We start from the raw sequence: 72,089 nt of genomic DNA, 5'->3' as shown, positions 1-72,089 counted from the left end.
ACATTTGTGTGGATTGAGTCTTATCTTGTAGTGTCGGCAACGTAGAAATATCGCTCTTAAATGCTGCGGATGATCAGTCCGCTTCTGCGAGTGAGCCGGAAGATCGTCGAGATAAGGTTGAACGATGTTCTTGATGTCATGGAAAGCATAATTCATTGCTCTCTGAAACGTCGCTCCTGCGTTCTTTAAACCAAAGGGTAATTTTCGATAAGCGAACGTGCCCCACGGACAAATAAATGCAGTCTTTGACTGGTCCTGTGGGCGGATATTAATTTGATTATACCCGGAAAATCCGTCCATAAAAGAAAAGATTTCACATCCGGCGCATTCATCAATTATCTGGTCGATGAAGGGTGTAGGGTAGTTGTCCTTTGGACAAGCTTGATTTACATCCCTATAATCGACGCACACTCGTATTGTTCCTTGTTTTTTCATAACCGGGACAATATTCGATACCCAATCGGTTAGAGGAACCGGGTAGACGAAACCAGCATGGAGAAGCTTCTCAACTTCTGCCTTAATGGCAGCGGCTTTCTTGGGGTGCACCTGCCGAAGCCGTTGTCTTACTGGTTTGACATCAGGATACATCTTAATTTCATGTTCAACAATACTCGAGTCAATGCCTGGCATTTCATCATACGACCAAGCAAAGACATCTCTAAATTCGCGGAAAAGAGCTTTATATATTTCCTGTTCTGAAGGGGAACAACCTTTGCCGACATAAATATTCTCTACAATGTCTGTTTTGGTCGAGATATTTATGGCTATAGTCTCTTCTATATTGGATAGGTTTCTCTCGGAATCCACCGTATTTACAGTATTTGTTAGGAATTCAAATACTGAAGGGTGATATAGGTCGCCTTGAGTATCTTCCTGAGGAAGGGAACGATGGTGGTTATCATCCCATGGTGCCCCCTCAATCAACATTGATTGCAGGATTCCTTCGTCACTTGCATGCACTCGTGACCAAGGATCCAAAGGGGTACCACATTCTCCTGACCTATCTACCCAAACGCTTGACGAGCGTTGATTTGGGCTCGCCTCCCATGCCCGAAACATTGATTGCTACAATATTTCGATTGGGCTTGGGCGCAAAACCATTGCACGATCCATGACGACTTTGTCTTCTGCGACTTTCATGGAAGATATCATGTTGCAGGTTGCTACCAATGGTATATTTCCTATGTACATAGGATTCGGTAGCGAGAAAGTCCCCATCATCGTGGGGTCCTTCAACAGGCCTACTCCGATATCTTGGATTGAATGGTCGTTCTCATGGATCATGGGAATGCTTCCCGTAACTTGTGAACCATTAAGGAGGAAGTTCTGTTGGTTGACGACCGTAATCCCTCCTTCAAACGGGAATGCGATCTTCCTAAAATAAGTCGACACGACAGCTGCCATGGCATAAATCCATGGTCTTCCCAGTAGGATGTTGTAATCCAGATTTCCATCTATGACTTCAACATCAATCTCTACTGTTTTTCCACCTAGTTCAACCTTCAAGTTACTTAGAATACCGTAGGGTGTATATGTCCTACCGTCGAATGCTTTTAGTGTTGTCGACGATCTTGACAAGGTTGGCGACCCTAATGTTTTCCAGCAACTCATCGACATAATACATGTAGATGCCCCCTCATCAATAATTGTTCGATGAACAGTTTTGTTGAGGGCTTTCACTTGAATAAGGAAAGCTAGTTGAGCTGGTAACTGAGGGTCATACCCTTTGTAATCAAAAGACACAAGATTGGAATCCTTAGGATCAACCCCCCCTATTCCTGATAACAACGCTTGCCTTTGGGATGGACAATTTTGTAGTACCTCTAGAGTCGACATAGCGGATGGCAATTGGGCCAAATCTTCTACTATGTTATAATGCTGCGCCGCTCTGGCGCGAGGATTAAAGGTCGACTTGTGTACTACACCCTTAGGCGGTTTTATTGTTAACTCTGGCATTATGGGTGGGACAACTTCTGCTGAAGTCGTTGTCGAACTACTAGGTTGATCTTTACCTTTTTCGTTTGACAGTTGCGGATTCCCGTAATCTTTGTTCCTTATCGAAATCAAAGCATCATTCTGCTTCTTGGAGATCGATAACATTAGCACTTGTGACGGGGAAGCATTTCCACTATCAACCATATTTTGACCTGGATTGGGAAATGGATCTGTCAACACAGCTGGGTTCTTTGGACTTTTGAAGAATCTCTTGAGCTTAGCTTTGTATGGACAATCTGCTGTCTTGTGATCTTCGTCACATATCATACAAGGCCATTTCTTTTTCCCTTTCTCAGGAGGGTTTGAAGAAGTTTTTTCAGGTGACTGATCATCCCGTTGCTTCTTCTTCCCTTTGTTTTGCTTCTTCTTGCTTCCTGGTTGATTGGTTTCTTTGCCTTTATCTGCTGATATGGCATTTACTCCGAAGCAAGAATCTCTTCATGGGCATTTTGATCTGAAGTCTTACGGGCTTTCTGGGATGAAGCCTTTTTCGATTTCGCGCTTGCAGTGCCAATCACGCCATCTCTGGCATGAGAGTCAATATTCGATTTAGGAGGTGGAGGAATTGAAAATTCAGGTCTAGGGGCGTCAGGTATTTTGTCGTAGAGCGTGCCAGACTGATTATATACTAAGTCTAAATATTGAGCACGAGCGATGACTTGCTCCTCTGTTACGACTCCCCACTTGGCCACATCTTCCATTATAGCCGGAAGTAATGACTTTATAAACCATTCAGCTAATAGATGATCAGGAACGTATGTTTTCACCATCCTACGACGGCGGCGCCACTCATGTATATGATCTGATATGTGAGTAGTTGTCGTCTGTTTGACGTTGGTCAGTATCTCGGTTCCTGTTTCATACCTGATTGGTAATTGAAAATGGGTTAAGAAAGTCGTGGCTAAGGAGCTGAAATTGTCGAAAGAGGCTCTTGGCAATTCTATATACCATTTGGCCGCCGGACCTGTCAATGTCCTCCGGAAGAGGCGAAGTCTTATCGAATCATCGTTTAGAGTGTTCGACGAACACCGCAGATGAAAAGTCATGACGTGATTCGACGGGTCTTCACCTGGATTTCCATTGAATTTAGGAATGTCGGAGGGAAGTTTGTGAGGAATCGCTGGCCACCAAGGGGCATAAGCAATCAGATCGTTCGTCAACCGATGTAAATCGGGTAACTCTAGAGTTGCCACGAATGGCAGCTCTTGACTCAGATTAGGCGAAGTGTACCCAGGATACGAAGGGATCGCCTGAGCAGTTGGTCTTTGCATACCGGCATAATGTAATTGATGCTGGTATGATTGATACGGTTGGTGGACTACCCCACTGTAAAGTGGTTGGTTTAGACCGTTTTGTATGTACGGTTGTCCATTGTTCGCAAAAATCTGCTGCTCGGTACCTTGGTACACTTGCTGGAATTGCGGTTGTTGATACTGCACCAACCATGGTTGTGACGCCATGGGTTGTTGTGCTATACTAACCACTGGACCAAGATGAGGGGTAATGGTACCCGTTTGTGCTTGTGCCGCCCCGCCAGCTGGCGATTGTGGTTGAGTCGCAGGGTCAAAGGGCTGTTGCATTAAAACCTGAGGAAACTGAGGTTGACATACAACAGGCATCGTTTGAACTTGCGACACGGTTACAATCGCTGGTGTCGTTGGGATGTTTGTCACAGGCATTTGTTGTTGCATAGAATATACAACTCTTGGTTGTTGAGGTAGCATCGGTATCCAACCACTTGTAGTTATTCCAGTATAACCTGAATATGGTTGTGAACTCCCGTATGGGTAACCTCCCAGAGGGGGTAACGAAAAGGCATATTGCCCCCCATACGGTGGTGGTCCGGAACCGAAAGGGTTTACCACACCTTGAGGACCGGATTGCCCAAACTGATTTCCGAAAGGATCAATTTGTTGAGTTCCAACATAGGAGTTACCGGGTATTATCCCGGGAGAACAAACAGGAACAGACCATATTGTCGTCATGGCCCCCGAAGGGGTTCTCTCTAGCTGTTGAGAGCTGGGGACAGATGGTATGCCGATGAACATTTTCGGAGTGACTGCAGGGGGTTCTGCCGTCGCTGTGTCATTTGGCACAGTCCTAGATGTTGACGGTTGTTCAGACATTTTGAGTCTATCCAGTAGATTGCCTAGTGATTCTCCACGAACCTCTCTGGGTGATAGGCTAGCTTCTGATGCAGTAGGAAATAGAGTGATCCCTTCTCCAAAATGTGTTGGAGTAGTTGCTTGCAGATCTTCTACAACTTCCTCTATTGCGATCAGACTAGGTGGAAGAGGAAGACCGTCAGGTCTGTAAAATATTTCTGGTGCCGAAGAAGGGGTTGTTTCGACAGCGACAGTCGTTTGAGGAGAAGGACTCTCTGAATCGATCACCGATGGAACTGATTCAGTAACACAAGTATTTGCTCTCAGACTAGGATCAGTGCTACCGTCCTTCTGGGGCTGTTGAACTTCTTCAATAGGGGCAGGGTTTTCAGAAATGTTTGGAGTAATCGGAACCTCAGATGTCATTGGAACACTTGTTCTAACTGTGACAGGAGATTTGGAACCAGTTGAACGAGTCCGCTTTGCCCGGGTTGTTTTCGATTCCGGAGACAAAGACGGTCGACTCGTAAGCCTCCGCGAATGACGGGTCATCGATTGACTTTCTTCCACGATTGTGGATTACTTGATCAACCAACAATACACAGGGTAAAATGTGTTTTCGAATTGAATTAATTTTAGACGCTTTTAAGACACAACTCGCTTTTTCACTTTTTAAGAGTCGAGAAAAAGCTAAAGATGACTCTAGTCTCCTTCGATGTATTAACGAGCCCGAAGTGACAAATGCTCAGATGGACTTTTTTAGTTATAGAGTTTGAAAAAGGCCAAAAGAAACTACTCTGGAGTTCTAGGCAGAGGGTGTGCCAAACCTTTCGCGAAACCACAGAATACGTTTTACAGTACGAGTGGTCGATCTTCGTGAATGCTGTGTTCACTGCATCGCGATCAGTAGGGCGGCCGACACAGCTTCCTATGGATAAAGGCTTTGTTCCTATAGGGGTCTCCCAATATACGCGACGGCACGCAGGAGCACAAGTCCGTATTAGTGCTATCGTCCCTCAGGAGGAATCACCCACCTTCGTAGAGATCGACAGTCACTATGTTTAACGACGCCGGAACACGTCTCTACCTAGACCTCTACTGTGTTTCGTTATGTTTCAAAGCGTTGTTATGTAAATTCAGTTCGTTTTAGGTTGATCTTGCTTAGCAGTTTGCCTTTATGGATCACCACGTGATGTATGATACAACTCCTAAATGCAGTCTAAGAATGATAAGCAAGCTTTTTCAATTCTTTCAACTTATGAAAATCTTAACTACTGAGGGAAAAGAAAGACATCATCTTTTCAAACAGATCATAGAGCACACACTGATGCACTTTTCCTAAATCGACATGCAAACTCTCAAAATGCACATGCACAATGCAAGTATTTCTTTTCTTCTTCCTTAATGTTGATGTATTACAAAAAGAAAGTTGTTGTATGATTTCGAATTCAATTTCAAGCGAAAAGTAAACAAGTTTTTATCCAATAATCAAAATATCACCTTAAGATTCACTCGTTTCAACACAAGAAATACTGAAATTCGAACCATATAACGAAAGCAAATGCTCAAGTAGCTATGAACAGCAATAAACTAGCTCTTAGAATCACAACGACACTTTATCACAGGTCTAGATCCAAGAGGTCACAGCAAGACTAGTTCACTTTCGCTATGGGAAACTGTGAATGAAAGTAAGAAATACAATAAGAACAATCACGGTTTCTTCACACAACTGAGGCGGAATGATGGCAAAGAAAGATAGTTTCAGATGGGTATACAGGTTGACAACAGGCTGCAAAAACAATACTGAAAACTGGGCAACAGAAAGCAGGGAACCCCAGTTGCACAATGCAAAACTGGTTCAGCGCAGGTAGGAAACTGTCAGTTTGACATTCAGTGCAGGTAGCCCCTTCGGGACCTGCGTTGCAGCGCAGGTAGCCTTCACTGCAGCTGCACTGAAGAGAAAACTCTCGTCTCTCTTTGGTTCCGGGTCACAGATTGCTCAAAAATCAACTGTTTTTGGCCAAATCAGAGGCTATCAATCAAGTATACTCTAGAGGATGATTAAAGGAAGATGAACACTATCACAAAGAGCTAATAAGAGTCCTTGTGGATCAGCTCTTCAAATCATAAACATGCCCAGAACTGAGCTAGAGTAGCTGCCCTCTACTTTGCCTTCGAAGGATTCGAATGCAGTTCAATTCGGTACTCCCTTTGTTTAGGAAATGAATAGCAAAAACACAAGCTACCAACAAGACACGATCCCCAGCGGAGTTGCCAGTCTGTTGCGGGGAAAAGTATTCAACACGGAATGACCCTATCCCACTCTAAGGGTGATAGTTCCTTAGCAACAGCCGAAGCAAAGCTATCTAAGATTACTTCTTTATGACATGCAAAAGAGGAAAGGAAGAGATCCACTTACCGATGTCTTGCGCAAATGGTCGATCCAATCTTCTCTCTTTGCCGCTTGCTCCCAGCTCCTTGTCTTCTCACGGGCCCAGCTACACAAGATCCTGCAAACAAGACGAGAAAAGGAAACTACAAGAAGCATGCATTCATAATTGATTCAAGGATTAGCATAAATCAAATACGCAAGTAAGACAATACATCATTGAAACACATGCGAATAGAAGAACCTCAAATGCTTTATTAATGGAAGAAAGTAAGGTTCAGGTGGTGATACAACCATAAGAGGTCCAATCCAGCATCACCTTCCCGACGGAAAGAAATCTCCTCTTCACCTCCCTCAAGCAATCACCCAATACTCTCAACTGTAAACCAACAGCAATTCTTTGCACAAAATTCCGGCCTCCAGATCCCATGGGATGAGATCCTTATATAGAGTTTTGGAGTGAAGATAAGTCAGCTTGATGTGTGACTGTTGTCCTCTTCAACCCTAGTTGTTCTTTAGTTCTTGAGTCCACTCAGAGATTCTACCTTCCACTTGGAGTTTTAGAACCTCTTTACTCATCATTAGGCGAATCTTCTGATCCAAGTGTCAATTTGGAAGCTTCCTGGGCACTGACACATTGAGGAAAGATTCCTCCACATGTCCAAACTCGCTCAGCGCAGGTAGCCTTTGATGGAGTTGACATTCAGCGCAGGTACACCATGGAGCAGTTGACATTCAGCGCAGATGCTCAGTGGAGCAGCTGCTTTGATCCAAAATTGACCTGTTTTTGAGTGTTTTTCAATGGAGAACTGATCTGAAGTGCTGTGGTTTGCTGACCTTGTTCCTCTAGGGGTAGGAACAACATGTTTAGGGACTTTGGATCCCTCAGATTATTGACATTTCATGCTCTATGCTGTAAGGCACAAAAATTTCTATAACACTAAGCCTTCTTATTTATACAAATTGAGGACCCCAACAGCCCTCCTAAACTTTAGGAACTCGGCTGCCAAAACTTGCAGTTAACAGCAGTCCTACTTGACTTGCTTGGCTGCCCCTTGTGCTCTGATTTTTTGATGGATTTTCAAGGTAAGGGCTCATAAATGAAGGAGACACCTTCCTAAAAATCCTCTCCCTTGTTCTTCCACGAATTTGACTGCCAAGTGCTCATTAAACCTTTGATTTTGTCTCAAAATTGACCAAAAAAACCGCATAAAGCACACATTAGACTTGTTGGCATAATGACTAACCCAATTCACTCTATTAGCATAAATATAATAAAAAACATGCAATAAACTAATGTGAATGGTGGATTAAGTCAAATTAGGAGGCTGAATGAGCCCATATAATTACTCATTTCTGGGGCTCATCACTTGTCATAAAACTTAAGTTTTTTAGGTTTTGCGGATGTTTTACTAAGTTTATGATAGTGTGTTTTATTCAAAGGGAAATATAAGTGCTAGTTTTTTATTTTTTAGAAGGGTCCCTATTTATTTAGTTTTATTACTAATACTAAATAAAAAGGGGGGGTTGTTGCTGGCCACAACAGGATCTAAGAAAATCTCCAATCCCTTCTCTTGTGGAACCAATTGTAACAAGTGGAATGACACTAATCAAACCCCATAGATGACTCACACCCTTGCAAACATCTATAAATGGATCCCTCATCCAAGAGATCTAGAGGCTAAAATGTTGTTAATTGCAAGTAAGTGCTGATAGTTTGTAATTGAGGAAAGAGCATTGTATTCTTGTTGGTGTGATCTTTCTATTTCATGAGGTGAGGAAGGATTGAAGCTAGGAGGATGATGCTGGATCAAACAACTGGGTTGTAATTCTCCTTCCTATTAATAAATCTCTTCAAGTTTTCTCCCATATCATTATGTCATTGTGACTGTTATCATTTGTGAATGCTATCATTTGTTCATTACATATCTAATTCTGTAATGTTTATGTTGTAATAGATCATGATGCTTTGATGGTTCTTTGTTGCTGTACTTGTTGTAGGTTTTAACCCTGTACAGAAATTACCTGCATACGAATTCTTAAACAAAGAAAATAAACAATGCGAGAGCATAACCCATAAAACACATATGCACAGATATTTTTCCCTGGATCCCAAAACCGGGACTACCAGCTTGATTTTTCATTATGTTCCTTTCAATGTTACAATACATATTTATACATGCCGAAGCATCCAATACCATGGACCGAAAACCATCGCGTCCAAAAAACATGTGCGAAAATCATGCACAAAACCATAGGTGGGTCCGCCCAACCTAACATATGGCCCAAAACCAAAATTTTCCGGGGCGCTGCCCCGGACCCCATAAAGTGGGGTTACGGGTGCCCTTCAAACCCCCTATTAACTACGTGGAAAGAATATAACACAACCTAACACTTGTGCAGGTATTCTCCAAGCGTGTTAAATACAGGGAGTAGTTGCAGGATCCGCCAAAGGAGAGAGAGATCAAGCAAGGGATTAAGTGGAAGTTCCAGGTTGGTTCTAGTATCTTTCTTTTATCTGTTACACATAGAAGAAATAATTCAATTACTTTAAACTGTTGTTTCTAGGGTAGCTGCCAAACCTAGAGGGCTAGCATTCTTTAGGAATACTAGTTTTCCCATAAACAAATTGGTGACTCTGCTGGGGAATGAACAGATGTTTCTTTGTTTTTATTGTTTCTTCCATGTTCAATTTGATAAAATATACACAGAGTTTGAAGTCATCTAGGTAGCCTTCAAACTGCTCTTGCTCTGCAATTGCATAGTAGATGAATGCTGCTTCAGTCAATCTCTGGTTTAGTTTATGAATTAAACATTTGACTTACAAGCACATCTAGATACCCTTTTGGTAGCTCAGTAACATCTCAAGAAATTCCATCATACTTTGCTCATCATTTTTCATCAAAACCCAGCTTAATACATCGAAAAAAACTCCACATTTGAGCCAAAACCCATTTCAGTTGCGCTCTCTGGACCTCGCACTGTCTTCCACTATGACTCAGTATGCATAGCACCTCCTAAGTGTAGTAAGTGCGATGCATCTCAATTTCTATGAAGCCTAGGTGTGATGATTGACTGAACTCTTTTTCCATCTCGAAATTGAGGGTTTTTGACTTTGTTTTCAGTTTTGTTTGGTTGTTTTGTTGCATATGAGCAATGCCTCTTTACTGAAGCTTACTTGCATCACTTAGATTAGCCTTGATTACATTAGGATTAGTGAATGTTTTTGTGTATTTGTTCCTCATTTTACAATCCTTTGTCGAAAATTTGTTTTAGTTGATTTGTCGCTTTGATACAAAAGTGTCGTAATTGTTGTTTTGTGTCAAAAAGAGAAGTGTCATAAATTCTTCCTTCCCTTGATAATCGATTGAAATTTTCTTGATGTATTTGATTTGATTTGATTACATTCAAAGTTTCGAAAGTATTTTTGTTCAAAATTGAAAGTGTTGTTTTTAAGTCTTCCTTTCCCTTTTGAAGAGAAAAATTGTCGAAAGGGTCATTTTGAGTGAAATATTTCAGATCTTTGCTACAATTAGTTTTCCTTTTGGCATCTTTCACATTGAGGAGAGAAAAAACAAATACATGCATTTGCATTTAGCATTTTTTGATTTGTGTGCGAAAATATGATTTAGGGAAATGCACTAGTGTGTGCTCTTTGCTCTTTGCTTAAAAGCACTGTTATCTTCTTTCCCTAGTAGCTAGGATTTTCATTGCTCAAATAAACAAAGATTGTTTATCATTGTAGATTGCATCTTACGAATTTTAGATCATCATCATGCGGTGAACCATTGAAAGGAAAACTCTAAATGAGATCAACTTTAAAATGAATTTCAATGAGCCTAACAATGCTTTGGAACTTAACGCAACATATCTAGAAGTCTAGGCTAGTGACATGTTTCGGTGTTGTTAAGACTAGTGACTATCGTTTTCATTGAAGGTTGGGTGATTGCTCCTCCTTGATATGACAAGTGCTAGCATGGACTTGTGCTCCCTGTACCATCGCGTATATATTAGGAAACCACAATAGGCTTAAATCCTTTATCCATAGGAAACTGAGTCTGCAACCATATTGATCGCAATGCACTGAACACATCATTTGGGAAGATTGACTGTCATACATAAGTCCTTGGCAATTTCTCTTTAATTTATCACCAAGGTGTATATTGTAGTTTTGCGATTGGTTTGGTAAACCCTTTGTCTAGATTCTCTAGAGTAGTCACTTTTGTTCCTTTTCGACTCCTTAAATGAAAAGGTCCATCTGAGCACTTGTCCTTTTAGGCTCATTAAAAATCGAAGGCAACTAGAGTCATATTTAGCTTTTTCTCGACTCTTTAAAACTGAAAAAGCAAAGTTTTATCCAAGAGTCATTAAAATAAATTGAATTTGGAATAACATCCCCATTCCTTAGTTGATTTTAGGTTGAAACATATGGCCACAAATCTGGACTCCACGAATCAAGGAATCCCTTTTGATGGGAATCCAAGTCCTTTTCCCTCTTTCGGAAATATTGGTGCGCCTTATATGGTTACATTTTCCCTTCCAAGATTTACCATTGGCTTGCCAGTATGGTTGTTTTCAACCTCTTTTGTTCAAAATGTCATGATTTCTCCGCAATTGAGTACACCTCCAACTGGACAAAATCAACCTCCAGTTGATAATGAAGTTGACCCTTTGCCTTCTTCCTCATTTGTTTCTTCCTCCCCTTCTTACTCTTTGTGTTGGAAATAATACTGAGAGGGGGGGGGGGGGTGAATCAGTATTATCAAGTCAAATATTCCCTTTTTCAAATCTAGATAATATACGCTACTTCAGTTAATTAAACCCCTGTATATACGCAACTATGTAGAAGGAAACCCGCGTATACAATGCAAACTTATAATTTACTTTATCTTTCAGATGTTCATTGTTAATATGTGTATCAAAATTAAATAACCAGTAACCAGAAACAGTAAAATAGAGTAGAAGACAATCACACACAAGAACACAAGATATAAGGTGGAAACCCAATGTGGGTGAAAACCACTTGCTGCAATTCATCTCTATCTTCTTTTAATTAGAAACTTCTTTTTACAATGTACTCGTGCAATCCTTTACCAGTACGCAGGCTGCAACCTGCAGAGAGCAACAACCCTCTCTCATTCTCCAGCTTCTCCTGGAAGGGAGCTACAACCCCCTTAGCTCTTGCACTAGCTAAGATACTAGTACGTAGGTGCTAGCCTACAAAAGGCTACAAACTTCTCTTTTTTCCAGGGACCACGTGTTACAGGGAAAAGTGTCTATTTAGAACTGCTCTATCCCACTAAGGTGTGACAGCTGCCTTAGAAAAAAACAGAGAAAAGCTACTTTTGTTTTTCCTTTATGAATTATAGATAGAGAAGAATAGAAAGACCAACCTCTGTCTTGCGCCAATCTCCTGATTTGATCCCTCTCTTCTTTGATAGTCCTCAGCTACCTGCTCCCTTGCACGCCCAGCTTCGCAAAGTACCTGTAAGATCACAAAAGCATAGCACTATAAAAAGACATGGATCTATAATCATAAACAATCTAGGGTTAGATGTAAATTGACCATACAAATGTAACAAGCATCAATGACACAAAAGCATGGAGGAAAACTCAAATAGCTTTTATTGATAAACAAGAAAAGAGCCAAGAGGAGTTACAACTGGTTGTTCTGACCCAGCATCAACCTTCCAGCAAAGAAGCCCCTCTTCACCTCAAGCAAAGCTTAGATCACCCAACAATCTGATGTTTGTCTCAGGAAACCAACAAAAATTCCTTACAATATGCAAAATTCCAGCCTCTGGATCTCTGGGATGAGGGATCCATATATAGATATCTGTAAGGGGGATGAGTCAGCTTGTGATTTGATTAGTGTCTTCTCTCTGATAGTTCTTGCTTCCACTTGGAGACTGATGGCCTCTTACTCATCCTTGGTCGAATTCAGTGAGGCAAGTGTCACAGGAGAAAATTTTGGAAGCTTCCATTGCCTCTCCACCTCGCAGAATGACACTGCCATTTGTCATTTCTCACCCATCGCACCCCATAGAAGTGATTTTTGAAATGCAACGCACCCTCACAGTGTATTTGGGTGAGATGCAATGCACTTAGCCAGTGGAGCAACTGCAATGATCCTATTTTGACCAATTCTGAGCAGTTTCTCATGGAGAACTTCTGGGAGAAGCTGTAATCTGTTGACCTTGTTCCTTTAGGGGTTAGAACAACACTTTTAGGGACTTAGGAGCCCTTGGTTTATGGACATTTCATGCTTGGGGTTGTAGGGCCCAAAACTGTCTATAACAGTTGCCCCCTAAAGTATGAGGCCGTTAATATTTTGGTGTCGGGTGAAATGCTTTATTATGAGGATCCGAAGTTCTTTCAATGCTAGGAGGAGACCTGTAATAAGATACAATACAATACATTATCTTCATACTATTTTCATGATCTAGCTGAGGCGGGAATTCCCATGCTCAGCTTTATAAATTCATTTTCATGTACATAGGACATACAATCGTCTGAGTGTAGACCGATGATTCTGATAGAGCCATCATCCTTTTGAGTGGATGATTATCTGTGCAGCAATGATGTACATTTAATGTCTTTATTTCCCTGAATATATATCGTAGCCCGGATGGATGAAACTAGATCTGGGGTCTTCAATCTCGTCTGATCTTCACTCAAAGTACAAGTCGATCCATGTGAGAAATGTTCTGAAGTCGAACATGGAAAGACATCGCTTGATTACCATTCAATGATGTAAACTATTAACAAGCATGAGAGGAATCACCGATAATGATAATGACCCTCAAGGTACTGCAGTACAATTTACGTGGTGTGAATAAAGGACTTGGCATCGAACACCACGCAAAATCTTTCGGTCGAAGGCCATTGATGTAAACCTGTCGCCGGAAGTGAGAAACTTGCCATTGAGGCATGCAAGCTTCAAAGTACTGAATGGGGTGTTCCTAGATCAACTTCTTGGATAATGAGTTGATGTCGACAAGAAGTGATCTTTCACAGGAGGGCCTTAATGAATCCCACATCAATGACACAGAACGGAGCAAATGATTTTAATGTAGGTGAAAATGATATGGTGATATAAGGTTCAGGGTGGCGGTCATGAAAGAATGGAGTATAATGTATAGTAGTGGGTGAGACACAGGTAAATCCTTTGAATGACTTCTCTCGAACATATCGGCAACACTGATGTGATGGACTGGTAGCATTAACCCCAAATGTGGATGGTATGGTGTGACCATGGTGATGTGACCGGTGAATGAAACAACCCAACCCGACTCGGACACGGAGTGGAAGTGTCATGTTCAAGAGCGACTTGCTACCAACAAAGTTTCTTCAAGTTTTCTTCCCAATTTTCCCTAGTCATTGCTGACCAGTACCTCTTTATTTTTGTCAAGCTTGAGGAGGATAACATATGCTTGTTCTATAATTTGCCCTTCGGGCAAACCCATCGCTATGTTTTAAAGAGCCTAGCGATAGTGAAACTCGTTCTCGTCTATAGACAAGTTTGTCGCTATTAATCTTTTTAACGAGTTTCACGACAAAGATAACTCGGTCCTTTTCAATTTTAGAGAGTCTGAAAAGGAACGTAAAGGTAACTCCAAAATTCCTTTTTCGTCATCTAATCCCTTAAGTCCGAAAAAGTATAAAACAATACAGAAGGGATGAATTTTCGATACTTTTAACGAGCCGAACAAAACAAGCGCTCGATCTTTTTGTGTAATAATCCCTCAGGTCCAAAAAGATTAAAATCTAGAGGAGGGATAGCACTTCCTTTCCCTTTAACGAGTTGGAGAGGCCAATGGCTTGGCAATCTTTTCATATTTTACGAGTCAGTTGAAAAGAGCTTAAAGGAGACTCGTCTTTTGAGGAACGAGTAATAAAATGGGTAGCAGCTGATTCCAGGTAGGGGTTGGAATTTTCCAATCACGGTAGTGTCACAAGGATGGCTAGTGAAATCACTCTTCGTGGTTGTTCCTCAAAATGGGTAAACAATCAAATGGAGGTGAATGATCGGCCAATGAAAAAGTGGAGGTGACAGTGCAAACACGACCAAGGCTTTAATGGCTGAAGCACTACATTCACGATGGTTATTTACCGGGGAATAGTTCATTTTTTAACGAGCTTAAACGCGAGGGGAAACATTTGCTCATGTCTTATGTTTATTTTTTAACGAGCTTGAACTATGTGCTAAAACTACTCGATTAATCCAGTCGTGTGATAATAATGTCTCATATAAAACGGCAACTTTTAGAGTTTTGCCCCACATCTTTTCTTTATGCAAGTTAGGAGACGACCAATCCTACGAGTTTAAAGGGTTAGAGGTCCTAAAAATTTAAAAAATAAATAGTCGCTCTTCGCTTGCACGCCAAAAGGCTTGCATGCCCCCAGGTATAAAACAGAGTTTCAAGGTTACCCCTTCTTTAGTCCGTTAAAACATTTGTTTTACTGAGAGAGGCCTACCTCTTACAGGTTACCAAAGATTGTTCTATTTACAACGCAAACAAAACACTTCTTCGGCGATGTCTACCGAAATAGACAAAGGTGAGTGAAGGAGGCTACTCCACTCACATAACTTTGACAAGAGAATCTTGTTCTAGAATAACCCCCTCTTCCAATCACGGACGAGGGTACAGACTAGTCATATTCTCTCGCGGAAACCTACCATATACCCGAAGTTTTCCTGCCGAAGCAGACTAGGGTGCATGTCCCCTGGGTTTCAGTCATGTCTCCCCGAATCACTCGCACTCATCGGGAGGACGGACTGGAGATTGAGACATTTCTTGCGTGAAAAGACCATTCAAGGATGGTATATGACTATTTTCTCTGTATGATCCGGGAAATGAAAGTTGGTCTACAAGCTTGACCACTCTTCCTTCGTGCGGAAAACACATTACTCTAAAGAGTGAGGTGACAATTGCTCCCATGCAATAAATATAGTCTCGTCCAAGGAGTAGATTGTAATCCAGGGGTCCTTGGACTACCATTACGTTCATGTGAACGGTTTTCCCTCTCAATGTTATGGGCACATCGGGAAGGATCCCTAACGGTCGACTGGTTCCTTTATCAAAACCTGTTATATTTCTCATCTCAGGCAAAAGCGATGGTGAACCAAGTGCTTTCCAAGCAGTTGAGGAAAGGATACTCACATAAGCCCCTTCATCTATGATGGTACCAGCCATAACCATTCTATATATTTGAACAATGATTCAGAATGGTATACTAGCCGGTAAATGGGGTCTGCCTAGTTGATTACAGTCGAAGGAGACAACTAGGTTGCTTGGAGGTGGGACTGAATAGATGGCTGGGTACGACTCTGACGAACTTCCTTCCTGCGGTAAAGGAACGGGTAAATTGACCCCATGTTCGTTGGAGTCTGTGCTTATGAAAAGAATTTGGACGGTGTCATCCTTGTTCTTTTCAGTGACTGTATCATCTGAAGATGGAACCTCTGAAGGCAAGACCGGGTCAACTACCGCCTCGACCTTTTGACTTTCGTCTGGTATGGATTCAGATGGTTCATCTTCAAAGATAGATGCTTCGGCCGACCACCTGAGCGGGCCAGCCGAATTTTCAGCTAGTGATGGACTCGGCAAGAGCTTTTTATATCCAGGAGGAAGTCGTAACAGTGAAACTGGACGATCATCCAAAAATCTTTTAGCTTCATCTAAGAAGGGACAATGGTGGATGGCATGATCGCCTTCGCACAGTTTGCAAGGAAATCTATACTTTCCTTTTTGTCCTGGGGCTTCACTTTCACTAGTTGACGGTGTGTTTTCAACATGATCATCAGAGGTTGACGACACCGGGTTGTGCAAACAAGGAGACCTGTCCCTTAAGATTCGAGGGATGCAAGGACAATATTTGTAATAGTGGTCTCCTTTGCAAATGACACATGGCGATTTAGGCCTGGTCGGTGTGGTGTGTGGGTTTTCGCTAGACGACACTCACTTGCCCACATTCGCTTTTGGCTCCTTCTTCTTCTTCTCTTTCTTCTTCTTTTCCTTCTTCTCCTTAGGTACTTGACTTTTGGCTTTACCAGCCCCATCAAGCAAAGAGGAAGGAGGAGAGGAAGAATTAGTGGAAGTATAAGGTTGGTGGGTAACTCTGGACTCGTCTAATTGTTGATTCGATTGTTCAGGAATTGTGGTGTTCTGAACAACAGAGGTTGAGAAGAGCCATACAGGCAAACCAATCGTTAGTCCTGGAAGCGACAATGTGGCCATATGGGGTGAACCAACATCTCCCCAAGAGGAGAAGGGACTAGGATTTCCTCCAAGGGGAATTCCTTGGTTGGTGGATTCCATTTTCTCAACCCAAGATCAACGTAGGAAAGGGTAATGAATATTCAGTTTAAAATAAATTTTAGACGCTTTGACACAACTTGTTTTTTCAGTTTTTAAGAGTCGAGAAAAAACAAAAGATGACTCTAGTCTCCTTCGATTTTTAATGAGCCTGAAGTGACAAGTGCTCAGATGGACCTTTTCTGTTAAGGAGTCTGAAAAGGAACGAAAGGGATTGCTCTGGAAATATAGGTAGAGGGATTACCAAACCAATCGCAAAACTGCAGAATACGTTTTACGGTATGGCAGTCAATCTTCCCGAATGTTGTGTTTAGTGCATTGTGATCAATAGGGCGGCAGACACGGTTTCCTATGGATAAAGGATTAGGCCTATTGGGGTCTCCCAAAATATACTCGACGGTACGTGGGAGCACAAGTCCGTACTGGCACTTATCGTCTCAAAGTGGAGGAATCACCCAACCATCAGTAAGAACAACAGTTATCAGGCTTTATGACGCCGGAATACGTCTCTAGCCTAGACTTCTAAATGTTGTGCGTTAAGTTCCAAAGCGTTGTTAGATTCATTGAATTTATTTTAAGTTGAGCTTGTTTATGAAGTTTGCCTTTCGGGTTCACCACGAGATGTAGATGTAATTCCTAAAATGCAATCTAAGATGATAAACAAAATTTTTATCTCCTTTATGCAATGAAAACCCTAGCTACTAGGGAAAAGAAAGATAGAATCCTTTCACAAAGAGAAAAGAGCACACTCTAAATGCACTTTCCTAAATCAAGCCAATCAGAATGTCTATATGCAAATTCACATGCATGTATTTGTTTTCGACTTTCTTAGTATATGAATGCTAAAAAGAAATTTGATGCACAAATCTGAATTTCTTTTCAAGCGACAAATATCAACAAGCTTCTTTTCGAAATCAAAAAATGGAGACGATTACAACACCTTACGATTTTGAAATGAATACTTGTTCTTGACACTAGAAAATTACAAATTCATACCAAAAGCAATAGTAACAGGATAATCGACCATCAACAGCAATTAAACTTTTCCTACGATTGAAATCGACACTTGCGACAATTTCAAATCAAAGGGCGACAGTACGATTACGCTACTTTTGCAAAGGAGAACTGTAAATGACTCAACAAACACACAAAAACATCTACAGTTCTTTTGTACAAAGGAGGCGGAATAACAGCAAGGAAAAGGGGTTTCAAACAGACATATACTGATCACAGGCAGCAAAATTCAAGAATAGAACTGGAAAGAATGAACCACAGAAGCCACAATTGCACAGAGCTAGTCTGATCAGTGCACCTGTAACACAGAGAATCTGAAATGCAACGCAGGTTGTCCACTCGGGAAGTGCGTTGAAATTCAGAATCTCTGAACATTACCTGCGCTGGGCCAGAAACGAGACTCCGTTCGGGTTCCGGGTCACAGTTTGCAGTTCATTTCTTGGGTTTTGGCTGAGCAAAAAGCAATCAGTAATGCAACAGTCAGGGGTAGATCTAGGGAGGATCTAAGAGCTATCACAAGGGAAATCAGATAGTTTGTGAATCAGTTGTTTAAATCATAAACAGATCCAACAGATGGATTGAAGTAGCAGTTGTCTACTTTGCATTTGTTATGGCAAATGTAGTTTGAATGCTACTTGTAAGTTTATGAAACAAACAACAAAGAATGATAAACAAACAAACTAATTAGGTCCCCAGTGGAGTCGCCATTTTGTTACAGGGAAAAGTGTCTATTTAGAACTGCTCTATCCCACTAAGGTGTGACAGCTGCCTTAGAAACAAACAGAGAAAAGCTACTTTTGTTTTTCCTTTATGAATTATAGATAGAGAAGAACAGAAAGACCAACCTCTGTCTTGCGCCAATCTCCTGATTTGATCCCTCTCTTCTTTGATAGTCCTCAGCTACCTGCTCCCTTGCACACCCAGCTTCACAAAGTACCTGTAAGATCACATAAGCATAGCACTATACAAAGACATGGATCTATAATCATAAACAATCTAGGGTCAGATGTAAATTGACCATACAAATGTAACAAGCATCAATGACACAAAAGCATGGAGGAAAACTCAAATAGATTTTATTGATAAACAAGAAAAGAGCCAAGAGGAGTTACAACCGGTTGTTCTGACCCAGCATCAACCTCCCAGCAAAGAAGCCCCTCTTCACCTCAAACAAAGCTTAGATCACCCAACAATCTGATGTTTGTCTCAGGAAACCAACAGCAATTCCTTACAATATGCAAAATTCCAGCCTCTGGATCTCTGGGATGAGGGATCCATATATAGATATCTGTAAGGGGGATGAGTCAGCTTGTGATTTGATTAGTTTCTTCTCTCTGATAGTTCTTGCTTCCACTTGGAGACTAATGGCCTCTTACTCATCCTTGGTCGAATTCAGTGAGTCAAGTGTCACAGGAGAAGATTCTGGAAGCTTCCATTGCCTCTCCACCTCGCAGAATGACATTGCTATTTGTCATTTCTCACCTATCGCACCCCACAGAAGCGATTTTTGAAATGCAATGCACCCTCACAGTGTATTTGGGTGAGATGCAACGCACTTAGCCAGTGGAGCAGCTAAAATGATCCTGTTTTCACCAATTCTGAGCAGTTTCTCATGGAGAACTTCTGGGAGAAGCTGTAATCTATTGACCTTGTTACTTTAGGGGTTAGAACAACACTTTTAGGGACTTAGGAGCCCTTGGTTTATGGACATTTCATGCTTGGGGTTGTAGGGCCCAAAAATGTCTATATCACCACGTTTCATAAATTTTCAAACTGGATCCACATCAATCAAACATCAAGAATTTCTGCATCAACCAATCACCTTTTCACCAATCACAACTGAATCAAAATAGACACTTCTCTGATAGCTGTACCTAGAACACAGTAACTGTAACCACACACCAATTCTGAACCCAGAGCACTGCAGCAATAAATAGAAGCAGCTAGAACATAAATCAAGAGATGTACGCTACTTCACTGTTCAGAAACTTGCGTGTATGCACTTCTGTGTCAAAACCAACATGTGTATATGCTTCTTTCCCTTACCAAAACAGCGTGTATACACGCCTTCGCTTCACTGAACCTGCGTATAGATCTATAAAGGATAATTCATTCTTTTTAAACATTCAAACATTAGTTAACCCAAATTACCAGATTTATAGATCAAGCATGTGTCACATATAACAGATCAAAATCATACAAAGATACTATCATTCAAGCTTAAAGATTATGCCCCATCAATAGAACTTATCCTCCTCTTTGTGCTAAGGTTCCTCCTTCAGTCAGATCCAGATCTGCACCATAACCCCAGTCACCAATATTTCAGATCTAGCACTTATTAGATATTCAATTAATTCAGATGATCCTTTCCCAAAATGATCTCCTTCCTCTTTTATAGTCTTAGGCTTTTCACAATACCATGGTCAAAAACCATAATAAAACAATACCAAGGACCCAATACTTGGGATCAACACTTCTGACGAGATACCATGGTCCAAAACCATAAGTTCAAATACCAAGGACTAACTACCACAGACCAAAAGTAAGTTCTCCAACATATACGTGCTTTTCCTTGCATGAAAGTGCATGTATGCACATACACGCCTTTGTAACGTCTAACCCGCATGTATACACGCCTTTGTCTAGGTGAACCTGCGTATATGTCTTTTCCTTCATTCTGAAGGCCTGAACTGAGATCTGTCACCAGAGAGAGTTGCCATCAAGGACAACACATGTGCCATAGCTCCATACCTATGCCATAATGCCAACAATCTCCCCCTTTGGACTTGATGGCAACCCCAAGATCCTCAAAGGCATTCTCCCCCTTTGTCATCAAGGGCAAAGGGTTGTGCTCCCCCTGAGTACATGTTGAAATCTCTGTGCTGCTGTGCTGACCATGCTCCCCCTGACTGTAGGCAAGATTTGCAAAAAGATGTTCTTCAAGAAAAACCATGACATAAAAGACCTTCCTATCACCAAAAGACTCAATACATACATCCATCACCCAACCAAGTGGGGATGATCCACCCAACCAAGTGGGGATACATCAAAAATTTACATATGATAGCCAAGTACATTACATCTTCATCCCAGGCATAGTGGGGAAACCAAAATAGGCCGTTACATGACCTTGACACCATAAAAGAGATACATGACATAGAGACGAAATGACTTATGATAGTCACTAATAACTGATATCAGTAACATCTGTCAATCACCGTTCAAATCAGCAACCAAGATTTCCTTATGTTCTCCCTCTACCTCTGTTCCGCCTGAAACCAACAACACTATGAACTAGAACCAAAAGCTTCTAAGATAATGCCAACAATGCATCATTAGAAGTTTATCTACTCCCCCTCAACCTGTGTCGGATGGTCTCTGTAAGACCTATATCAAAATATCTTCAACCATCACCTGTCCCTACTGATATCCATCAAGCCTCCATACGCGACTATCTTTGCACAAACCGGCGTATGTATGCAGATCCTCCTCAGGCAACTCGCGTACACCCATTTTTCTCTAAAACAAACAAGTTTCAACAACAGGATGATGCATCAACTACTCCCAGCTTCTGTCTGAGGTATTCAAAAGTTTCCCTGGGAAGTGGTTTGGTGAGAATATCAACAACTTATTCCTTAGAAGGAACATATTCCAATTTGACCTTTTGTTCCAACACTTGTTCCCAAAGAAAGTAATACTTGATCGGTATGTGCTTGGTCTTTGAATGCATGACTAGGTTCTTTGAAATGTTGATTGCACTTGTATTATCACATGAGATGGAGATAGGTGGTGTACAAGTGATTTGAAAATCCTGTAAGGTCTACATCATCCAAAGGAGTTGAGTGCAGCAAGATGCAACATCCACATATTCCGCTTCAGCTGTAGATAAAGCAATCAAACTTTGTTTCTTGCTGAACGAAGATACTAATCTACAACCCATAAAGAATGCACCACCACTTGTTCTCTTTCTGTCATCCACGGTTCCAGCCCAATCTGCATCTGTATAAGCATGAAGAGCGAGATCTATATCTCTAGGATACCATAAGCCATAGTTTTGAGTTCCTTGAAGATACTTGAAAATTCTCTTTACTTCCTGAAGATGGGTTTCGTTAGGATTTGCCTAAAATTTTCCCACTATTCCCACTGCATGCATGATGTCTAGTCGGGTACCTATCAAATAAAGAAGACTTCCAATCATGGATCTATAGGTTGGTTGTTTCACTACTGCTGATTCATCATTTGCACTGAGGCTGCATCCTGTAACCATGGGGGTACATACTGGTTTTGCATCTTCCATCCCATATTTCTTCAAGATCTACTTGAGATACTTGGTTTGAGACAAAAAGATACCGCCTTCATTTTGTTGGATTTGCAATCCAAGAAAATATGTCAGTTCTCCAAGCAAAGACATTTCGAATTCTTTCTGCATCACCAAGGCAAAGCTTTGACTCATAGCTTCTTCATTGCTGCCAAAGATAATATCATCTACATAGACAACAAGTATTAGCAATTTGTCATTTTCATTTTTTATATAAAGATTGCTATCTGGTGATCCTTTTGAAAAACCTTGTTGATGAAGATATTTGTCCAAACGGTAGTACCAAGCCCTTGGATCCTGTTTAAGACCATAGAGAGCCTTTTTTAGTCTGCATACAATATTTGGATCATTCCCAAGAATGAAACCATCTGGTTGCTCAATGTACACTTCTTCTTCTAAGTCTCCATTCAGAAAGGCTGATTTCATGTCCATTTGAAATACTTTGAACTTCTGAAAGCTTGAGAGAGCAAGGAACATTCGGATGGCCTCAAGTCTAGCAACGGGAGAAAAAGTTTCTTCAAATTCTATTCCTTCTTGTTGAGCATACCCTTTACAAACAAGTCTGGCCTTGTTTCTAATAACTTCCCCATTTTCATTCAACTTGTTCTTGAAGATCCATTTTGTTCCTATGACATTCTTATCTTTTGGTCTAGGGACCAACTCCCAAGTGTTGTTCTTTTCGATCTGCTCAAGTTCTTTATCCATTGCCTTGACCCAGCATTCATCTTTGCATGCCTCTTTTACATTTTGGGGTTCAATGGAGGAGAGCAATCCAAAATAGCTTGAGGCTTCTGCAATTGTTATTCTTGTTTTTATACCTGCCTCTTTCTTCCCCAAAATTTGAGATTCTGGATGATTCATCTGAACGTACTTGGATGGAGTCTTCTCTTCTATCCTTATCTGTTCCTCTAGTGCCTCTTGAGGTTCTTCTTCATCATCAGTCTGATTTGAAGGATGGTCTTCATCCTCTTCGATATTTTCATAATTTACTTGCCTAGGAATGTTTCCTTCTTCATCAACCACTACATCAATGTTGTCAACAATTCTTCCAAGCCTTTTATTGTAACACATATATGCTTTGCTGTGGGGAGAATAACCAAGGAGAATTCCTTCATCTGCTCTAGGTTCAAACTTGCCAAGATGTTCATCATTATTCTTAATATAGCATTTGCTTCCAAAGATTTTGAAATGTTTACCGAAGGAGTCTCACCATACCAGAACTCATGAGGAGTTTGAGTACTATTCACCCGGACATTTGTTTTGTTGAGAATAACAACTGCAGCAAATGCAGCTTCACCCCAGAAGGTTGGGGAGTTCCAGACTCATCGAGCATAGCACGAGCCATTTGTTGAACCGTTCTGTTCATCCTTTCCACTACTCCATTTTGCTGAGGAGTCCTAGCTATAGAGAATTCCCTTCTTATTCCATGTTCTTCACAAAAATCGAAAAATTCATTTGAGGTAAAATCCCCACCTCTATCAGACTTGAGGCACTTAGTTTTGTGATCTGATTCATTTTTTACCAAGGCTTTGAAAGATTTGAATTTTTTGAAGGCTTCGTCTTTGTGCTTCATAAGTCCTATCCAAACCATCCTGGAGAAGTCATCAATGAATAAAATAAAGTATTCTTCTCCTTACGGTGACCTTTTCCTAGATGGACCACATACATCTGTATGGACTAGTTCAAGAGGCCTACTAGCTGATCCTTCCTTCTCAGGGAAGTTAGTTCTAGTTTGCTTACCAAACTGACATGATTTTCATATTGTATTGTCTGGAATTCTGATGTCTGGAAGACCACGAACTGCCTGGTACTTGCATGCTTTCCTTATCTGTGAAAAGCTTAGATGCCCCAACCTCCGGTGCCATAACCAGTGTTCATCATTTTTTCTCAAATAGCATTGTTGTTGTCCTTCTTCAAATATGTATAAATTATTTGGAGTTCTTATGCCTTTGATCACTGTTTTTGCTGTATCAAGATCACGAGCACTCCATCCATTTGATCGAAATATTACCTCAGTTCCTTGATCGCACATCTGACTGACACTCAGTAGATTATGCTTCAAGCCATCAACATACAAAACATTTCCAGCTTTGACTTTTTCTTTCAACTGAACAGTGTCTTTTCCTTCTATGACTACAGGAGTATCATTTCCAAAAGAAAATTTCTTTCCCTTTTCTAAAGCACTATATGATTGAAGCTTTTCTTTATCACCTGTCATATGCTTCGAACATCCATTGTCGATGTACCATTGATTTTCCTGTCCTTCTGCATATAAAGCTATCCCACACCTTTCTGGTTGCGGTTCCTTCATTCTCCATGTTCTGGCATTTGAGGTTTGTTCCTCTTGAGTTGTCTTCCGAAACCTGCTCCTGCATTCAGAATCTTCGTGACCGAAGTTATTACAAATAGAACATTCAATTTCATTTTCAAGGGCGAAAAAGTTGTTATAGGTCCTTGTCATGATTCTAGTCATGCTTATTTGTTTTTGAGCTTCTCTAGTCATGATTGTGTTATAGGCAACAAATTGGGCTGCTTTGTGGCCAAACTTATGGCAAGAGAAACATTGGCCATTGAAGAAACTCCTGCGATTATCAAATCTATCAACCAACCGATTGTAGTTTCTACTGACATCCATGCTTGAGGAAAATTGGGAAGATTTTACATGTGGCTGGTTGTGGCTTCTGTTTGTCCTTAAAGTATATTGCCCTCGATTTTCCTGATAGTCATTGTTCATTCTTGAGGTAAACTATCCCTGATTTACGTGATGATTTCTATTAGGCCTTTGCTCGCTCCTCCTTGCTGCATCAAGATAACGTTTGGAGGTGGATGCTTGAGATGCTTCTCCATTATATCCCAAACCTGTCTTGATTAGTGGAGAATGCTGCACATTGATAATCTCATCCAAAGTTTCAGATCCTTTAACAAATTTTAGATTAAGAGCTTTTGTTTTCTCAATCTCTTTTCTAAGACCAACAATTTCACATTCTACCTTTTCAAGAAGTTTTTCTTTTTCAGCCAGTTGACATTGCAAAGAATCAATAATCACATTTTTCTCTTCTAAACAAATTTTGAGTTTAGAAATCTCTTCATAAAGACCTTCTTCATCTATAGCATCCATGTAATCATCATCTTCAAAAGCCATTAAAAGTTTATAATTATTACCTCGTTCATCTTCGTCACTATTTGAAAGTCCATCACTATCTTCATGAGTGTAATAGCTTCTCTTATTTGCATTTTGTTTCTTGTTCCATCTAACAGGTTCCTTCCCCTTGTAAATCTTATCCTTATGAGGACATTTGGTAGCATAGTGACCGAATCTTCCACAAGAAAAGCATTTGAAAGGTAACTTACCTCGGAATCGTCCAGCACCCCGTTGAAGGTTTTTGACAAAATTTGGTTCTTCTTCTTCTTCTGACACGTGTCCTGACTCATAGTAATCTCCTTTGCCTGAAGCCTTGAAGGCGGCATCTCTCCTGTCTGATGGTCCTCCTTTCCTCATCTCATAAGCAGTCAGAATTCTGTGTCGCTGTGACATGGTAAGGTTTCGTAGATTCTCTTTTTCTTCTATTGCAGAAACTTTAGATTCAAACTAGGGGACAAAGATCTTAGAACCTTTTCAACCACAATAGCCTCTTTTATTTCTTCACCCAAATTTTTCATATAATTAACAATCTCATCTACACGAAGGAAATAGTTAGCCACACTTTCATCATTGTGCATTCTGAGATTTTCATACTGAATTCTGAGGGTTTGAAGTTTCGCTCGTTTTACCTGTTCATCTCCTTCATAGCTCAGAATAATCTTGTCCCATATTTTTGTGGAATTATACTGCATAACCTTCACGAATTCTGATTGAGATAGACATCCTAATAGAGTATTGACAGCCTTTGCATTTGTTTCATATTTCTTCAAATCAGCCGGATCTGTAGGAGTTGTTGATGGAAAAGTGTACCCTGTTTCTATGATATCCCAGACTTCTATACCAAGAGATTGAAGATAGGCAGTAACTCTTACCTTCCAATATACGAAGTTTGTCCCGTCAAAAATTGGTGGCCTGATAGATGCTTCTCTCTCGTAGTTGCTCATGATGATGGATCTTCCTTCAAGCGATCAAGCTTCTTCAGAAGGACCTGCTCTGATACCAATTGTTGGAAATAATACTGAGAGGGGGGCTGAATCAGTATTATCAAGTCAAATATTCCCTTTTTTAAATCCAGATAATATACGCTACTTCAGTTAATTAAACCCGCGTATATACACAACTATGTAGAAGGAAACCCGCGTATACAATGCAAACTTATAATTTACTTTATCTTTCAGATGTTGATTGTTAATCTGTGTATCAGAATTAAATAACCAGTAACCAGAAACAATAAAACAGAGCAAAAGACAATCACACACAAGAACACAAGATATAAGGTGGAAACCCAATGTGGGTGAAAACCACCTACTGCAATTTGTCTCTATCTTATTTTAATTAGAAACTTCTTTTTACAATGTACTGGTGCAATCCTTTAATAGTACGCAGGCTGCAACATGCAGAGAGCAACAACCCTCTCTCGTTCTCCAGCTTCTCCTGGAAGGGAGCTACAACCCCCTTAGCTCTTGTACTAGCCAAGATACTAGTACGTAGGTGCTGGCCTATAGAAGGCTACAACCTTCTCTTTCTTCCAGGGACCACGTTTCATAAATTTTCAGACTATATCCACATCAATCAAACATCAAGAATTTCTACATCAACCAATCACCTTTTCACCAATCATAACTGAATCAAAATAGACACTTCTCTGATAGTTGTACCCAGAACACAGTAACTGTAACCACACACCAATTCTGAACCCAGAACACTGTAGCAATAAACAGAAGCAGCTAGAACATAAATCAAGAGATGTACGCTACTTCACTGTTCAGAAACCTCCGTGTATACGCTTCTATTTCAAATCCAACATGCGTATACACTTCTTTCCCTTACCAAAACAGCGTGTATACGTGCCTTCGCTTCACTAAACCTGCGTATAGATCTATAAAGGATAATTCATTCTTTTCAAACATTCAGACATTAGTTAACCCAAATTACCAGATTTATAGATCAAGCATGTGCCACATATAACAGATCAAAATCATACAAAGATACTATCATTCAAGCTTAAAGATTATGACCCATCAATAGAACTTATCCTCCTCTTTGTGCCAAGGTTCCTCCTTCAGTCAGATCCAGATCTGCACCATAATCCCAATCACCAATATTTCAGATCTAACACTTATTAGATATTCAATTAATTCAGATGATCCTTTGCCAAATGATCTCCTTCCTCTTTTATAATCTTAGGCTTTTCAAAATACCATGGTCCAAAACCATAATAAAGCAATACCAAGGACCTATTACTTGTGATCAACACTTCTGACGAGATACATGGTCCAAAACCATAGTTTCAAATACCAAGGACTAACTACCATGGACCAAAAGTAAGTTCTCCAACATATACGTGCTTTTCCTTACATGAAAGTGTGTGTATATGCATACGCACCTTTGTAACGTCTAACCCATGTGTATACGCGCCTTCGTCTAGGTGAACCTGCGTATATGTCTTTTCCTTCATTCTGATGGCCTAAACTGAGATCTATCACCAGAGAGAGTTGCCATCAAGGACAACACCTGTGCCATAGCTCCAAATCTATGCCATAATGCCAACACTTTGCCTGGTGAAAGCTTTGCTACCAGTAACCAGGTGGCTAAGAAGAAGAAGAAATGGGAGGAGGAGAAGAAGAAGCCAATTCAATAAGGGGGCAACCAAGCAATCATTGCTTTGAATGCAACATCTGATGAAAATCTGTCCTTTAAGCTTCACAAAGCCAAATATCCATACATAATTTGTGCGGGAGACCATTTTCATCGAAATTGTCCTTACTTTCCTCAGATCTTGAAAGAATGGTCTTCCCGTTCACTCCATCCCGTGTCGTCAACCTCTGGAGATCATGTTGATAACACACCATCAACTAGTGATAGTAAAGTTCATGGACAGAAGGGAAAATTCAAGCTTCCATGTAGTTTATGTGAAGGTATAAACCCCTTTCACCTTTGTCCCTATTTGGATGAAGCCGAAAGAGTTTTGGATAACCATCCTGCTTCACCGCAACGACTTCCATCTGGATACAAGAAACCCTTCCTGAATCCTTCACTAGGTGATGAACCGATAGACTTAAATCAACCGTCAGTCCAAACCACTCTCTCTGAAAGTGAATCCTATGAGTCTATGCCCGACCAAAATCAACAGTTCAAGGTAACAGCTAACCCAATTTCACCTTCAACTAATCGTACCTTTCCCGAAGAAAGTGAAAATGATACCACTCAAGTTCTTTTTGTTACTTCAGATTCTAATGAGCTTGGGGCAATCCACATGTTCCAACAAGACAGGAGGAAAATCCTTCAGTTCTCGTAACTCAAGGGGTTAATTCTCCTGTTTCTATGATACCCTCTCCAAGTAGTCTAGTCACTTCCTTTGATTGGAATCGACTGGCAGGATCCCGCCTTCCTTCTTATGTGCCTTTCCAAATCATAGTACAAGTTTGTAAAATGATTGTATCTGGCACTATTATAGATGAAGGTGCATCAGTAAGTATCCTTTCCTCAACTGCTTGGAAAGTGCTTGGTTCACCATCGCTTATGCCTATTGCACAAAATATGTTGGGTTTTAGCAAAGCAACCAATTGACTGTTAGGGATCCTTCCTCAGTTACCTATCACTTTGGGAGGAAAAACTGTTTTTCTAAACATGATGGTAGTCCCAGGATCTTTAGATTACAATTTACTTCTTGGGCGTGACTATGCTTATCACATGGGAGCTATTGTTTCAACACTCTTTCGAGTGATTTGTTTCCCACATGAAGGCAAAGTTGTCACCGTTAACCAACTTCATTTCCCGGTGCAAATATAGCTTCTAGTCAACCATTATCCCTAAATGGTCCATTTATACCTATGGTGCCATCCATGTCATGGTTAATTATGTGGCAACTTGTTCCATACCTACATCGACTGATGATCAATTCAGTGATGTTGTACATTATGTACTAGGGGGCATTGGAACCAGATCTCTCCTTCATGACCTCTTATGGGTTGTGATCGAAGGTTGAGGATAGTTCTTATACTGTGTCAACCTCTATTAAAAAATGAAACAAACCGCTGAAGATAGTTCATTGTCTTGTGTCAACTTCATTAAAAAATGAAACCAAGGGTCAACGAGGATAATTCCTGATCTTGTGTCAGCCTTGTTAAAAAATGAAACAAGAAGTTGGAGGATAGTTCGTTGTCTTACGTCAACCTCGTTAAAAAATGTAACCAAAGATGCAAGCATAATTCCTTGTCTTGGGTCAAGCTCATTTAAAAATGAAACAAGTTCCCAAGTTCAAAGTCGAGTCTCTCACTTGATATCATAAAAGAACCTTCATTCCACCCACCTAATATCCATGAGTAGTCTACTTAGGTGAATGTAATGAAGCTTGGGGGGCATGCACCTAGTGGTAAAGATAAGTTTCCTTGTAGGTTATGTGAAACCATTCACCTTTGTCTATATGGACGAAGCTAAAAAGGTGTTGGATAGCCATCTTGCTTCACTGCAGCGACTTCCATTTGGTTACCGGAGACTCTTCTTTTCATCATTCTGGAGTCATGTAAACCAATTTCGTTTTATGCTTGTGTAAAAATGAAACTGAATCTGAATCTCAAGCATAATTTTTCATTTTGAGCTTATGTAAACATGAAACTGAATCCAAGCATAGTTCCCTATGGTTCAAGATTGTCTAAAAATGAACCCATTTTCAATTTTTAACCCTCATGATTGCCATTCTATCAGACTTTTGAACCTTGGTTGTGTTCATCCCATCGCCACCATCACTTTGGCCGATCATTTGCTTTCACTTGGTTGTTTTACCCTTTTTGAGGAATAGTTGCAATGAGTGGTCTTATTAGCCAACCTCTTCACATAAATCAACATGTTTTGAGAAGTTCCAACATCACCGGAACCAGTTGCTACCCTAGACACCACTCATTCCTCAAAATAGAGTCCTCTTTAAACTATTTTCAAACTCTTTAAACATGAAAATATTGTCGAATGCTTGTCCTTTCCAGCTCGTTAAAGTATTGGAAATGTCATCCCTCTTGTATTATTTTATCTTTTTTTGGACCCGAGGGATTACTTTATGAAAAAGAACTTATGGAGTTTTCTTTTCATCCCTTTTCAAACTCTCTAAACATGAAAAGGACCGATTTATTATTGTCGATTAAACTCGTTAAAACAATAGCGACAAACTTGTCTATCTAGACAAGACCGAGTTTCATTGTCGCTAGACTCTTCAAAACCTCAAATAGCAACAGGTTTTCCCAAAGGGCGAATTATAGAACAAGCATATTTTATTCTCCTCAAGCTTGACAAAAATAAATATGTACTAGTCAGCAATGAATGGGGAAAAAAGGGAAAAAAATTGAAGAATTTATGGTAGCAAGTCGCTCTTGAACATGACACTTTCACTTCATCTCCATTATTGAGTTGGGTTGGGTTATTCTGTTCACCGGTCATCATAACACTGGTCTTTAATACTATCCATCTTTTGGGTTTAACGCTACCAATTCATCTCATTGTTGCCAACATGTTCAAGAGAAGTCATTCAATTGAGAAATCACCATCCAATTAATGTCTCATACACTGCAATAACTTCAACCTTCATTTTTTCATGACCACCATTCCTGAACCCTGTGTCGTCAGTTCATTTTCACCTCCAGAAATCATTTTCTTCATTTCATGTTGTAGATGTGGGATACATCAAGGCCCTCCTACGACGAGTCACTTCTTGTTGACATCAGCTCATTATCCAAGAAGTTGACTTAGAAACAACCCTTTTAGTGCTTTGAAGCTTGCATACATCAATGGCAATTTTCTCACTTCTGGAGATAGGTTGACATCAATGGCCTTCGATCGAAATATTTTGCATGGTGTTCAACATCAAATCCTGTATTCACACCACATGAATTGTACTGCAGTACCTTGAGGATCATTATCATTATCGATGATTCCTCTCACATCTGTTAATAGCTCACATCATTGGATGGTAATCAGGCGATGTCTTTCCATTTTCAACTTTAAAACATCTCTTCACATGGATTGACTTGTACATGAGCGAAGATTGAACGAGTTTGAAGACCTCAGATCTAGTTTCATCCATCCAGGTGGCAATATATTCAAGGATATAAAAACATCAAATGTACAAAGGCTCTACATAGATGATCATCCTAATCATCGATTGCGACTCTATATCTGTAGAATCACGAGTCTGTATCTGCAGACGACTATCTGATCTTTGTACATGAAATGAAATTTATAAAGCTAAGCATGGGAATGCTTCCCTCAGCTAGATCATGAAAATCATATTATGATGATGTATTGTATTGTAACTTATGCAGGTCACCTTCCAGTTCGAAACTTCGGATCCTCATGATAAATCATTTCACCCAACATGAATATTTACGACCTCATGCTTTAGGGGGCAACTGTTATAGACATATTTGGGCACATCAACCCAAAAATTATATGTCGATGTATTAGGGCTCATCAACCCCTAAAAGAGTTGTTTCATGCCCTAAAGGAACATAGTCATATAAATACATCATTCCCCATAACCCAAAAGTTACATCTAAGAAACCATCCAGAATCTGCCTAAATTGATGCATACTATTTAGGCCTTCTATGGGGTGTGATGGGTGAGGATGGACAAATGTTCGGGACAATTTTTTAGGTGGTTGTTCATGGAATCATCTAGAAACTTCTCATGTGCCACTTGCCTCTCTGAACTCGCCCAAGGATGAATAAGGGATCTAAGAAAATATCCAATCCCTTCTCTTGTGGAACCAATTGTAACAAGTGGAATGACACTAATCAAACCCCATATATGACTCACACCCTTGCAAACATCTATAAATGGATCCCTCATCCAAGAGATCTAGAGGCTGGAATGTTGTGAATTGCAAGTAAGTGCTGATAGTTTGTAATTGAGGAAAGAGCATTGTATTCTTGTTGGTGTGGTATTGCAATTTCATGAGGTGAAGAAGGATTGAAGCTAGGAGGATGATGTTGGATCAAAAAACTGGGTTTTAATTCTCCTTTCTATTAATAAAGCTCTTCAAGTTTTCTCCCATATGATTGTGAATGCTATCATTCTTTCATTATATATATGATTCTGTAATGTTTATGTTGTAATAGATCATGTTGCTTTGATGGTTCTTTGTTGCTGTACTTGTGTAGGTACTCTCCAAGCGTGTTAAGTACAGGGAGGAGTTGCAAGATCTACCAAAGGAGAGAGAGATCAAACAAGGTATTAAGCGGAAGTTCCAGCTTGGTTTTAGTATCTTTCTCTTATCTATTACACATAGAAGAAATCATTGAATTGCTTTAAACTGTTGTTTCTAGGGTAGTTACCAAACCTACAAGGCTAGCATTTTTTAGGAATACTAGTTTTCCCAAAAACACATATAGCTCTCTTTCCACCTCCTGTTATAATTTACAATGAAAATATGCCATAATCCCTTGTACTTATCCAAACGAGGGCACCAATTTTGAACACCATACACATCTCACACAAATAACTCCATACTTGATGCCATTAATCCACACATCACCCAGATACTAGGTCTGAGGTTACTCTTCATTACAATCGTGTGGGGTTGAGGCCACATTTCCATACATGTTTGTGAGGAGGGGTGGCGGTGTTCCGCTCATCCCCTCTATAAAAATCGTCACCCCATGTGAGGGGATCATCTACTATTATTGATATTAATACTTTCTAAGGTTTTGCAAATGGGGTAGCAAGCTAGGTGGGCTTGATTGTGGGGAAAACTCCACAGTTAAGTGCACTTGAGCCAAAGGAGATCTTGGATGGGTGACCCCCTGGGAAGTCCTAGTTACTAGTTACAAGACCTAGAAGTGATGATTGATGCTATGTGATTCATTTCACTAGTTTCAATCCCACTTCTTCACCCGTGTGAGCATCACCTGATGCAATGAGTGCTACGTGAACTATTCGAAAATCATGAGAAATTAGTAAGTTACAACTACCTATCATGGAAATGGTCATAGATAAATGACTCACTTAACGTAGTTGAATCCCAAAATGATATCTGATATTAATGCTATTGATTAATATTTTAATGATTGTAATAATAATTTACACATATTGTTTGTAAATTATTAATGGTATTATAATATTTATAAATCAAAATAATTTTGATATTAAATGCCATTCAAAATTATATATATATATATATATATATATATATATATATATATATATATTGAGAGAGAGAGAGAGAGTCTTAATAAGATAACAAAACAAGAACTAACCTTCAAGTTAAAAGTCATGTGGGAAGTACTAACTTTTATAGATTAACATTGCATCATCAATGGTTGTGGCTTATCTCTTGAAAATATTACAAAACTCTTTAGCACCTCTAATTACATAAGTTTATCTTATGTATGATTTTTCTTCTGCAACATCAAAATTAAATAAATAAAACTCCATAAAGGAAAAATTATGCAAATAGAAGATACATATTTATATATGAAAAGTATAAAGCCCACCTATATCTTTCACTTTTGGAATGCTTTAGGATGCCCAATTTTCCATTATTCACCAACAATGGGTGCAAATCCTAGATATTCAAATAGAAAAAACATCAAATATATTGCACTAAATAGAAGGAGAGTGTAGTAGGTCGAAGGTGGGAAATAATGATGCAACAGTTCATCAAACATCCACCAATCAAGTGATTGTAGATGCTTCATATGGATGATAGGTGGTGTGGTGTAATACCCTATAGAGAAAGGTTAGATGGAAATGTTTCATAGGGAATTGTCAAATTATGAAAAATTGGAGAAGAATTCCTCCTTTATAAATGAAGAAGTCTACACATTCTACTTTATAAGCATTTTCTAGTAATCATCACCAAAATCTAATCAAGTAGTGGTTGGTTAAATTGCAATTTCCATTGCTTAAGTTGCATTTTTTAATGTAATAAGGGATTTAATACCCTGAAAAAACCTTTTCATGCCCAACTTGTACAATCTCAATAACTCATAATTGCAAAACCAACAATCTTCTAAATTTCTAGCCAGATTTTGGGTAAAAGTGATTAGGATAATGTACCCATAAAAAATTCAAAAAGTAGAATGTTTAGTTCTACTTTACAAATGCCAAGATGGTGTAAGTAGCATACCCTCAACATGGAAAAGGGAGTCTCAAAGTGAATCCAAATGGTTACATTTATCAAAGATAAGAGGTTATCTTTTTGGATTCTCCATGAATAATTGATAGAGGCTCGAGTCAATATCAAAATTAGGAATGAATTTAGGGTCATTGATACATTTTAACGTTATTTTTGTAGGTTAACAATACAACTCAATGAGAATCGAAAATGATTAGATTAGATGAGATCAATAGGTCACAATGCAATAAAATCAAAGAAGAAACTATCCTTGAGTGCATGCATGGTGATTAATTCTCATTGTTATATGCCATCTCCATTGGGCTTACTTTCCTCTTCCTCTCTAGTGAAACCATAGCCCTTCTTATGTTCTCTCCATAGCCACTTTGGACCTTTATATTACATTTTGAAATAATATTTACATATCTTGAGTACACCATGGAAGGCATTACCACATGGTACATAGAAAACATGTTTAGCACAATTAGATGCTTAACCACTCACTAGTTATGTGTTGGCCTCATGCTATACACTAGGAATTGGCATGAGACATTTACATGACTTACACATGGGTTCATTTGTTTAAGCTAATATGGTTCAACTTACATCATCATAAAGAATTATTTACAATCTATACATAATTTAATTGAATAGATCCAACAAGTCAAAAATGGAGTACAAAAATTGACATACTTATATAGCATTATCATCAAGGAGAAAATAACAACTCCTAAATATGATCATTCAAGGAATAAAAATATTGGAAAATACTAACTTATGAGTTTTATTACTTACTCAAGCACTCAATGGATGTATATTAGTGCTACTCCTTGCCTTCATAGGAGTTGTATGTTCAACATAGAAGCAACTACTATCTATACATCCCTTAAGATTCATATAAAGGAAACATTGCATCATTTACAAGAGGAATCATTGGAAGTATTCCAAGAAGAAATGAAACATATTCACAATATTTTCATTAATGAGATTAGCAATATAGGGAATTTCGTGCAAATTGAGAGCCAATTGTGTGAACATTTCTCATATAATATCAATTTCATATTTAGTTGTCACTCTATAATTTATTTTCGTAGAAATAGGGCAAATACCAATAATTATAGATGAACCATCATAATTAGATCAAAAAAAGGTGAGAATTTGTAGACAATGTTCATTAGTGTTGTAAATTTGTAAACAACCTACCAACAATAAGGTAAATGAAACATGTTATCTTTACTTTTTCCTAGTGTTAAAAAATATTAAGAATACAAATCCAATTAGACAAGATTGAAAGCTCCTTAAGTCTAGAGCAAGCACATTCTTATTAAGAATAAAACAAAAAATATTTATTGAATCAAGATACATATTTACAATGAATACACAATATTCTAATGTTTAATGAATCAAATGTCAATCCAAGAAAGTACTATTAAGTATTTCACTTGTGGAGATGTAAAGTATGATGATGACTGTCAATTGTAATATTACATATGTAAGAGTATGAGTAATGTTGGCATATAAGTTATGGGCCACTATAAAATTAGTAATAAAATTTTGAGAAAAGTCGTCCAGAATGAATTAGGCCCTTCCAATTTATCACCTTATAAGATTATAAAATTTCATAATTATATTAAATCTTTATAAAAACAAAAAAAAATGGAATAATATACCAATTCTATTTATAAAATAAGTTAATAAAAAACAAATCTTGAATCATTAAATCTACATAAATCCCAAAACTAATACATAATTTTTAGTTTATAATAAATTTTATTTAATAATAATTATTCTTAATGACTAAAAAACTAATAAAAAAATGTGATATAAAAAAGAGAAAAATGCACTTATTCAAACTATTCATAAAATTGTTCTCAACAAAATCTCTTTCCACTTAATATTATAAATTATGTTACTCTCAAACCACTAAAAAAATATCTTATTCAATAAGCATTGTTCTAAACTACTAAAAACTAACCTTATATCAATAATAATGACTACAAAAGTATCTAAGTTTATAAAAAGATTTTTTCAACTGAAAATATGTATATTTCCTTTTCCTATATTAAAGGAGAATAGCATAATTTTTTTTGAATAAAATGATTAACCAAATTATTATATTTTAATTAGAAATTTAAAAAATATAGTCATATTGATTAAAAAATACACATAAATACATGTATATTATTTTAAAATACAAAAATTATTTAGATTACATAATCCACTAGCTGAGCAAGTTTTTCAGTTTCGTATAAATATTATTTTAAAAAACAAAAATTATTTAGATTACATAATCCACTAGCTGAGTAAGTTTTTCAGTTTCGTATTTTTATAGAAAACTAATAACTAGAAATATTTGTAAAACTAAGTAAATCTAAAAACCTCCTTAAAAACTACCATAGTACTCTTCTAGCATATAATCCCATCTAAAATAAAAATGATAGAATCTAACCATTCCACTTAATCCACATTAAGTGGAATAATCTAATAAATCATTCCCCCCTCACGTAAATGTACTAATCTAATCATTTTCTTCGACAAATGTCCTAATCAGATTCTGAAATGCTTTGGTCGCTCACCTGTCCAAAGCGGTTCAACCCATTCTCTGAACTCTTGTGGATTTTGGCGACCAGCTGCTCCAGCGATGCCTCAACCTCTCGAAGCGTTGGTCGTTCATGGGGATCCCCTTTGGTACACAGCATACCTATATTCGCCAACCACACAGCAATTATATGCCCCATAATTTCACTTATATCATGTGATTCCTCTTCTTCATCGTCTTCTTCCTTTCTAATCTCTTGCACCAAATTCCCGTCAGTCACCTCCAACAATCTGTCGGGGAATGCATTGCCCACCCAACTCTGCAATGATTGCCCTTCTTCTGAGAAAACTGGATCTGTGGGCTTCTTTCCCGTCATCGTTTCCAACAACAAGATGCCATAGCTGTATACGTCCCCTTTCATGGACGGGCGCCCTCCTATACCATATTCTGCAATCAATTTATATATAAAACTTTTATTAACGACTCATATATATATATATATATATATATATATATATATATATATATGATATACAATATGGCTCAATCAATCAAGTGTATCAGTATTTACCTGGTGCAATGTAACCAATAGATCCTATTAGAAGACTGGAGGTGTCCCCTGAGGCTGCTGCAGTTGAATCGTCACGCGCTTGTGGCGAGATCATGAGGCATGAAATACCGAAATCTCCAACATGCACTGTCATCATCTCATCTGTTGGAAATAATAATCCCAACCACCACAATAAATAGCCCGACAACAGCCATACATGTTAGACACTTTTTGCAGCCATACATGTCAGACACTTTTGTAGGTTGCATCTCTACTTGAAGACATTTTTGTAGGTTGCGTCTCAGTGTGAAGATGGAAGGTATGAAGTCAGACGCGAACCATTCAAAAATCTAGCAAAGGCATTTAAAGAATTTATGTACTTAGGCAAATAGATATGGGCAAGCATTAATTCAACAACCTTGCCCACACTCCAGAAACACCCGCACGACTCTGATCACACTCAGTAACAACATCGAAATTAATTTCGCTCTGTCATGAATTAAATGTAAAAATTGTTTGTTGAGTTATATATGAATGTAAAAGTCATTTTGTAAGTTTTAGACTATGTAGAGATGTTAGATAGTAAGAAGTAAGAAAAGAGAGCAAGTCTCTATGGAGAAAATGGTGGAGCGATTTTTGGTGGGTGCGTGAAAACAATAGTTACTCTATTTTACTATGTGTTACTCCGTGTAAGTTTAAATCTCTCTAAAATTTTGTTTTATTTGGTAAATGATCCGTAGTCTCATGTCGATGTATTTTCATGTTTAAGAAATGAATACTAAGTTTTAGTGTGTTTCTCAAAACCTATCTTGTTATTTTTAACCGTGAGTATTCATTAAGTCTCTAGAACAGTTTCGAGGTGGACGAAATCCAAGTCTGGGAAATTAGCCTCGCGGTTCACGAAGGTAGCTCTGCGAAATCTACTTCGCGGTGCGTGAACGTAGTTTTGCGAAAGTAGCTTCGCGAAATTCATAACTCTCTACCTCTCCCATCCACAAAAACGAAAATTAAATTTGCCAAATATTTATAACATGGTATCATAGCAGGTTAAACTCTGTTAGTGTAAAAACAAGTGCTTTTAATAATAGTAAAAAATTGTTTTTGAGCACGCAATGTTTTTTATCATATTTACCAACAGGTATAAAGTCTGTTTTTACACTCAGAAATGGCAACATCAAGTAAAAGTTTGACTAATCCTCAAATACCTCAGTTTAATGGAAAAAATTATGATTATTGGGCTATTACAATGAAGGCCCTGTTTTCTTCTCAAGACATTTGGGATTTGGTGGAGAATGGTTTTCAAGAACCAGCAGATGTAGCAGCATACAATGCCTTATCTCAACAAGAAAGAGATGTGTTAAGGGACAACAGGAAGAAGGATTCAAAAGCCCTGTTTTATATTTTCCAAGCAGTTCATGAAAGTATTTTCCCAAGGGTTGCAGCAGCAACGAAGTCCAAGAAAGCATGGGACATCCTCCAGACAGCCTACCAAGGCATGGCAAAAGTCAAGACAACAAAGCTGCAAATGTTGAGGAGAGATTTTGAAACACTTTGTATGAAAGAGTCTAATAATATAGACTCGTTTTTTACACATGTAAGTGGGCTAGTTACTCAAATCAAGTCTCATGGTGAGACACTTGAGGAAAGAAGAATAGTTGAGAAAGTTTTGAGAAGTCTGCTAGCAAGGTTTGAGGCCATTGTTGTGGCCATAGAAGAGAGAAGGGATCTCTCATAGTTCACATTGGATGAGCTTAATGCATCACTAATTTCTCATGAACATAGACTAAATAGAGCAACAAGCTCCTTATTGGAGCATGCCTTCAAGACACAAGTATCATTTGGTCAAGGTCGAGGCAAAGGAAGATCATATGCTAGAGGAAGAGGAAGAAGCCCACATAGAGGTGGAAGAAGCAACCCTTCAAGCTCAAGTGGAAGAGGCATCAATCAAAATCCAAGTCAAGGCCCAAGCCAAAATCAAGCACAAGGTCAGAGGTATGATAAATCTCAAGTTCAATGTCATTACTGTAAGAAGTATGGTCATTATGCAAATAAATGTAGAAAGAAGTGATATGATATTAGTAACAAACCAAGTGTAAATTTCACAAGAGAAAATCAAAACCATGATAGCATGTTTGTAGCATGTAATGTAGCACAAGAAAAACAGAGTGATATATGGTATCTAGATTCAGGGTGTGGCAACCACATGTCAGGAAACGTAGAAATGTTTTCTAATCTAGATGAAAGTGTGAAATATGAAGTGACATTAGGCACTGATAGCAAAGTCTCTATCTTGGGAAAAGGAAGAGTTAATATCCTAACAAAGAAGGGGGAGAAGAAATACATCTCTGATGTTTACTTTGTCCCAGTCTGAAACATATCTCATGAGCGTTGGACAGGTTCAGATGATAGACAATAGAATGTTTCCCCTGAAAATAATATCATATTTGCAGAAAGAAGGTGCACAAGCACAACTCTCTATGAACTCACAAGAAAATGGAAGAAAAGGGGCAGTTGTCACACAAGTAAACTTTCAAGCAGAGGTAAAAGATGAAAAGTGGTTATGGCACTTGAGATTTGGACATCTCAACTTTGGAGGTTTGAATTTGTTTCATAGAAAAGGCATGGTGAAGGGTTTACCACTCATAAAAAAACCAGAAAACATATGTGAAGGATGTATCTTGGGCAAGCAACATAGAGAGACATTTCCAGTAGTAAATTCAGTGAGGGCAAAGGCACCTTTGGAGATTGTCCACTCAGATTTATGTGGACCAATGCAGATGCCATCAACTAGTGGCAGTCACTATGTACTGACCTTCATAGATGACTACACAAGGAAGACATGGGTCTTTCTCCTAAAACAGAAAAGTGAAGTGTTTGAGCGCTTTCGTCAATACAAGTCTCTTGTTGAAAAGCAAAGCAGACATTTCATAAAAGTCCTTAGGACAGACAGAGGTGGAGAATACATCTCAAATGACTTCCTTTGATTTTGCAAGGAACATGGAATTCATAAGAAATTTACAACAAGATATACACCACAGCAAAATGGTGTGGAAGAAAGGAAGAATAGGACCATTATGTAGATGGAAAAAAGTATGTTGAAGGCAAAGCATTTGCAAAATGACTATTGAGTTGAAGCTATCACTTGTGCAACATATATCTTGAATAGATGTCCAATCAAAAGTGTCAAGAACATTATTCCTATAGAGGCATGGAGTGGAAGAAAGCATAGTGTCACTCACATGAGAGTTTTTGGATGTGTGTCTTATGCACATGTCCTGGATGAGTTGAGAAAGAAGTTGGACAACAAGGGGGAGAAATGCATATTTGTTGGATACAGTGATGAATCCAAGGCATACAAACTCTACAATCCATTAACCAAGAAGGTCATAATCAGTAGGGATGTGTAGTTCATAGAAGAGGAAGCATATGATGGAAGTTTAGAAAAGACAATCAATGTCAAAGCATGCATACCACATGAGGACAGAGAGGAATTAACAACAAGTAATTCCTCAACAGTGACTCCCTCTACTCCTATTCAAGCGCAGCAAAGCAGCCACCAAGCAATGCCATCAACAAATAATAGGACAGTTTTGCGTAGCCAAGCAAGTGCTTCTCCAAGCACACTACGGAGCGCGACACCAAGTGACATATCAAGTTGTTGTAGCCAGCAACACCCCCCCTTATTCAATTAAGTATCAGCCACGATACTGGATGAATGGGGACCCTTAGTTAATTTTTAGGAAAAGCAAGAGTTTCTTTTTGAAGTCACAATCATACGCTTGAAAAAAGCCTCTTAGATATTTTAAAACCTTAAGGTCGCATTGCAAAAGATATGAAACACCTTCATTCCTCTTTTTATGCGCAAGATCCTCATGTTAATAATGACATCACGTCGGAAATTGGTAACGCTCATAAAGAAAACTTAAAAATCCACCGATCTGCGATAACACCGATCGCTAGATCGCATATCGCAGAAATGAGTCAGGCTAGATTTTGTGAATACCAAATTCCTGCGATCTGCAATATTGCGATCGCTGCGATGCCACATCCATGCGATTTGCGATGATGCGATTAGCAATCGCGTGACATGCGAGGTTACGTCAGCAAATCATAAATCACTTTGGTATGAATCCTTCGGGCGCGCCATTCAAAGAAAAAGCCACTTACTATAATCTGACCCAAAATCATGCGCTTTTAATGATAGTAAATGAATTAGTTGTCAGTTATTAAGTGGATTAAAGACACGTGCCTTGGTAGATATTTGCTTCACGTAAGGTGGCATATTTGATTTATCTCTTGCATTTAAAACTCTCCCATCACCTTTCTGTATCAGTCATTTCCATTTCACTCGTAATCTGCAGGAACAAAACGCGAAGGTGACTCAGACAGAAACGCAAGCGAAATGGGAAAGAAGAACAAAGCTCAAAGCTCCGAAGCAAGGGAGAAGACCAAGGAGATGGCACCCCTGTACACAGACACAGCCTGCAACAAAGACGCAGGGATATCAACATGGGACGGTATGTACAAGCCGCTAGAAGAAGAAAAGCCTAGAATAATGAAGGTGACTGCTGTCGCGGGCGCTCCACGCTCTTCTGAGTTGACCTTGGAGGACCTAGCATGTTCATTCCTCCACAGAATAGCTGCAAGACCCAAAATTCTACCATACACAGATATGATCAAATGGATATTGGATGATGCAGAATTGAAGGGCAGACAATTCAAAGTTCATGGACATGGGCTTGTAGGATCGTTTGCTGCGCAAGATTTGAAACTTATGTATCATCTTCCTGAACCGCAAGCAACCTATAATGCAGAATTCGTTAGGAAGTTCGCAGCGGAGAATCCAGATCTATCAGACACCACTAAAGAATGGTCTAGAAGAGATGAGCCGCTAAAAAAGGATAAAAACGGTATGTACAGCACTGGTTCCCTCACCTCTCCATATTGCTTTGCTGCGGCTATGCTCTGTAGGTTATTTGGGATGCCAGATATCAACAAGTTTTCATCTGAATGGCTACCATTAATTGATGTTGCCACTAACGCCGAAATCCTAGATTGGGCCAAAATCCTTTCTGATACTCTATACACGGCCGTTGTCAATTATCGGTCTAAGAGATCCTTTTCTCAAAGGGTCTATCCTCCTTTTTATCTGTCTGCCTATATTATGGATTCTGTTTGTCTTGTATCTAATTTTCCTGTTATGGGTTGGAAATGGACTACCCAAGACCCATTTCCCATCCATGTTTATCACAAGATCTTATGGGATTCCCAGTTCGCCCCTCATTTTTACCAGATTTGCCATGGGGTTATTTTGCCCCTATATAGAATGATATATGATAAAGACCCCCCAAGGTGCTCCCCCGAGGCCCAAATTGACATCATCCCCGTCGCAAGATTGTTTGGGGAAGAATGGTTTACTTACATTAGAGTTTTTCGAAGCACTGTACCTCCACATGTCCTACCCCTATATATCCCTGATAAACTTTTGGCCTGGGAAATCGCTTATCAAACCTGTTCTGAAGGCGGCTTAACCAAGGACCTAAAGGACACGAAGAAGGCCATTTGGCCTCAATTTCCCGTCACTTGTGGGGCCTTCTCTTTGTTCGATATAGGACACGCTTTTGGCGAGGTGGAGAATGTGACGTGTCTTCAATTATTTAAGTTCCCAGCGAGGCCATTCGACCCAAATAATGTGGCCCAAGAATTCACAACGAACGTCAAGATAAGAGTGTTCTCTGGAAAGAAAGATCTGTTTGATGATCTCTTTCAGAGTAAGAGCTCGCTCAAAGAAATTTTGCAGGAAGCTCAGTCGAGGTTGTCTTCAGGTGACCTCCAGAAATTCACGTTATACAGAGAAAGAAGGCTGGCTAGTATTCCACTAGAGAGGCTGCGAATACCTACTAGAGAACCGACTCTGAGCATCAGCCTCAGTGAAAACACCAGCACTTCCAGGTCTAAGTCCAACGCCGCACAAGAAGTATCTGAGCATCCTGAAGAGTCTGGTCACGAAAAAGGAAAAAACGAAGAAACGACCAAAGACACATCTCAGTCGAATGCAGTGTCTCAGCAGCAAGTTATCGCCTCACCACCAAGGGATGTCCCCCCTCCTGTCATCGAAGCACCCCTTGTCACAACAAAGCTAGATAAAGAGTGGGAAACCTTCAATGAATTAATTAATCTTGAAGGGCAAGTCCCGAAGACACCCGTGAGCAATACACAGGTGGTGCAAGAAGTCGTTTCGACCATGGTCAGTAGCGCCACAGAAGCTGAACACCTTCCTATCGCTCCAGCCTCAGAACTTCTACTTAACATAGAATAAATTCCCCCACTGGATGTATTCTATAGTCCCCAACACAAATCAATCGTGAGGAGACAGAGAAAAAAGAGAAAGCTTGAGAATGCACTGTCTCAAAGTGCTGAACATCTGGACGTCTTGTGGAAAGACCCAAATAATAATCCGACCGAAAATCTCACGAAGCTGTCTCAGATTGCAGGAGCTTATGCTTCTGCAACTATTGACAAGGCCTCTGAAGTTCAGCAACTCTTAAAGGAACAAGAAAATCATATACAACTGCTACAACAACAGTTGCAACAAGCCAACGCGAACACTGAAGCTTCCAGACAACTAGAAAAGCTACAGGAAGACTTTCAACAGATGCAGATAGGCTATCAGAAAAGTCTTGAAGAAAAAGAAAAACAACTGCAGACGGTGCAAGAAATGCATAAAGATGAGCCTAAGCTGGCAGAGTTTATTTCAGAGTCCATCGGCTTGAACGAGCAACTACTGCAGCAACAGGAAGAGTTGGGACGTAAAATATCACAGTGGAGGCACTTTTGTGAGCTGAGCGACAAAATCACCAGTCAGGTGGTGGAATTGCGGAGCGACTATGATCAGAACGACAAGAAGGTGACAGAATATCTAAATTGGCAAGATGATGAGGAAGGGAAAAGAGTAGGGGCACCCAGGATTAATGAAAATCATAAGGAGCTGCTCTTTAATAAATGGGACGAACAAATCACAAAGGCGGAACAAGCAGCAGAGATAGCGGCGACACAAGCGAGCATTCTTATCGATTGTGTAAATGAAAATTTACACAGGGCCAATTTAATTACGGAGACTACCCCGGGGTACCTACCAAGCAAGTTGCAACTGGAGACAGAATGGAGGCAGAAAGCGCAGGCGAAAGGGAAAGCAATTCAAGCATTGGCTAGTCTGAATTGGGAAGGTTACTGGATGTACTTGGTTAAACCACACAGCCAATGGATGACGGTGAAGTGCATTTCGAACGCAGCCGAGAAGGTAGAGCCAGCTCTCATAGATGTCGTTTTCGCAGCCTAGCTCAGCGCAGAAATCAGCCAGCCGACTCTTCTCAAGCCTATGCTGGATACTTGCAACTTCAAAGACCAAGTTCATAGATGATTTCATTTAGAATGTTGTTTTTTCTCTTTTAACTAGATTAGAAAAAGGACGATCATTTGAAAACCGTATCCTAAAATTTTGTAATGATACTATTATTAGAATTAGGAAGTAGTATTTTAACCCTTCTCATTGCATTGGAGAAGGGTCCAGAAATTTGTCAAAAACTTGTCCTCGGAACATGCACTTCTGCACCCTCAGAGGAGGTTTTGATGAATGGAAGGATCGAGATTTACTTATGTTTGCATTTTAATGTCTGCTACTGATGTTGCACTTTTGTACTCTTAGTAGATATTAGAAGTAAGTAGAAATAAATCGTTATTGCTTGAAGTTGTGAGTGAAAATCAGTCATAAATGGTACTTTTATCTCTTGACGAATTTCTGCTTATATTCTTAAAGTGATATGCAGTTCTAGTTGTTTATATGTTAATGTATGGATGTTTGGGTTACCATTTGGCACTTCTGTACGGTGGAATCATTTGTTTGTGCTTGACATATGAATGACTTATTATGCGATATGTTGTTCACAACTGTTTTTCCTAACTTCTTATGCAGAATGGTTTATCTTAAATGGTCCATATTCTTACGATAGCTGAATGATCTTTATTACCAGTTATTGTTCGAAATCTTCTAGATCGCATAATATAAGAGATATATCCCGGGTTAGCGTAGATTAGATGTGTTGTTTTTACTAGATTACAATAGTATAGAATCTGTTTACTAGTTAGATTCGAGTTAGCTCTAAAATACTTTCAGAATCAGCATAATCAAAATCTACACACACACACATAACCTTTAGATTGGGAAGCTGGTCCCATTACCCCCAGTCGGACCCGCTACACCAAACGGGCAAGGAGCCGCCAACCAGGTTCCGGACCGGGTGGGTATCCCCCTTGTTGTTGACCTGATTTCGGGGCCCTCAACATATTTGGCGCTAGAAGGAGGGCCTGAAGCATAGTGTCTGTTGGAATGTTTTCCAAATTATAAATCTTGAAACAGGATGGCTGCTCATAGAATTCCTATTTGGAGTTGCATCCATGTTCCTACCTCTTCCAACACTCCACCAGATGTGGTAAGGCTCTTGTCTCAGGTAAAATTCAACGGTAAGAATGATTCTTCTGCATTTAATCATGCCCTTCAGTTCATTCAAAAAGTTTCAAGTTCTGACATTCAGAGAATTGATGAAGGCGTTTTGTGCAGGATTTTTACTCTTACATTTACAGCGGAAGCTAGAAAATGGTGCAGAACCCTCCCAGTTGCATCAATCCACAGCTGGGACCAATTCGTTAGGACTTTCATCTTGGAATTTGATTGTTATGACTATGACCAGGTATATTATGAAATTGATTATCTACGGAAACAAGATGAATCCGTAAGGGATTTCAATATGCGATTTCATCTCAAATGTCTACAGTGTGATCTCGAGGATGAGCTCACAGATGAAGAATCTTCAGATTATGATGAGTATTTCCTACTTCCTTTATCTGACCAAGCAGAAATTAGCTCGACCTTTGTTTCGTTTTCTTCTAATATAGATGAGCATTTCAAGTCAAATACACAGATCATCCATAATGAAGAAAATCTACAAAACCTAGGAGTCATGCATGCTCTAATACCAGAAAATAAAGACGAAAATGTTGAAAGGGAAACTACCTTGGAACCAGAAGATGAATCTGACATAAAGTCAGACAATATCATTTCAAATCAACGAATGCCTATGCCAAGGTTAGATCAACCAATTGTTTCTCTTTCAGAAAGTATCAGCGCACAAAGGTATGATCTAAAGCCCGATGTTTATGATGGAATCTGATGAACAAAATTTTCTTCATGATGTTTTTAAATGCAGTATTCCAGATTCACATTTTTCTCTTTATCCCGATGTTTTTAGTGATGACAATGTTTCCCCTCTCAATATTAAGCATATCTCAAAAAACATAGAGGGTTATTCAAACGACTCATCATTAGGTTTTCAAGATAAAGAGACCGCTTTAGCACAACCTCTGATCAATGTCAAACAAGAGCTTCCTGACCTCCCTTGTCTGAAAACATATAATGAAAAAGAGGAACCTAGGGAAATCTGTAGAGTCTTTTGCGATAGTTACTTTGACAATGATGATATTGTTGAGTTATCTCAAGTAACTCAACTAGGGTCAGATAATAAGGAACATCTTAAATCAGAAATCATGTCAGTCGATCCTCATCTCAAAGTAAAAGCTCATTTGAATAATATTACTATCCAAGACAATACCCCGATCTATGATTCATATCATGAGGAAAGCTCCATCCCTGTTCGCAATCATAACTTAGTTCCTGATTCACAAAACCTGGCCAGTTCTTGTGAGGAGCAAGATGTTACAAGTAGATCCCAGTTGTACTGTAACACTATTTCTGTAAATACCCAATCATTTCTTTCTCACTTGCACTCATTTTGTACAAAATCGGATTTCTTTTTAAATTTTCAAACTTTTGATAGATTTTGTTTTAGCGGTTTATATATGAGAACTTTCATTTCAAACGAAATCGCTAAAAACTCAGCGTTAACAAAAAACAGGTTACAAGTCATTAAAACTAAAAAATCATTTTCGCAATATGACTTGTTATCCCTCCTATTGAGAGATCATCAATTCATAACAGAAATTCATCCTAATTTTTATGATCCAATAGGTATCCAGTTGGAAAAAGGCTCTCATGAGAAAGGAAAATCAGACAGAATTCCAATCGGGGTTGTATGTTTCTATTCCACAGCCAATATTTATGATCCAAGGAAAGTTTGGTTCTTTTTACTCATGCTTGGAAGATTCATACGGCTAGGGATAAAAATGAATACATGGTTCCATTGGAAATATCATTTCACATAGTTATTTCCTGTATATAGTTAGAATAGGAGTAGGAGTAATTTAGCTAGGTTATTAGGTTTGCTTTTAATAAATCGATAGGCAAAATTATTCATATTCTCTACATAACCCTAGGGAATGTTCGCCTCTCATAATAATGTTTGCTTTGGTTAACGGCATTTGGCATTTACTAAAGACACCTTTTTCTCTATTGAAAATTTTTGAAACTTCTGCTTCTACGAACAGCAAATCTTTTAGGAATTTGATCTTTATTATCAATAGAACTTTAACCCAGATATGATGATAATTTCAACTGCAAAAACTTTAAAGAAAGCTATCTCAGTGGAAAATTTGTTTTTAGTTCAGCACAATGAAACGTATCAATATTAAAATAAAAATTCTCTGTGAAAGCAGCCATTACCAAAAACAGCCCTATTATTGTCGTCCAGAACTTTCTTAAGGAAAGAAGTTTGACTTCCTTCCTACTAAAGGAAAACGCAGCATTCAGAGGAATAATCTAAAAAGACGCTATATCTCAAAGAATGAGAGGTCTCATCACGAGCCGGCTTATCATGATCACAGATATTATAACTTGCTGACTTTGCCAAAACTGTCTACCAAAACAGGGCAATGACTCAAGATTGTTGCAATCAAAAGGCAAAGGGTCTCATCACGAGCCAGCCTGTTCAGCAAAAGTGTAAATCAAGTGAATGACTGTGTCATAATTTGGCCACCAAACCAAGACATTGTTCTTTAGAGAATAAAAAAGGAAAAAGTGTCAAAAAAGGATTTTTCTCTGAAAAAGTTGTAAATAACCTTAAGCAGGATAAAGGATCATTGATGGGTAATAGGTAACCCTGTCGAGGCTATGGACACCTGCTGGCAGCAGAGGCTCTACCTGCGACAAAGGAGCATATTAAAGAAAAAGAGCTGATACATAGAGAAGACTTTATTTTATGTTTTTACAAGACCAAGTAATGACTGGTTTAAATGCAAAGACAAGCTGAAGACGCAAGTAATTGAAATAGAAACAGGTTGAAACGAAACATCATTGACAGTTTAAAGTATTATTTGCTTTATCTTTTTATAATAAAGTTCAAGTTTTTCTTTAAGACATTTTTCTCAGGAAGTTTGAAAGCATAAATGTAAAAGTAGAGATAACTGGTTCTCCCAAGTGAATCGCCAATTGTTGTAGCCAGCAACACCCCCCCTTATTCAATTAAGTATCAGCCACGATACTAGATGAATGGGGACCCTTAGTTAATTTTTAGGAAAAGCAAGAGTTTCTTTTTGAAGTCACAATCATACCCTTGAAAAAAGCCTCTTAGATATTTTAAAACCTTAAGGTCGCATTGCAAAAGATATGAAACACCTTCATTTCCCTTTTTATGCGCAAGATCCTCATGTTAATAATGACATCGCGTCCCAAATTGGTAATGCTCATAAAGAAAACTTAAAAATCCACCGATCTGCGATAACACCGATCGCTAGATCGCATATCGCATAAATGAGTTAGGCTAGATTTTGTGAATACCAAATTCCTGCGATCTGCGATATTGCGATCGCTGCGATGCCACATCCATGCGATTTGCGATGATGCGATTAGCAATCGTGTGACATGCGAGGTTACGTCAGCAAATCATAAATCACTTTGGTACAAATCCTTCGGGCGCGCCATTCAAAGAAAAAGCCACTTACTATAATCTGACCCGAAATCATGCGCTTTTAATGATAGTAAATGAATTAGTTGTCAGTTATTAAGTGGATTAAAGACGTGTGCCTTGGTAGAGATTTTCTTCACGTAAGGTGGCATATTTGATTTATCTCTTGCATTTAAAACTCTCCCATCACCTTTCTGGATCAGTCATTTCCATTTCACTCGTAATCTGTAGGAACAAAACGCGAAGGCGACTCAGACAGAAACGCAAGCGAAATGGGAAAGAAGAAAAAAGCTCAAAGCTCCGAAGCAAGGGAGAAGACCAAGGAGATGGCACCCCTGTACATATACACAACCTGCAACAAAGACGCAAGGATATCAACATGGGACGGTATGTACAGGCTGCTAGAAGAAGAAAAGCCTAGAATAATGAAGGTGACTGCTGTCGCGGGCGCTCCACGCTCTTCTGAGTTGACCTTGGAGGACCTAGCATGTTCATTCCTCCACAGAATAGCTGCAAGACCCAAAATTCTACCATACACAGATATGATCAAATGGATATTGGATGATGCAGAATTGAAGGGCAGACAATTCAAAGTTCATGGACATGGGCTTGTAGGATCGTTTGCTGTGCAAGATTTGAAACTTATGTATCATCTTCCTGAACCGCAAGCAACCTATAATGCAGAATTCGTTAGGAAGTTCGCGGCGGAGAATCCAGATCTATCAGACACCACTAAAGAATGGTCTAGAAGAGATGAGCCGCTAAAAAAGGATAAAAACGGTATGTACAGCACTGGTTCCCTCACCTCTCCATATTGCTTTGCTGCGGCTATGCTCTGTAGGTTATTTGGGATGCCAGATATCAACAAGTTTTCATCTGAATGGCTGCCATTAATTGATGCTACCACTAATGCCGAAATCCTAGATTGGGCCAAAATCCTTTCTGATACTCTATACACGGCCGTTGTCAATTATCGGTCTAAGAGATCCGTTTCTCAAAGGGTCTATCCTCCTTTTTATCTGTCTGCCTATATTATGGATTATGTTTGTCTTGTATCTAATTTTCCTGTTATGGGTTGGAAATGGACTACCCAAGACCCATTGCCCATCCATGTTTATCACAAGATCTTATGGGATTCCCAGTTCGCCCCTCATTTTTACCAGATTTGCCATGGGGTTATTTTGCCCCTATATAGAATGATATACGATAAAGACCCCCCAAGGTGCTCCCCCGAGGCCCAAATTGACATCATCCCCATCGCAAGATTGTTTGGGGAAGAATGGTTTACTTACATTAGAGTTTTTGGAAGCACTGTACCTCCACATGTCCTACCCCTATATATCCCTGATAAACTTTTGGCCCGGGAAATCGCTTATCAAACCTGTTCTAAAGGCGGCTTAACCAAGGACCTAAAGGACAAGAAGAAGGCCATTTGGCCTCAATTTCCCGTCACTTGTGGGGCCTTCTCTTTGTTCGATGTAGGACACGCTTTTGGCGAGGTGGAGAATGTGACGTGTCTTCAATTATTTAAGTTCCCAGCGAGGCCATTCAACCCAAATAATGTGGCCCAAGAATTCACAACGAACGTCAAGATAAGAGTGTTCTCTGGAAAGAAAGATCTGTTTGATGATCTCTTTTAGAGTAAGAGCTCGCTCAAAGAAATTTTGCAGGAAGCTCAGTCGAGGTTGTCTTCAGGTGACCTCCAGAAATTCATGTTATACAGAGAAAGAAGGCTGGCTAGTATTCCACTAGAGAGGCTGCGAATACCTACTAGAGAACCGACTCCGAGCATCAGCCTCAGTGAAAACACCAGCACTTCGAGGTCTAAGTCCAACGCCGCACAAGAAGTATCTGAGCATCCTGAAGAGTCTGGTCACGAAAAAGGAAAAAACGAAGAAACGACCAAAGACACAGCTCAGTCGAGTGCAATGTCTCAACAGCAAGTTATCGCCTCACCACCAAGAGATGTCCCCCCTCCTGTCATCGAAGCACCCCTTGTCACAACAGAGCTAGATAAATAGTGGGAAACCTTCAATGAATTAATTAATCTTGAAGGGCAAGTCCCGAAGACACCTGTGAGAAAAACACAGGTGGTGCAAGAAGTCGTTTCGACCATGGTCATAGCGCCACAGAAGCTGAACACCTTCCTATCGCTCCAGCCTCAGAACTTCTACTTAACGTAGAAGAAATTCCCCCACTGGATGTATTCTATAGTCCCCAGCACAAAGCAGTCGTGAGGAGACAGAGAAAGAAGAGAAAGCTTGAGAATACACTGTCTCAAAGTGCTGAACATCTGGACGTCTTGTGGAAAGACCCAAATAATAATCCGACCGAAAATCTCATGAAGCTGTCTCAGATTGCAGGATCTTATGCTTCTGCAACTATTGACAAGGCCTCTGAAGTTCAGCAAGTCTTAAAGGAACAAGAAAATCATATACAACTGCTACAACAACAGTTGCAACAAGGCAACGCGAACACTGAAGCTTCCAGACAGCTAGAAAAGCTACAGGAAGACTTTCAACAGATGCAGATAGGCTATCAGAAAAGTCTTGAAGAAAGAGAAAAACAACTGCAGACAGTGCAAGAAATGCATAAAGATGAGCCTAAGCTGGCAGAGTTTATTTCAGAGTCCATCGTCTTGAACGAGCAACTACTGCAGCAACAGGAAGAGTTGGGACATAAAATATCACAGTGGAGGCACTTTTGTGAGCTGAGCGACAAAATCACCAGTCAGGTGGTGGAATTGCGGAGCGACTATGATCAGAACGACAAGAATGTGACAGAATATCTAAATTGGTAAGATGATGAGGAAGGGAAAAGAGTAGGGGCACCCAGGATTAATGAAAATCATAAGGAGCTGCTCTTTAATAAATGGGACGAACAAATCACGAAAGCGGAACAAGCAGCAGATACAGCGGCGACACAAGCGAGCATTCTTATCGACTGTGTAAATGAAAATTTACACAGGGCCAATTTAATTACGGAGACTACCCCAGGGTACCTACCAAGCAATTTGCAACTGGAGACAGAATGGAGGCAGAAAGCGCAGGCGAAAGGGAAAGCAATTCAAGCATTGGCTAGGATGAATTGGGAAGGTTACTGGATGTACTTGGTTAAACCACACAGCGAATGGATGACGGTGAAGTGCATTTCGAACGCAGCCGAGAAGGTAGCGCCAGCTCTCATAGATGTTTTTTTCGCAGCCCATCTCAGCACAGAAATCAGCCAGCCGACTCTTCTCAAGCCTATGCTGGACACTTGCAACTTCAAAGACCAAGTTCATAGATGATTTCATTTAGAATGTTGTTTTTTCTCTTTTAACTAGATTAGAAAAAGGTCGGTCATTTGAAAACCGTATCCTAAAATTTTGTAATGATACTATTATTAGAATTAGGAAGTAGTATTTTAACCCTTCTCATTGCATTGGAGAAGGGTCCAGAAATTTTTCAAAAACTTGTCCTCGGAACATGCACTTCTGCACCCTCAGAGGAGGTTTTGATGAATGGAAGGATCGAGATTTACTTATGTTTGCATTTTAATGTCTGCTACTGATGTTGCACTTCTGTACTCTTAGTAGATATTAGAAGTAAGTAGAAATAAATCGTTATTGCTTGAAGTTTGTGAGTGAAAATCAGTCATAAATGGTACTTTTATCTCTTGACGAATTTCTGCTTATATTCTTAAAGTGATATGCAGTTCTAGTTGTTTATATGTTAATGTATGGATGTTTGGGTTACCATTTGGCACTTCTGTACGGTGGAATCATTTGTTTGTGCTTGACATATGAATGACTTATTATGCGATATGTTGTTCACAACTGTTTTGCCTAACTTCTTATGCAGAATGGTTTATCTTAAATGGTTCATATTCTTACGATAGCTGAATTATCTTTATTACCAGTTATTGTTCGAATTCTTCTAGATCGCATAATATAAGAGATATATCCCGGGTTAGCGTAGATTAGATGTGTTGTTTTTACTAGATTACAATAGTATAGAATCTGTTTTGGAGTTAGATTCGAGTTAGCTCCAAAATACTTTCGGAATCAGCATAATCAAAATCTACACACACACACATAACCTTTAGATTGGGAAGCTGGTCCCATTACCCCCAGTCAGACCCGCTACACCAAAAGGGCAAGGAGCCGCCAACCAGGCTCCGGACCGGGTGGGTATCCCCCTTGTTGTTGACCCAATTTCAGGGCCCTCAACACAGGTCCACCTTCAGCAAGCACAAGAAGGCCAAAATTCATAAATTTAAATGAAATTTATGAGCAAGATGAAGTTGATAGTGGCGCAGGTCTGAATTCCTTATTTACATTATTTTTCCATGTAGATGACCCAATCCACTTTGAAGATGCAGTCAAAGAAGAAAAATGGGTTGTGGCAATGGAGGAAGAAACAGAAGCAATAGAAAGGAATGATACGCGGGAGTTAGTGAGCCTTCCAAAAGGAAAACATGTTATTGGGGTAAAGTGGGTCTACAAGACCAAAAGCAACATTGAGGGAAAGATTTAAAGGCACAAAGCAAGGCTAGTTCTTAAAGCATACAAGTAGTAGCATGGAAGAGATTATGCAGAGACATTCGCGCCAATCGCGTGGATGGAGACAGTGCATACAGTTGTGGCAATTGCCACACAACATAAATGGATAGTGTATCAGATGGACGTAAAGTCAGCATTCTTGAATGGAGTGTTGAAAGAGGAAGTGTATGTAAACCAAGAAGACAAAGTATATCAGTTGAAGAAAGCTCTTTATGGATTGAAGCAAACACTGTGTGCATGGTACAGCAGGATAGACACTTACTTGTTGAACAATGGTTTCAACAAATGTGATGGTGAGCATACTCTCTACATCAAAGAGATTTAAGGTAATTTTCTCATTGTCGTCTTATATGTAGATGATTTGATCTTTACAGGAAGTGATGATTTCCTCATCGCTGATTTTAAACAAGTAATGAAGAGTGAGTTTGAAATGACTGACTTGGGATTGCTAAGATATTTTCTGGTCAGAGAAGTGAAGTAAACAAGAAAATGGCATTTTTATCTCTCAAGCAAAGTATGTGGCAGAAATTTTGGAGAGGTTTAAAATGCAGAACAACAAGTCTGCACCAACTCCAACTGTCATAGGGTTGAAGTTGAGCAAAGAAGATTGCAACAGCAATGTCAATCCGACATTATACAAAAGCATGATAGGTAGCCTGATGTATTTGACCACCATTAGGCCAGATATAATGTATGCAGTAAGCTTGGTGTCAAGGTTCATCGAGACACCCGAGGAGACACATTGGCAAGCAGCAAAAAGGATTCTAAGGTATGTCAATGGGACAAAACAGTATGGAGTTTTGTACACAACAACCAGTGATATCAAGTTGGTTGGTTACACTGACAATGATTGGGTAGGCAGTGTCGATGATACAAAGAGCACGTCAGGATATGTTTTTCATTTGGGTTCCGGAACCATTTCATGGGCCTCTAAGAAGCAGCCAATAGTGTCACTTTCAACAACAGAAGCTGAATATGTAACAACAATAGTAGTAGCATGTCAGGTAGTTTGGATGAGAAAGATGTTGAGGGATCTTTGCCATGACCAAGAGGGCGTGACAACTATTTTTTGCAACAACACCTCAGCAATTGCATTGTCAAAGAATTCTGTCTTCCACAAAAGGACCAAGCAAATTGATGCTAAATGTCATTTTATTAGAGAGTTGATTAACAACGACAAAATTGTGGTGCATAACTACAGGTCACAAGAACAGCTTATTGATATTTTCACAAAGCCATTGGTAGGAGAAATTTTGTTTATCTCATAAATTGTTTGGGAATTGTCAATGGAAACAGTTGTGATTAAGGGGGGTTGTTGGAGATAATTATCCCAACCACCACAATGAATAGCTTGACAACAGCCATACATGTCAGACACTTTTTGCAGCCATACATGTCAGACACTTTTGCAGGTTGTGTCTCTGCTTGAAGACATTTTTGCAGGTTGCATCTCAACGTGAAGATAGAAGGTCTGAAGTCAAAAGTGAACCATTTATAAATCTAGCAAAGGCATTTAAAGAATTTATGTATGTAGGCAAACAGATATGGGAAAGAATTAATTCAACAACCTTGCCCACACTCCAGAAACACCAACGTGACTTTGATCACACTCAAAAACAACATCAAAATTAATTTCGCTCTGTCATGAATTAAATGTTAAAATTGTTTTTTGAGTTATATAATGGAGGACATATTCCCTTTCCTTGTCCATGTTTAATTTGACAATAAAAAAACCTTTAGAGCATAAATGGATGTCACAATTTGTTGTGCATGTGGAGTAGATCCATTGTTGTAGTGCATCTAATTTGGGCCAAAAACCATTGAATCTGCATATGAGAGCCTTTGTATAAAAATGAGTATAAAATTTATTTACCTCAGGCAGAGAGATTGTTAGTACTGGAGTCTGTGTTTTTTGCTTCACAATGTAGGGTATAGGTAGATCTTGTGGTGGTGCTGGTTTGGTGAAGGCTTCTCCCTTCCCTTTGACGAGATCCTTGAAAGAACCTGTGCCCTTTGAGCTAGATCCAAAGCTTCCACCTCTCAGCCTCATGTTTAGAATGATGGTTGAGTTTGAAACAATTCCATAGTCCTGCACTGTGTATTGGTCCTGTAAAATTGGCTTGCATATATCAAGCTTTGCATGTTTGCTGATATGCCTGTATGTGCTTGTGTTGCATACTTTATATATTTTATCAGCCTCCCCTTCTAGGTTCGCTTGCAAATTGTTCTTGCTGACAGAGTTCTGATAAAGATTTGTATCAGATCCTGATAGGAGTCCTTGGTGGATAGTGTTGTTCTTGGCCAGGATCCATCTGTTATTTGGGCCACTAAAGTTGTAGGATCTAAGCGTTCCAGTTCATGATACTCTTCTTGTAGCTGCAGTGGTGAAATCGCATTGCCCTGCTACTAGGGTCTGTGTTTGTTCCTTATCCCCTTCTTTTTTGTAGCCTGTTGGGATGGTAATAGGGATTCCTCAATGCCAATAGATGAAACCCTTCCTGGACATATGTTTGGATATATGCAACTCTTTTGTGTCGGCCTATATATGAGTAGATCGATGTCTTTGATAGTATCGAGCTTGTGCAGTAAGAAAAGTTGTTCTAGGTACGCAACAAAAATTCATCGTTTCTTCCCCTTCGTTGAGGGTTCAAAGTAAAACAATTCAAGTTCATTCAGACTCACCCCCCCCCAAAGGTGAAACCTTGGATGTACTCTCATATTTGTACTCATCCGAGTTCTGGTTAAGAGACGACAGATTTCCTGAAAACAATTTTCCATCGTCCAAATCTCCCAGAATGTGGTTGATTCCTTTCTGCGGTCGGCCTTTCAATCCATCAGGCTTGATGGGGAACACCTAGCTGGCAAGCACTATAACCTCCTCGTCGCTGACTCCTTTCGTCCCTCTAGGTCTTGTCTTTGCCATTACCATCTCAACAATGGGACTGGGGTTCAATGCATGAGGAGTATAAGCACCTGCATGTACGTTGCCAAGGGAATTCACAGTACTCCTAATAGAGAGCAGGAAATAGGACTTCTTTTCCTAAATCTACAACAAGTCTTGCAAATTAGGCTTAAAAGGATGGTGTTCTGGAAGATACAGTGCCCCTTTAATAGAACTGCCGATTTTTCCCAAAATATCCAGAGTGTGTTTCTTTCTGTCGAAATCATAGTTAACCTTTGCACGTTGGCGAGAAATGTTCCTGCCTGCACTGAGTCCATACAAATCGATGTCCTCTATCAATTTCTTGCTATCCCTGCCTAGGGTTTTCAAGCAGCTCTACATGATTGAGGCCATTCTCCTTCCTCCTCTGTTTTTTCCAACCAATGATCCCTTGGAAAACCCTTTTTTTAGAAATAATAAATAAATAAATGATTTATTTATCATCTCAAGAAATATGGTTAAGGGGTTACAAACAAATAATTATTTATTTAATTATTCCTGAGAGATTTAGTCAAACTTGACAAGGAACAATAACGAATTAGTGATTAATTAATTATTCCGAGAGAAAAATAAGATAATTAATAATCTATTTGTTTATTTTTCATATCTGGGTCAAATATGACAAGGAATATTAATTAATCAATGGTTTAATTAATTATTCCTAGAATAAAATTAAATACATAGTGATTTATTTAGTTATTCTTCAAGGGTTTAATTATAAATTGCTTAACAAATGTGGTTTATTAAGTAATTTCTCACAATGAAAGTAATTTTACTATGGTAAAATTGGCCTTACATGGTGTACTTTGATCCATCTAGTAAATTAGGCTAGATGATAAATTTTTTGGTGATAACAGAGGGTTTCAATTATGTGCTCCCATTTATAGGTAAAATTGGTAGTCTTCAATGAAATATTGCCTCTCCTTGAACTACGCACTTCTTCCATAATGTCTTCCCTGCACAAAATAATTCAACACCCTAAACTTATGTGGCACTCTAATTTAGGTGGATATTGGTGGCCACCCACCTCTTCCATTAACTCAATGGTTCTTTATCTTCTTATCAATTTTCTCTATGGTTTTTTGGGTCTCGAACTTCTAGGGTCATTTTTAGGCCCTAAATGATGTTTTTTTGGTTGTATAGGGGTCCAAAGGTTTTCATGGCATTCCCTAGGCCCAACCAAAAGTTTTTATCCTCATATAGTTCTTTCAAATGGACTATTATGTGCCCCAAATAGAGATTGTATGCAAAAGTTGCACCCCTAGGAAGTTGATTCTAGGGTTACGGTTTTAGACCTCTGGGGTTCTTTATTTATGTTAAAAGGCCATTATTTTGGCCACTTGTAATATCTTTGACAAGGATATTGGTCATCTATATGTCTTTGTGGACCCAACACTAGTAATTAATTGGATGAATGCACAGGTTTAGATTCAAAATACTTCCTTATCTCCCTTAGTTGCTCGGATAAAAGAGCTCTTTAAGCAATTCTAGATGATCATAATCTCTCATGTGTTCAGAGAACTTAATAGGAAAGTAGATACTCTCTCAAAGGAAGGACTTCAATTGCAGGAAAACTAAGTTCTAGAGAAGGAATACCTTGGTGGTCATTTAGTGACCTCAAGGCAGTTGGTCTAAAGTCCTTTCTAATTGTTATCTTCTTGTTGAACTTATACATAATATGTCACTTTTATGGAATTTTTACTCTGTGGTAGATTTTTTGTTATTATACTAGTCATATGCTTTATACAAGGTTAAACAGTGAACTGGAGTTAAGTCATGGACACTGGAAATGATCTCCCTTTAGCATAAGAGTCATATCTTTTTCAAGGGCATATGAATAAGTAAACTAAAATCAAGTAGACAGATAGTGATGAAACACTATATTTTGACTGTGTAGTGTGCACTTGAAGGTTGTATTTCTAGTTCTTCTAAAAAAAGAACATTTTCTCCATGGGGAAAAAATCATAGAAGAAACTTTGGACATTCCTTCCACTATTTGAATAATTTCATAAATAAATCTTGTAACAAATAACTCATCAAACAACATGCACTTCCACTATCGAATTCGGGAATTGAATTGCATGAATTCAATTAGCTCTTCAGTTGTCGTTATCATCTACACAACTACTCTCCTCCTTCCTCATAATTCAAAAAATAAATAAATGCCACTTTTTTTCTTCAAGTTATTGTTAGACAACCATTTCACACATATTTGTTCACTGGGTAACACTGCATTTATCCAGTTTTAACATTTTCAAAGTTTCAAACAACAATGAAGAAAGTCTAAATAGACAACCAAAGCTTCCTTTAAATTCCAAGTTTCTAGATGGAAGACATTCAATCAAAGTTTAGAGGATAAAGATAGTCTACACAATGCAGGATGGTCAGGAATTTTTGTGACTTGTTAAGACTTGAAAGCAAATGATGATGGAGGATGCCCTCTTAAGTTGTAGTGTCGCTCAGGATTTCTCAAATTGGATCATAATTGAGTACTCATTGTTTTTTTGGGTCCAATTTGGGGAAAAGGATGAGCTCTTGGTGACAATGGGATGATTAGGCTTCACAAAAGGGAACTTTGTTATAATTTTCAACATACAAGCCATTCATTCCAGTGGAGGAGATGTCGAGAAGCCTTTAATAAGAACCCGTATAAGATCATTTTGGAGGAAAATCCATTTTCAAAGCTTGAATATATTTCTAGATTCAAACAAGAGTAGTCATTTTTTAGAACAATTATTAATTCCCAGGACATTGGAGCCAAGTTGACATGTTAATTGTTTATTCTTCTATTGGACAAGGAAGCATTTATGCAGAGTCCTTAACCCTTTGATCCAATATTTTATGTAAATATCTTGATTAGAAATGTAATAAGAGATGCACCTTATATTAAGAAAATGGGCAAAAAAGAGGCCCATTTAATAGTTGTCTCTAAAAAACTCTCAATAGAATCCTGAAAGATTTGAAATGGAAGAGGTTAATTCCATGGTTATTTTATGCTTTAGAAACTTTGCTAATTTCCATGCTTGAAGCATGTATTTGTGCCTTGAGAGAAGCTCACAAATTCTTTTGATACTGGTTGAGGCAAATAAAATGTGCAAAGTTACACTCACATAGATGTATGGACAGAAAGTATGTGAAGCTTGTTGTCCCAAACTCCACACAAAGAATGGAAAAAAGGTGAAAATCCCACGTCGAAAGGTATGTGTAGATTGTGCCATGCAAAGGTAGGTGTTAACTCCACACTCTACAACGAAGGCTTTGCAGCGTAAGTTACATGAAGGTTTGCATGCAGAACTTTGGATTAAAAGGAGTCGAGCTTGATGCTACATGCCCACTATTACCCCACTTTCTGTATGAGTTACATGGGATACAGAGTAAATGTTATTGTTATTCAAAATTAATAAAAAAATGTTACTATGTCTTTCTCGACAGAAAATAAATATCTTCCACAAAATATTTTTTCCCTTAACGTGCCCGGATGCAGACAAAAATGACATTGATAGGCCCTTTGACTAGTTGAAGAGTATCGAGGCCTCAGGTCCATTCTAAATTTTCCCTTCTCATTATAGTACACCAACCTCAGCTGCCTAACCAAGATAGTTGAACCTGTGACTGTAGGAGTCGAAGGACTTGTAGGAGTGAGATTAGATTCCTTATGCTTACCCAATGTTGTGGGTGTTCGAAACCCCAACACATGCATCATATTTGATGTTGAGGACACAGAGAAATCCCACTTGCTTTGCTAGGCTCCTTTGCAATCGAACGTGACTTCTAGGTGTGCTAGGTGTCAGGGAGTGCCAAAGCATGTCAAGGAATGCAGGGGATGCTAACACGTGCCACATAGTTCCAAGAGATTGTTAGATGTTCTAGGTTTTATGGCATGTCAAGATGTAAACTATGTTTCTTAGTTGTTTTACTACCACAATTGGATGTGAGCCTTGTATTTGTAACTTGTTAAGTTGTATGATTTGAGATTCAACATGAGTATCCTAAGATGAGTTATAGGAAGTTCTTAGGTGAACAAGGAATAGTCTAGTTGTAGTATTTGTAACTTGGTCAAGTTGTTGTAGTCGAGGCAGGTTTTGGTTGGGTTGCCAAGTTGTAAAAAAATTAAGGGTAGTTGTGAGGGCATGATAGCTAAGGAGTACCAGGGTGTCCCAAGGAATGAAAAGTTGCACTCACAAATTCCATACAATTTCAATGAATGTCAAGGAGCATTGGGGAGTGTCAAAGCATCACAAGGGAGAACTAGGTTAAAATGCAAGGTAATGAATGAATAAGAGTGTGTGCTACAGAGCGTCAGTGAATTCTTGGTGCCCAAGGACAAAGTGTGTTAGGAGAATTTTAGAATAGGACTTGTAGGAGGCAAGTCTACAATTGTGATAAGGGGCTGGACAAAGCAGTTTAAAAGAAAGGGAGACTTTGGGCTAGGCACAACTCTATTTTTTCAATGACTTGGTTAGGTTCCCAAGTTGCAAAAATAGTAAGGTTATCTATAAGGGCATGACAACTAGGTAGTGCCAAGGTGTGCCAGGGAATGCCAAGAAGTGCTAGCACATGCTAGAAGATTCCAAGGCATGTTAGGCATGCCAATACATGCCAATTTCTAAGGCAATCCAAGAAGTGCCAGGTGCTAGGGTGTAGCACCAACGCATGCGAGGGAGTACTTGGGAAACACAAGGGATCACTAGCTTCAATTGCATGGAAATGAATGAATAAGAGTGTGTGATAGGGAGTGTTAGTAAGTTCCAATGTGTTATGGAGGGAGTGAAAAAGTATTCTAGGAAGTACCAAGCCATGGTAGAGTGTTAGGGAAGCATGTCGAGATCTACCAAGTGCCAAGGTGTGCCAATGTGTGCTAGCACTAGTTCAAAATGCATGGAAATGAATGAATAAGAGTGTGTGACAGGGAGTGCCACTGAGTTCCAGGTGTGCTAAGGAGGGAGTGACATGGTATGCTAGGCACTACTAAGGCATGCTAGAGTGTTAGGGAAGCATGCGACCAAGATGTTCTAGGTGCCAGGGTGTGCCAACACGTTCTTGGAAGTGTTAGGGAGTGTCAGGGAAATGCAAGGGAGAACTAGGTCAAATTAATGCATGGAAATGAATGAAAAATATTTTTTGACAAGAAGTGTCAGTGAGTTTTGGGTGTTATAAAGAGGGAGTGACAATGTATGTTAAGCATTTTTAAGGCATGCTAGAGGCCAAGGAAACATGCCAAGATGTGCTAGGTGCCAGGGTGTGCCAATGCATGCCAAGGAGTGTTTGGGAGTGCCAGGGAAAAACAAGGGAGCACTAGTCTTAAATGCATGGAAATGAATGAATAAGAGTGTGTGACAGTGAGTTTCAGTGAGTTCTAGGTGTGCTAAGGAGGGAGTGACAAGGTATGCTAGGTAGTGACAAGGAATTCTAGATTATCAGGGACGCATGCCAAAATGTGCCAAGTGCCAAGGTATGTCAATGTGTTCCAGGGACTATTAAGGAGTGTCATGGAAACACAAGGGAGAACTAGTTCAAAATGCATGGAAATGAATGAATAGGAGTGTGTGATAGGGATTTTTAGTGAGTTTTAGGTGTGCTAAGGAGAAGGTGACAAGGTTATATGTTAGGTTGTGCCGAGGCATGCTAGGGTGCTAGGGCATGTCAGGGAGTGGTAGTGTGTGTTAGGGAGTGCCAAAGCATGCCAAGGAATGTAGGGATGCTAACATGTGCCAAATAATGCCAAGGTATTCTAAGAAGTGCGAGTGATTTTCCATGTCAAGATGTAAATTGTGTTGCTACTTCCATGGATGGATGTGAGCCTTGTCTTGGTAACTTGTTAAGTGGGATGAGTTGATATTGGACATGAGTAGCCTAAGATGAGTTATAGGTAGTTCTTAGGTGAACAAGGCATATGTTGAATTTCCACGACACATGAGAATCTGGGTTTGGTCTTAGAATATTTGATGCAAACACACTAAAGTTCCACAACACATCTACTTTAATGCACAACGAAATCTACACACATCAAATAATCAACTAGTGCACATGATAGTTTTTAACTTTTTCAAACCCTTCTTCATTATATTACAAACTATAATACAACATGCTAGAGCTCTCGTACCAGGGATCATGGCCCTTTACAATCACACTGATACAAGGAATACAACTAGGGCATGTTGTTATTCCTTTGAAAACTAATCTATCTTGAACAAGACAACACTTGACCTACTTGCTGATGGTGGCCACACACAACCCTTTCAGTCCATGTGTCCTGAACACTTCTAGTAGGTCATATTGACTCCCATTATGAAACTCCTCAATATGCCTCTATCAATGAGCTTAACTCCTTTAGGTTACTAAACTTGGCTCAAAAAACTCTACCCTCTAGCTACCTCCTTTTTCCTTCAAGGTCTGCAACATTTAGGGTCTTCGATCACCTGTTCACAAATCCGTTTGTGAACAACTCTTTGGTATGCCAACTTTTTCCATACTACGACTCCAAGATGACAAGTCTAGGGCTATTGGAGGTTTCCCTTCTTCTCATTGAATCAATCATCTATAATATAGTGAACTAGGGCTAATTGGTTGGCCCACTTGACTGCTACTTTATTCCTTCAAAGTTTGCACATCCTTAGGCCCTATACACCTTCCCTTCTATCAGTCTTGTTTTCCTTCACAAGTACAATGCTTAAGGCTCTTCTTTGACAGTCATCTAAGAGCCCTCCAACTGTACTTGGACTACCATAAATATACCCAACCATAGTCAATTATTTTACTGATCTAGGGCCCACAATATTTCCCTCATCTAGGGCTCTTCAAATCTGCCACCTAACAATGATTTGAGTCCTCTCAAAATCACTTTTCTTATGTACCAATTTATTTTTTGTCCAATATATGAACAGATCTAAAATACTCCCTTTATCATCCTTCTAACAATGTGTAAATGAATGAACTAGGGTCACAAATAAACCATTAACAGTCCATTGACTAATTTCTTATAGGCTACTACAGATCTCTGTATAAAACTCTATGGAAATCCCACCAAAATAAACTCCTATTCATGTAAATCCATTCTTCATATGGCACATTTCTTCTTCTCAATCTTTTGCTCAGGTTCCACCCTCCTTCGGATCTGCTATCTCCACACATACTTTTGCAAACAATCTTCCAGATCTGCATTATATATTTCAAAGATAAACCTCAATCTAAGGGTCACAACCCCTCTTCTTCTACACATATTTGTCATGGTCTTAAGGGCATATCTTATGGACTAAACATGCTAGGAAACCATCCTAACTAGGGTATTATACTTCTGTAATAATTTCTTTATAACAAACCCTATCCATGCACAAAAAAAACAACAACTCTTACCTCCATAAGGGACTCGACCTAGCTCATATGGATCCATAGATTCTGGGAATTTATTTGATTGAATCTGGACATGAACTTCAGATCTCTACGACCCTCAAACTAGGGTTACCTCAGTCAATATTACGCCTGCATCTACTTCTTTTCTTTCCCTAAATTACAGTGCAAGACCTCCTCCATTTGTGTTAGTCTTTATCATGGACCTTGCAACCTACTAACCACCACAAGACAAGTTGGTCTCAACCCTCTCTTCTATTTCATAATTTGATGCGACCTTCACATATAGACATCACTTAAATCACAAGCCCAGATTCGCATGAGCAACCACTCTTAAGCTCGATCTTCTAGAAGAGAACAAACAATAGGCCATCTTAATTCCTTGCTCGAACCCATTAAGGTATGCAACATTCTTGTGAACCCTCACATGATGATCTAGCTCTTGGTGGATGACCATGGCCTTCCTTTAGCAACCCTTACTCGGCCCTCTAACTTGACCTACTTTAGGACTACATCTCTCCTGGCCTCCTTGATCAAATGAGCTCCTTCTCACTTGATGTTTTTGTCTTCATCTTAAGGCCTCCTTAAATATTTTTTCCTAGCCCTCTTAGGAACCCTCTAGAACTTACAGGTTTTATCCACTTAGACCTTAGGAAATATTAATTTTCCTTTTTAATTTTCTTTTAGATTTTAAACCCCATCTTGGGTCCAAAACCCCTTTTCTTGGGTTCTTTTCCCACAAATCCTTTTGTGACCAAATATACACAAACCCATCTCACTAATCTTGTGGAGTACCTCTAAAGCTACATAATTAAACAAGATAGTCTACTTGTAGTAACTGTAACTTTGTCAAGCTCTTGTAGTCAAGCGAGAACTTGGTTGGGTTCCCAAGTTGCAAATTATTTAAGGGTAGTTGTGAGAACATGATAGCTAGGGAGGGTTAGGGCATGCCAAGAAATGAAAAGGTATGCTAACACATGCAAGAAAATGTCAATGCATGTTGAGGAGTGTTAGGGAGTGTCGGGGCATCATAAGGGAGAACTGGGTCAAAATGCATGGAAAGAAACAAATAAGAGTGTGTTCGAGGGAGTGTTAGTGAATTCAAGTGTGGTAAGGATGAAGTGTGTTAAGAGAAGTTCAGAATAGGATTTACTACAGGAAAACCTATGGTTGCGATAAGGGGCTCAACATAGAAGATTTAAGTAAAGGGAGACTTTGTGCTGGGAACAACACTATGTTTCCTTTAGCTATTATTTTTATATGAGTTATGGCACACTTTGGCCGCATGATCATGTTTTAAACTATTCTAGATAATTGCATATTGTACATTTTTGTGTATAAGTTTTGGGGCACTCAGCTTATGTCGACTTATATCTTGTGTGTCTTGTGCATCTTTTGGTTCTTGCAAACTCTCAGTTAGTGCTCTATTGTTTATATGAACTGAACATACATGTGAAATATTGCTTATGTAAGCTATGTTGCTTGGTTGTTTTATGGCCATGGCTAGATGTGATCCTTGTCTTGGTAACTAGTTAAGTGGGACAAGTTGATCTTGGACATGAGTGGCCTAAGATTAGCTATAGGTAGTTCGTAGGTGAACAAAGAATAGCTTACTCGCAGTAGGTGCAATTGGTAAAGTTGGTGCGGTTGAAGCAGGAAAATGTCACATGAATTGTAGTAGCCAAGGACTTGATTAGGTTCCCAAGTCATGAAAAAATGTAAGGCTAGATGTGAGGGCATGAGTGCCAAGGTGTGTTAAGGAATGCTAACATGTTCCAGATAGTGCGAAGGCATGTCAAACATGCTAATATGTGCTAAGTGTTAAGGCATTCAAAGATGTGCAAGGGTGTGACAATGTGTGACAGGGACTGTCAAGGTGACAAAAGGGAGAAACAAGTTAAACTACAGCTAAATGAACACATAATATGGTTAATAAGTCATCAATTTACATTTTCCAAGAGGGGCATGCTAGGAACACCAACACTAGGTGAAAATAGGTGCCAAGTGCCAAGTTTTAGTGCATTCTAAGTGCCAAATCTTCCTCTGTTGCTTCTCATCTACTTTCCAATATTTGATCTCAAATAAATTTAATATTAAACCATGTCAAATCATACCAAGGCATCTCAACACATTCTAGACATGCTAAGACTTGCCAAGCGCCAACACATGCCAAGTGCCAATATGTGTGAAGGAGTGTTATGAATGTTATGAAGTGGCAGGGCATGTCGAAGAGTGCTAAGGTGTGCTAGAGAGTGCTAATGCATGTTGAGGAGTGTTAGGGAGTACTAAGACAATGCAAGCGAGAACTAGGTCAAAATTCATGGAAGTGAATGAATATTAGGGTGTGACAAGGAGTGTCAATAAGTGCTAGCTTTCATGCCAACGAGGGAGTGATAAGGTATGATAATCATTTGGTAAGGCATTCTAGGGAATATCAAGGCATGTCAAGAAGTGATAGAATGTGATAGGGAGTTCAAGGGTTTACTAGCGTGTGCCAATCAATACCAAGAAATGCTAGGTGCTAAGGCATGCTAATATGTGCAGGGTGCTAGGGTATGTCAATATGTGTCAAGGAATCAAAATGAAGAACCAAGCTAAAATGAAAGGAAATGAACAGATAAGAAGGTTAATAAGTCATGACTTTATCTTTTTCAAAAGGGGCATGTTAGGAACATTAATAATAGGTTCCAATACATCCCAAGTGTCAATGTGTGCCAAGTGCTAATGTATGTCAATGCATGTGAAGGTGTTCCATTGCATGCTAGGGACTAGAGGGCATGCTGACACATGCTAGGAAAGTGTTATGTTGTGCTAGGGCATGCCAACATGTGCTTGGGCGTCCTAGTCATGGCAAGTTGTTATAGGTACAAATATGTTCCAAGACATGTGAGGTGCCAAGAAATATTAGTGTGTGCCAAAGAATTTTAAGGTGTGTTAGGATTCTTGAGGAGTGTTAGTTCTCTCTCATTAATGAATTGACAGAGCTTGATTATGTATTAAATAATATATTTTATGCACACACTAGTGGAACTTTATCTAAAGGGAATTTGCTAGATAATAAACCTCATAGAAATGAATCATGTGTTGACTCGTAGGAAAACTCTATTCTCATTACTTGAGGGAAATGATACACATTGATTAGTTCTTAACAAAATTACTTACTCTAACCAATATGGCCTTGGACACATAATTAAAAAGAATCCACAATAATGGTCTTAAATCGTTATCTTTTAACAAAAAATATAGTAACAGGCACATGGCGCCATAAAAAACTCATTGGAATGATCAATGATAATAATAAAAAAATTGACCGTCACCAAAAGTAACTAAAAAGAGCATTGGTGAGGGTCAATAAAATATCGTCACTAGAAGTGTCACCAAAGGAGAATTAATGAGGGGCCTATAATGACCATCACCAAAGTGTCATTGAAAATGGATTCTATGACAAACCTTAAAGGACCATCACTAAATACCCTTACAACAACGCCTTTTTAAGGACCGTCACCATATCCTACATTGGTGATGGACCTTAAAGGTATGTCATAGGCATGACCCTCACCAATGACCTTTTTTTTTGTCGTGATGGTAGTCTAGCTTAATGATGTAACATCATTTTCAAAGAAGAGATCAGATCATCTACACCACCTGAATCAAATCTTTGAGCGTTGCAAGAAATATGGGATATCACTCAACCCCAAGAAAATCATCTTTGTGGTGTCTGAGGGTAATATTCTAGGGAATATAATAGCCAAGAGTGGTATCACGGTGGACCTAGAGAGTGTAAAGGCTATCATGCAAATCCCACATCCCAACGAGAAGAAGGAAATGTAGTCAGTTTTGGGTAAGATTAATTTCCTTCATAAGTTTATTTCTATTTTTTCCCAAATAGTGAAACCCTTGTAGAATATGATAAATAAAGATGTGGTATTCAAGTGGAACCAAGAAGAAAAGGATTCTTTTGACCATATCAAGAAATTTATCACTGAAGCCCTTACTTTATATAACCCTAAATTCAATCAAGATTTTATGTTGTACACATTTTCTTCAGATTCCTCACTAGCAGTCGTTATGCTTACGTAGAAGGATGATCAAGATGACGAGTGGTCTATATTTTTCCTGAGTACCAACTTGCAAGGATTAGAGCTCAATTACCGTTATAAGGAAACGTAGGCACATGCCATCTATAAAGTTGTCAAACACTTCAAACCTTACATTTTGAAAAATCATGTCATAGTGTTTGTACCTCACCTAGCCATGAGATGATTGTTTGTGCAACAGGAGTTGGATGAACACAGTGCCAAATTGATGACATGCTTACAGGAATATCACCTTGAATTCAAACTTGCTCACACATTTAAAGGACATGGATTATGACATATTTCTACTAAATCCTCTTATCATCTTGAAGAAGACATCCTAGGGTGTGACACAAGAGATTGAAATGTACCAAACGATTTAGCATGCACTCCCATCTCATCATCATCCTAGTATACTGATTTGAAACAATATTTAGGACAAGGAACTTTGTCTCCTACCTTTCCTCTGAAGCATAAAAGGGACATTAGACTCAAAGTTGTTTCCTATCAATTGGTCCATGGAAATATGTTTCGTAAACACCACAATGGTGTGCTTCTTAAATGCTTGGAATATGATGATGCTGAAAAGGTTTTAAAGGAGCTTCGTGATGCGACAACGAGAGGACGCTATGTCGGTGACACAACAACACACAAGATCATGAGAGGTGGTTTTTATTGGCCTAATTTATTTAAAGATGCCCATTCATATGTGCAGAAATGCTCGATCTATCAGAAATGTGTTGGAAGATAATCACGGTTAACCGCACCACTCCAGCCTATTGTAATGGAGGATCCCTTTCAACAATGGGGTCTGGATGTCATTAGGGATTTCACACCCCATTCCTCAAAATAGCACAAGTACATTCTCATAGCTACGGATAATTTCACGAGGTGGGTGGATGTTATGCCACTAAGACAAATCAATGACCAGGAGGAAATTTGTTTCCCTAACCAGAACATCATAACCAGGTTCGGTGTTCCTACCTCCCTCATTTTTTATAATGCTACTTTTCATCATTTAAGTTATATGATTTTGTTATGGAAAATAGTATTTTTTTGAAATATTCTGTTAATTATTACCCTTACGGCAACATCATAGCTAAGTCCAACAACAAGAACCTAATCCATATTGTCAAAAAACCATGTTATCGAAATAGAGAAATTTTCATAATGCTTTAACCAACGCCCTATGGGCTGATCGTGTCACCCCCAAACCATCTCTTGGTACCTCTCCTTACTTCTTGGAATACGGAAAGGAATCCATCCTACCACCAAATTTGTAACTACTCGCCTTATAGTTATCACAAGAATCCTGTGGTAGGCCATTTCCCACCATGCAAAGTAGGATTGACACCTTGCTTAAACTTAAGGAGGAGAGATAGAAGGCCCAAGAAATTTTTTCTCTGCAGAAAAGCCAAATTGAGAGATGGATTGATAGAAATTCGTAGGAAGAAAAGATTTTAATGTATATGACCTTGTCATGAAATGGGATAAAACGCATGAGGATAGAGGAAAGCATACCAAATTTCAAGCATTGTGGATTGGACCTTTTCAAGTCAAATATAAACTTGGTCAACATACTTACTGCCTCCAAACCCTAGACAAGAAGGCTTAACCTCTTTGTGTGAGTGGCCAAGATCTCAAGTTTTACTTCCGTCAGCGAAACTCATAGTTTCTCATTTATCTTTGTACATATTTACTTTCCTATCATTTCCATTTATGGTTTTAATTTCCTATTTTTTTTAGTTGTATGCATTCCCTTAGGATTAGTTCTTTTGACCATATCAAGCAAGTTATCACCGAAGCCCCTGCTCTCTATAACCCTAAATTCAATCAAGATTTTATCTTGTACACATTTTCTTCAAATTCCTCACTAACGGTCGTCATGCTAACGCACAAGGATGATCAAGATGACGAGTGGTCTATATTTTTCATGGGTACCTACTTGCAAGGATCAAAGCTCAATTACCCTTATAAGGAAAAGTAGGCATATTCCATTTATAAAGCTCTCAAACACTTCAAACCTTACATTTTGAAAAATCATGTCATAGTGTTTGTACCTCACCCAACCATGAGATGATTGTTTGTGCAACAAGATTTGGGTGAACACAGCGCCAAATTGATAACATGTTTAGAGGAATATCACCTTCAATTCAAACTTGCTCACACAATTAAAGGACATGGCTTATGAAATATTTCTACTAAATCCTCTTATCAACCTGAAGAAGACATACTAGGGTGGGAACAAGAGATTGAAATGTACCAAATGATTCCGCCTGCACTCCCATCTCATCATCATCTTAGTATACCAATATGAAGCAATATTTAGGACAAGGAACTTTGTCTCCTACCTTTCCTACGAAGCATAAAAGGGCCATTAGACTCAAAGCCGCTTCCTATCAATCGGTCCATGGAAATATGTTTCATAAACACCACAATGGTGTGCTTCTTAAATACTTGGAATATGACGATGCTAAAAAGGTTTTAAAGGAGCTTCACAATGCGGTGACGGGAGGACACTATGTTGGTGACATAACAACACAGAAGATCATGAGAGCTAGTTTTTATTGGCCTAATTTGTTTAAAGATGCCCATTCATATGTGCAGAAATGCTTGATCTGTTAAAAATGTGTTGGAAGCAAATCATGGTCAACCACACCACTCCATCCTATTTTAATGGAGGATCCCTTTCAACAATGGGGTATGGATGTCATTAGGGATTTAACACCCCATTCTTCAAAATAGCACAAGTACATTCTCATAGCTACGAATTATTTCACAAGGTGGGTGGATGTTATGTCGCTAAGACAAATCAATGACCAGGAGGCAATTTGTTTCCCTAACCAGAACATCATAACCAGGTTCGGTGTTCCTACCTCCCTAATTTTTTATAATGCTACTTTTCATCATTTAAGCTATATGATTTTGCTATGGAAAATAGTATTTTTTTTAAGTACTATGTTAATTATTACCCCCAAGGTAACATTGTAGTTGAGTCCACCAACAAGAACCTAATCCGTATTGTAAAAAACCCATGCTATCACAATAGAGGAATTGGCATAATGCTTTAACCAACGCCCTATGGGTTGATCGTGTCACCCCCAAACCATCTCTTGGTACCTCTCCTTACTTCCTGGTATACGAAAAGGAAGCCATCCTACCACCAAATTTGTACCTACCCGCCTTACAATTATCACAAGAATCTTGTGTAGGCCATTTCCCACCATGCAGAGTAGGATTGACACCTTGCTTAAACTTAAGGAGGAGAGATGGAAGGCCCAGGAAAAATTTTCTCTACATAAAAGCCAAATTGAGAGATGGTTTGATAGGAAATTTGTAGGAAGCAAAGATTTTAGTGTATATGGCCTTGTCCTGAAATGGGATAAAGCCCATGAGGATAGCGGAAAGCATACCAAATTTCAAGCATTGTGGATTGGACCTTTTCAAGTCAAATATAAACTTGGTCAACATACTTACTACCTCCAAACCCTAGACAAGAAGGTTGAACCTCTTCCTGTGAATGGCAAAGATCTTAAGTTTTACTTCCGTTAGTGAAACTTAGTTTCTCATTTATCTTTGTACATATTTACTTTCCTATCATTTCCATTTATGGTTTTAATTTCCTGTCTTTTTTTAGTTGTATGCATTCCCAAAGTATTTTCATTCTCAAACTCTTTCTTAGTTAGAAGTTCATCGAAGAGAAATATATTGTTTAAATCATCTTAGGTGCATTTTTAGTGATTTTGAGTCGAGTCTTCATACCACGAGTTTCATCTCCACACCTTTTGACTTAAA

The 72,089-nt window shown here is 39.1% G+C and overlaps 1 protein-coding gene across 1 annotated transcript; it reads right to left on the bottom strand.

The window, feature by feature from the left end:
• Positions 1–36,929: 36,929 nt before the first annotated feature.
• Positions 36,930–37,629, bottom strand: LOC149162503 (receptor-like serine/threonine-protein kinase At1g78530). Its single transcript, XM_089435194.1, has 2 exons — positions 37,497–37,629; positions 36,930–37,372 (listed from the first exon to the last, which is right to left on the bottom strand). Exons 1-2 carry the CDS (start codon positions 37,627–37,629, stop codon positions 36,930–36,932), a joined length of 576 nt encoding a protein of 191 aa, XP_089291320.1.
• Between the last annotated feature and the right edge of the window lie 34,460 nt (positions 37,630–72,089).

The sequence above is a fragment of the Pinus tabuliformis genome, chromosome 5_2, assembly GCF_031772625.1.
Source record: "Pinus tabuliformis cultivar Carrire ecotype Pingquan chromosome 5_2, CPIR1, whole genome shotgun sequence".
NCBI lineage: Eukaryota > Viridiplantae > Streptophyta > Pinopsida > Pinales > Pinaceae > Pinus > Pinus tabuliformis.
Note: the sequence above shows the minus strand (reverse complement) of the source record. Positions and strands in the feature narration are given on the sequence as shown.

What these genes read in the sequence shown, in the direction of transcription:
- LOC149162503 (XM_089435194.1), bottom strand. Translation starts at nt 37,629, where the DNA reads ATGACAGTGCATGTTGGAGATTTCGGTATTTCATGCCTCATGATCTCG. An exon ending in TATTGGTTACATTGCACCAG is followed by an intron (nt 37,373 to 37,496) that starts GTAAATACTGAT and finishes AATTGATTGCAG; the next exon opens with AATATGGTATAGGAGGGCGC.